Below are 72,089 nucleotides of genomic sequence, written 5' to 3' on the forward strand. Positions count from 1 at the left end.
AGGTTTGAGAACAGCTGTTTTTACTGAAAGAATGAGCCAGCTTCCTAGTGTAGTTTGGGAGGACTGGATTTGGTGATATGGAAAGTTCCTTGCTCTCTGGGCAAGCTCTGACATACACCATAGGGGAGTTGGTGGAGCATTCACTAATCCAGTTGTGAAGTCAGCTGTGACATCTCCTGCTTTGCGTGGTTACAGCCTTGTCCTGGAGAGGATTTATTGCCGGGATAGTCTAGTTGCTATAGTAACTCTTGTACTCTCCCTGGGCCCTTCCTCTGTCGGTGGGAATGTTTACAGCATGTAGATACCAGGTCAACCCAGCGTCCAAACTCTGCTTCCGGGTCTATCCACACCCGAGCCCAGGGAAGCCCGCTTGTTATCACTGCAGGGACAGCCTGAACTACAAGGCCTGGCCCGGGTGGTTGTCTTGGTGTGTTCCTTACAATCTGCAATAACTTCCAATTTTCTGTTTTCAGAAAAGAAAACAACCAAAATGTAATAATAAATGGGGGCTGGGGGCGGACTACTACATATGATGGAAAAAGTTATGCCAGCCTCTGTTATTTCTTGAGGTGAGAGAGCAAGTAAATATAGAGAAGATTTTTTAAAAATATAATTCACTTACCATAAAACTCACCCGTTTAAAGTGTACAATTTGGTGGGTTTTAAAGTAAATTGTGCCACAAGAGAACTTTCTGGGGTGATAGAAATGTTCAGTAGCTTGTTTTGCCTGATGGGCTTCCCTTGTGGCTCAGATGGTAAAGAATCTGCCTGCAGTGCAGGAGACCTGGGTTCAATCCCTTGGTTGGGAAGATCCCCTGGAGAAGGGAAAGGCTACCCACTCAAGTATTCTGGCCTGGAGAATTGCATGGACTATATAGTCCAGGGTTGCAGAGAGTCAGATGTGACTGAGAGACTTTCCCTTTCACTTGTTTTGCCTGATACTTCCATGGGTGCATATAATTTTCAAAACTCTTCTAACTGAACCATTATGTCCTGTTTATTTTATTCTGTCTAAACTATACTTCAATTTAAAAAGTAAATGGTACACTTTCCCAGTAAGTGGCCTGGAGGTGATCTCTGAAAATGGTTCATTATTCAATTGACCCAGAAAACCCCACAAAATTATGCAAACTAAGAGATTCAAGTCTTTGTGCCCTGAAGGGTATGCACATCCGGAAAGCCTCCAAGTATCTGAAGGATATTCTAAACGTAAAAATAAATAAATAATGATGCTACTTTCAAAAATCTGAAACAAAATTTGAGAAATGTCCAGTGAATGTCAATGAACTTGTCTCCAAAATAACAAGCAAACAGTCACATTTGCCTTGTGACATGAACCCATTCCTTGTTAATGTTGGTAAGGAAAATTGAGATAAACATAGGCATTATAAAATAATCAAGTTAACTTGCCTGAGGCAATGTAACCTGAACAAACACCCAGGGAATAGAATGGTATCAACTTCATGATTACACACAGCTAAGTAAAGGAAAAATCACATGTATTACTTGGTGAAAATACAAAAAAGCAGAGTTTAATTTTTTAAATAGTATGCCCTCTCTCCAAATAAGCAATATTTTTCTATATATGTATCATAAGTCACACCAGGTGAAAGAGCAATTTGCTTTTAGCATGTTAGCAAGAGTTATCAAATTGGAGTTTTTTTTCTTAATTTTATTCTAATTTTCATTTTAAAGCTAAGTAGTAAGCACAAAGGCAAATGATGGTAGTAAAACACTTCCAAAACCAAAGCCTTAGTTTTTAGGGAGAAACTACATAAATACCTGAAAGTAACTTTCTAAGCATGGAGAAAAGATATTATAAGGAATAATTACCAGGAAAACTAATTAGATTCCTAGTGTTCTCTTACATACATATATTCAACTTCACCTCCCTTCCTTATTCATACTTTTTTTTTTTTTTTTTTTGGCCATTCTGCATGGCTTGTGGGATGTGGGACCTTAGTTCCTTGACCAGGGATTGAACCCAGGCTCTCTGCAGTAAGAGCATGGAGTGGAGGGCCGCCAAGGAACTCCACATACCATCATTTTTCAATGTAAGAATATATGTAGTGTGTTTGTGGAATACGGTGATTACTAAAATATAGGTAGGTTGCTAGTGACACTTTTCACATTACATATGTTGCTGTTGTTCAGTCTCTAAATTGTGTCCGACTCTTTGCAACCCCATGGACTGCAGCACGCCAGGCTCCTCTGCCCTTCACTATCTCAAAATTTACTCAAGTTCATGTCCATATATTATATATATAATTACTTTCGCTATTCTGTCTTTTCTAGATGTGCGCACACATGCAGAGGCTCTTATTTCTAGCTCGGTGTCTGTGTAGGTAAGAGGAAAGGTGAGATGTGTTTACCTTTGGGTGTGTCTGTGCTCTGGCAAAGGTTTATAACTGGGGCGTTGTGAGCCAAAGGTGGACCAGTTACCAGAAGTCGACATGTGTGAATTTCAAACAGGCAATATTCTTACTCATGGAAGAATCTAATTTTCAACACATTAAGAGCTTTCTCTTTTATAGTAATAATCACTCTTTAGAAAGCAAAGAGGACCATGACATGATGCTAGAGGTAAAGAATCTGCCTGCCAGTGCAGGAGATACAGGAGACTCAGGTTCAATCCTTGGGTTGGGAATATCCCCTGGAGCAGGGAATGGCAAGCCACTCCAGTATTCTTGCCTAGAGAATCTCATGAATAGAGGTGCCTGGTAGGCTGGTTGCAAAGAGTTGAATGAAACTGAGCAACTACTGCATGTTAAGCACCAAATTAGGTACTTTTATCTCACATAATCTTCACAACTAACCCAAGCAGGCACAGATTAACCCAAGTTCATAGACCAGGAATCTGAGTTACAAAACATGGGTAGAAAAGTGGCAGAGTGTTCTGATTTCAGAGCCTGTAGTTTCATTCTCCGAAGTCTCAACTAAAATGTGAGAAAATTTCCCCAAGAAAATAATGTTGAGTATATAATTAGACTTCACTCGTTTTTTAGTGATATGGACTTTAACCTTTTTATTCAGAAAGCTTAATTTCGTATCTTCTTTTTATGTAAGAGAGAATTATGGGTGTCTGCTTAAGGCTCAAGGCCGTTAACTGAAGGACTCTGGGCTTTGGTTTAATTGCAAACTGGAACCAACGAGGGAAGAGCATTCCTTCTTCTTTGGGCTCCATGATGTATCTCCTGACTCTCCATCCCCATATTTCTCAGCGTATGTGCTTAGTCACTTCAGTCATGTCTCTCTGAGGCCCCATGGATTGTAGCCCACCAGGCTCCTCTGTCCATGGGATTCTCCAGGTAAGAATACTCGAGTGCGTTGCCATGCCCTTCTTCAGGGAATCTTCTCAACCCAGGGATTGAACCCTCTTGCATCTCCTGCACTGCAGACAGATTCTCTATCCACTGAGTCACCTGGGAAGCCCTCTCTCAGTCCTCACCAGGGACTAAATCCTCTTTCCAGCTCATGTCCTTCATGATGACACTCCTCTGTCTGTTCAGTATTCATGAAAGAAAGTGAAAAGTGAAGTCACTCAGTCGTGTCCGACTCTTTGCGACCCCATGGACTGTAGCCCACCAGGCTCCTCCATCCATGGAATTTTCTAGGCAAGAGTACTGGAGTGGGTTGCCATTTCCTTCTCCAGCGGATCTTCCCAACCCGGGGATCGAACCCAGGTCTCCCGCATTGCAGGCAGACGCTTTACTGTCTGAGCCACCTATAACTGCCTCTGTAGGCAGTTTTATCCACACCCTGGCTATTATCATTCTTTGAACTGTCTCCAACACACATCTTCGAAGTTCTTGAGAAATAATTTACCTAGATAGCTTATCGGGCTCTCCAATGAACAATTCCAAAACCTAACTCATTCCTTATCTACCCCTCCCTTGAACATTCCATTTTATTTCCCTCCGGTATGCTGGGTCTTGGCACCACCACCCACCCAGCCACTGGGGTGAGAAATCCGAGAGTACTTTTGGACATCCCCCAGCCACACCCAATAAGCCTTGAGGTCTTCCCCGCTTCAGTCATGCTCAAGGACATCTGCCTTTCCCCATCCCCTCTGCCATTTCCTTAGTTAGTCATGGCTCACCACCTGGACCCAGGACCACTGGCAGCAGCTGGTCTCTGGACTCCAACCAAAGTTTCCTCCAGTACATATCACAAACCTCTAGTTGGTAATAGTCAACACTCCCTTAGGTAAACTGTATGATGTCCATCCCCATCTTATATATATAATAAAAATCCTATTCTAGTTCCTTTGTGCTTGCAGAATAATAGCATAATATCCTATCCCACCTTACACTCCAATATTAAATTTCATGTACTAAACTACTCAAGTTTCTAAAGATATGCTATGTGAGCCCTCTGTGGCTTGGTAAATATGTGTCTCTACTTCAATTGCCTTTCTGCATTTTAACTACTGGTTTTTAAAGAAACTAGGTTTTCAGGGATCCTTGTTCTTCAGGAAGGTTTCCTTTGTACCATGTGCTCGTTTTTACCCTTGCTTCATTGTCATCACATTGCTTGGATTTGTTCATAAGTGTGTCTCCTTTTCCTGCCAGATCCTTCAGGTCAGCGCAACACCCACCAGACAGTGAAGGCCCAATAACTGTGCAACTTCTTAAATATTTAGATTACTTGAAAATGTTATTATGATGTCTCAAACTTTTAAATTTCAAAGCCCACAATCTAAGAGAATCTCATCCAGATCAGACTCTAGAGAAAGCAGTTCTATAAGCTCCTTGGGAGTCACCTCCACAACCACATAGCTGTCGGGTGTTCAATACAAGAGTCTAACAACCAAGTGCAACAAGTGAAGCTTAGATAGGACTCTGGACTAAAAAATACAGTATGGCCCTGGTGCTGGGAGGGATTGGGGGTGGGAGGGGAGGGGGTGGTGGAGGACAGGATGGTTGGATGGCATCACCAACTCGGTGGCCATGGGTCTGGGTAAACTCTGGGAGTTGGTGACGGATGGGGAGGCCTGGCGTGCTGCGGTTCATGGAGTTGCAGAGAGCTGGACACAACTGAGCAACTGAACTGAACTGCACATATTAATTTTATGTACGCAGTGTACCAATATATTTTCTCATGACCTGACAATTTTGTTATGATTAGAAAGGACTTCACTCTAAGAAAATAATGAAGGAAAGATTCATTTTTTTCTTCTAAAAAAAAGACATTAAAATTAGAGGAAATGGAAATGGGTCATATGTTAGGTGATAGTATTGAATTAATGTTAATTTTTTTCAGTTCAGTTCAGTTCAGTCTCTCAGTCATGTCTGACTCCTTGCAACCCCATGATCTGCAGCATACCAGGCCTCCCTGTCCATCACCAACCCCCGGAGTTTACCCAAACTCATGTCCATCGAGTTGGTGATGCCATCCAACCATCTCATCCTCTGTTGTCCCCTTCTCCTCCTACCCTCAATCCTTCCCAGCATCAGAGTCTTTTCCAATGAGTCAACTCTTTGCATTAGGTGGCCAAAGTATTGGAGTTTCAGCTTCAGCATCAGTCCTTCCAATGAACACCCAGGACTGATCTCCTTTAGGATGGACTGGTTGGATCTCCTTGCAGTCCAAGGGCCTCTCAAGAGTCTTCTCCAACACCACAGTTCAAAAGCATCAATTCTTCGGCACTCAGCTTTCTTCACAGTCCAACTCTCACATCCATACATGACCACTGGAAAAACCATAGTCTTGACTAGATGGACCTTTGTTGGCAAAGTAATGTCTCTGCTTTTGAATATGCTATCTAGGTTGGTCATAACTTGCCTTCCAAGGAGAAAGCATCTTTTAATTTCATGGCTGCAATCACTATCTGCAGTGATTTTGGAGCCCAGAAAAATAAAGTCTGACACTGTTTTCACTGTTTTCCCATCTATTTCCCATGAAGTGATGGGACCAGATGCCATGATCTTCATTTTCTGAATGTTGAGCTTTAAGCCAACTTTTTCACTCTCTTCTTTCACTTTCATCAAGAGGCTTTTTAGTTCCTCTTCACTTTCTGCCATAAGGGTGGTGTCATCTGCATATCTGGGGTTATTGATATTTCTCCTGGTAATCTTGAGTCTGGCTTGTGCTTCTTCCAGCCCAGTGTTTCTCATGAGGTAGGACTGATAACAGTGTAACAATGGCTAGAATATCCTTACTCTTAGGCATAAATAGCTTTACCTTGTAACTTAGTTTCAGAGTTCATTTTAAAAGAGCACAGTATGCAGAAAGAGAGCAAATGTGGGAAAATGTCAACTGATAAAAAGTGTGAGTGTTCTTTGTACTAGTTTTTCAACTTCTCTGCATATTTGAAAATTTTTCAAAATAAAACATTTGGGGAAAATGCTGAGAACACTATCAAAAATAAAATCAATAAATCTTTTGAAATGTATGTTTCAATATTGCTGTTGGCCTTTTCCCCTCCCAAACCCACTGCATGGTACCTTCCACCACTTTGTTCATCTGCTAAAGCCACTGCATTTCAATCAGACTTGTGTTTTAAAGTTGAAAGGCACAGTCCCCCCTCCCAAACACTACAATTTCTAATTGGCCAACCATCACAAGGCTGTTCATTTTTATTTGCCTCTACAGTGCCACAATGCTCTTTAGAAGCTTAAGCAAATAAAATTGTACTCCATAACTGGTACATGTAATTCCTTGAGATCAACAATCAGAGATTTTTATCTGGGAAAATTTGAGGTGATAAGGAAGTAGCAGAAGTTGCAAAAGTAGTCTTGCTTTAATCCTTTTAGAATTGCCAAGACTCTAGTAAGATCTAGCTAATTTTTATTGCCCTGAAGGTGGTTGAAATTTAGCCCTTCTCTTAAATTTCTATTATGTTCAGATGGAAATTTAGAAAAAGGGACTTATGGTTTTTATAAGAGTCAATGAACCTGGGTATATCCCCAAGAGAAATGAAAATATATGGCTACACAAAATCTTGCACATGGCTGTTCACAGCAGCATTCTTTGTAACAGCCAAAAGGTAGGAACAACCCAAATGTCTGTCAGCTGATGGATAAGCAAAATGTGGCATATCCACACAATGGAATATCAGCCATAAAAAGGAACCAAGTACTGATTCATGGTACAACACAGAGGGATCCTGAAAACATTATGCTGTTAAGAGTTAAGCACCAAGGTCACATAAGGTATGATCCTATTTATCTGAAGTACAGAGAATAGGCAAATCCACAGGAACAAAGATTAGTGTTTGCCTGAGGTTGGGGACAGAGGGATCAGAAGTAGGTTTTTTTAGGGTGCTGAAGATGTTCTGGAATTAGGTGCTGGAAATGTAAAACTTCATGAATTTACTAAAAAACCACCGAATTGAGAACTTTAAATACTATGCTCTGTGAATATATCTCAATTTTTAAAAAAAGTTAATGAAAAGCTATTTTCTATTTGGTCTCTTTTTCAGGAACAGTCAAGGGGGAGCGCCAAGGGGCATGATGGATTTGATTGCATCTTTGATCTCCCTGGACCACTGGCCAGAGTGAAGAGAAGCCCCAAACTTGTGGGGTGCTCTCCATCCTCCCCTCCCCATATGAGCACCACCGTTAGCCTTGGCATCTGGAGGGCCAGTCTCACATACGCCACATTCCCACCACCGCCGGAATCCTAGTACTTCCTCCAAGACGAATCCCAAAATCTCATACTCCAGTCTCGTCTTCCCTTTCCTCATTGTACTTGCCATCTTTTATTCCTCTCCCTCCAAAACTTGGTTTTGTTCATTGATTTACCTCGGCTGCACGAGAACAGTGCATGGCTAACAGCAGATATTCAACAGCTCTCTGGTGAATGAATGACTTTGGAAAAATTACACAGAAATTTGCATGGGGTGTTATTTTTACAAGATGAAGCTCCATGAAGGTACCCAGTGGCCTAGTGGTTAGGATTCAGAGCTTTCACTGGAGGCCCAGGATCAATCCCTGGTGGGAGAACGATCCCACATGACGTGTGGCATGACCAAAATACCAAAAAAAAAAAAGTAAAAAAAAAAAAGAAGATCTTTTAAAAACTAAAAATAAATAAAATTTAAAAGTGAATCTCAAAAAAAAAAAAAGTGAATCTCCATGCTTCAAAATGTGTTTAGCCCCCATAAAAAATTCTTTCCCCTCCATTTAAATATGTACGTGATCTTTAAGAAATCTTGCACAGGTTGTATTTTATTATAGACAATCGAATTAAACCTTTATAGGAAAACATTTGGGCATTATAAACACAAAAATTTCAATACACAAAGCAACATAGAATCTTATTTTGGGACTATGTGGTTATGCTGTGCTACCTTTATAATTCCTTATCCAGAGTCCAAAAACGTAGGCAGGCCCTAAAAATGTAGCAGAAGCATTTCCGCACACTGGTATCCATAATCTAGTTTGTGCAGAAGTGTTTCCACTAGATTCATAGAGTACTCTTTGGAAGAAAAAGGCGAGGACTGGTCACCTGGTTGCCCTTCGGACCTTCTGCAACTCTTCAATGGGCTTCCATTCTTGGTTGATTGTTACAAGCTTTAAAAAAATAAAAAAAAATTTAAATGTTTTGTTAGGATCTGTTCATCCTCAGATCCCCTTTTCAGATCTGTACATAGTTCCCTCTGGAAAAAGTATCACATAACATTTGCAGCCAAAGAATCACCTCTTCCCATCTCGAATTAAAACAGCAACATGTACTGGTTCTATCCCTCTAAATAAAGTCTTTGGGTTCCTGAGTGTTACAGGAGAGAAAGATCATATACATTTACCCCGTTTCCACTGAACAGATTCTAGATTTTTTTACTTCCTATGATTTTATGTGAACTATAAGTTCAAAAAGTGTATCTGTTCCATGTGAGTGGCTATATAATGTTCCTAGCACAGAGCTAGGCACTTAAAATCTCCTCACTGTGTTTACTCAACAAAGGTACAAATGATCCAAGTTACACAATAAGGGGAAAGACAGAGAGCTGAGGACAAGTCTTGACTTCCAAAGAACTCACATTCAGAGATTCTCATTTATTCGCACACGTTTTCTATTTCCCCAGGAACAGGGAGATGTAGGTAGCTTTAAAGATCCTAGACGCCCTTCTCTTTCTAAGTCAAGCTGTGTCATCTGAATGCTTTGTTTAAACACAAACACACACACACACACATAACTTTCTGGAGACAGTTTAAGTCGTGTTCATTCCAACAGACTACATGTTTACTTTCAAAATATTTAGAATGTAAAAAAATCTTTTCAAGAGTCTTAAAAATCTATTCATTTGGATGAGTGGATATTAGCTAATTTTGCTTAAAGAGAATGCCACTGCTGTTTTTAGGAGTTCCTGTTATTTATCACAGTAGACTTTATATTAACTTTTGATAAACAGTGGATAAAATGAGATTATGCATAAACAGACTCATAGATTTCAAAAACAAAATTATGGTTACCAAAGGGGAAAGGGGGGAAAAGGGCTAAATCAGAAGTCTGGGACTGACATATATACACTTCTTTATATAAGATAGATAAACAACAAGGACCTATCACAGGAGGTTCTACTCAGTATTCTATAATAACCTATATGGGAAAAGAATTGGAAAAAGAATGGATATATGTATATATGTGTATATACGTGTATATATATAACTGAATTACTTTGCTGTACACCTGAAACTATTGTAACAGAACACTGGAAATCAACTATGCTCCAACATAAAATAAAAATTAAGTTAAAAAAGGAGATGATGTATCACAATAATGATAAAAGTTAATTATCTGAGTGCTTACTATGGGCCAGACACCATGCTAAAGGGCTTTATCTACTTTATCTTCTTTAAGCCTCTAATCTCTGAGGCAGGGCCTAATATTACTGTGCCCATTTTATAGATTCTGAGAACCTCAGAGAGACCAAATTGTCTAAAATCACCTGTGAATAACAGAGCAAGGATGTAAACTAGATCTCCACAATCCTACAGCACTCTCTTTTAACACTACACTAAATGGCACCCTAAACATGAAAGGTATTACATCTGTTTTGCAGACAAAGGTGCTAAGGTTTGGGCTAAGTATAAATCATATTTTAATGTAGCAATACCTTTGTAGGTACAGTAGGATCCACAGTTTCCCAAGGTTCTGGATTTCTTTTTCGATCAAGGCTAAAGGAAAAAGAAAGCTGATTAAACATTAGAGTAAGTGCATTTAAACCAACTCTGATATTGGGTTTATACTACTCTAGGGACAGAAGAGTGCATACTTAGGCATTCATTGCTAACTGAAATTGATGGAACAGTTCTTTAAAAAGCTTCACAGTTTGGCTCACACATTAAGGATCAATTTCTCTGCAGGGTACAAGGTCTGTAGTGCCTTTATGGGGCTAGACTGGAAAATGTTCTCATAAGCTGAGAGCAATGAGAGCAGAAGTGCCAGGCTAAGAGCAAGCAAATTAAGCTCTTGCCCCAGTTTCTGGGAGGGGCAGAAGGGCTCAGCTTGAACCCTGTAGGTGGTGAACTGCCAGAACCTCCCATTACTGCCTATGGAGCCCTGCATTGGGCCAAGATGAGTTTCAAGTTTTTCTGTTCCTTATAGTCCAGGATACATGGTATTTTACCTTATATCCAGGGCTGAAATTAGGTTTATTGTAGACAACTGAATTAGTCAACTTTACCACATTAGGAAAGACCTTTCTAGTAAACTGACATTTTAAAATGTCATTAAAATGATGATTTAAGATTGATGATATATATCCCAAAAGACTATCCAAGAACTTTACATTTCAAAATGTATGCTTAAAAAAAAAAACAACTTTATTTTGCTGCAGGAGAAGAGGAGGATGAAAGGTTGAAATGGATGAAAGGATATTTAGATACAAGAAACAAACTTACTCCATCAATATCATCATTTAATAGCCTTCTGAAACCTGGATGCTTTCTGGCCTGACTCCCAATTCACAATTCGACATTCTTATTCTCTGGGAAAAACCAGGAAACTGATACCATGCATTTCATAAACTGAAGGTCAACCTAACACTACTAAAAACGTTTCAATAAATGATGAATGCTTACTTACATCACATCGGTTTTTCGAAGGGAATACATAGCAAATGCCGAAGCTCCAGTCGCTGCCACGGTCATGAAAAACACCAAAGGAATAAGCTAACAGAGAATAAAATAGTCCGATGTTTCAGTGCGAAATACTTGAAATATAATAAAATAGCTCTATATCATTTTATACTTTCTCCAAATCGGCACCATCTGTTCATCTTTAAAAGTTAATCTTTTTAGTCAAAATTTTCAATTGCTTTAAAAACTTACTTCCTTCTTTTTCCTCAGGAGTTGGATGAAGCCCATGATGACTTAACAGTAGAATCCAAATCTATAGGGAGGGGGGAAAAATCCAAAATATTGATCAAAACTCAGCTAACAGGACTCAACCTGGTGGGAGCCAAACCGGCTAACGTATCCCAAAGCCAGACTCGAGCCAGATGATCAGCGCCTTCATCCGAGGGAGGCTCACCTGGGGGATCCGGCGGGACCTCACGAGCGGACGATGCTAACGCCCAGAACCGAATCCTGACCTCAACCCCCGCGCCTTATATACCAACCCCGCCCGCTCCGGAAGGCCGGCCGGAGCGTTCTGGTCACGCGGGACGCGCGGGTGCTGTGCGGTGCTTGACTTGCTTTCCCTGCCGGGTGCCCGGCAACTGGGCGCCCCCTGCGGGACTCCGGGTCCTCAGTCGCCGAGCAGCCGGACGCGAGCGCCCCCTGCCGCCCGCCACGATTCTCAACCTCCGCTCGGAGCGAGCCGAGGCTGACCGTTAGCGCCCCTGCAACTGAGAACCAGGAGAGCTCGGATAGCCAAAACTGGTGAAAAGCAGCCCCTGTAAAAGGAGATCCGGGAAAGGAGCCGCAGAAATGGGGGCCCCATGGGAGGCTCCTTGGTGCAGGCAAGTAAATTAGAATCAATCCAAGTCACATTAAAAGCTCCAAAAATGGGATGTGCACACATAAAACTGTAAAGTTCCTTTCAGAATAATTCCTCCTTGTCTTGATTTTTTAACCATTAAAAAAAAAATCAGAATGTGAGGACGAAACAAAAAGAATCAGCTGGAGAGATTTCCAAGAGAAGATTTCTTAGACGACCCTGAAGGCTGGCTTTATCTTGTCCAGTTTTAACTCACCCCTAAGCTAGCAGGCCCCCTAAGCTAGCAGCCCAGAGAAGGCAATGGCACCCCACTCCAGTACTCTTGCCTGGAAAATCCCATGGGTGGAGGAGCCTGGTAGGCTACAGTCAGTGGGGTCGCGAAGAGTCAGACACGACTGAGCGACTTCACTTTCACTTTTCACTTTGATGCATTGGAGAAGGAAATGGCAACCCACTCCAGTGTTCTTGCCTGGAGAATCCCAGGGATGGGGGAGCCTGGTGGGCCCCCGTCTGTGGGGTCGCACGGAGTCGGACACGACTGAAGCGACTTAGCAGTAGCAGCAGCAAGCTAGCAGCCAAACCTTGCATGGAACATGCAGGAGGCTGCAGAATCACGGGAATAATAATTAAATCAGAATCTGTGTGCCAGATGCTGTACAAGAATCTTTTCGACATTTTTGCAAGAGAAGTTTTTTAGGCTCAGAGATGCTCTAGTCGTATAGCCAGTAAGTGGTGGAGATGCAATCAGAGCCCAGTTCTGTCTGACAATATCTCTGTTCTTTCTGCACCCCACTCATAGCAACTGGAATTAAGACAAGAGTGCAAGCTCCGTTATTTAAAAAAATGTAAAAATTTGTAAAACAATGTAAAATCGAAGACAGCGTTCTCTGAAGGGCCAGATCCAGCTCTGTCACTCGGTTTTAGTTCTAGTCATGGACTTTGCGTTCAAACTGACCTGAGTTCAGGTCAGTTGGCCATCCCGGCCACACTTTATTAGCTGACTGACTTCAGGAAACTACTTAGGCTTTATGACTCTCATAAAATGGGGACAAACCTAGCTCAGCAGGGAGTTGGAAAAAATGGTAGACTGTATCCCAAGAATGTAGCATTCTGTTTTGCCTGAGGTAGGCATTCAATCAGTAGTAATTGTTATTTGCAAATAATTGTTTTATATACAGCAGAACATAAATATAACTTCTAACCCAGTTACTACCACCTAATTCTTCCTGTGTAACCCAAGTTGTAACTAGAGACGTGTGTAGATTACTTCAAAGAAAATTAAACATTTTTCGTAGTTTGTATTCACAATAAACTGTGGAAAATTCTGAAAGAGATGGGAATACCAGACCACCTAACCTGCCTCTTGAGAAATCTGTATGCAGGTCAGGAAGCAACAGTTAGAACTGGACATGGAACAACAGACTGGTTCCAAATAGGAAAAGGAGTACGTCAAGGCTGTATATTGTCACCCTGCTTATTTAACTTCTATGCAGAGTACATCATAAGAAACGCTGGACTGGAAGAAACACAAGCTGGAATCAAGATTTCCGGGAGAAATATCAATAACCTCAGATATGCAGATGACACCACCCTTATGACAGAAAGTGAAGAGGAGCTAAAAAGCCTCTTGATGAAAGTGAAAGAGGAGAGTGAAAAAGTTGGCTTAAGCTCAACATTCAGAAAATGAAGATCATGGCATCCGGTCCCATCACTTCATCGGAAATAGATGGGGAAACAGTGGGAACAGTGTCAGACTTTATTTTGGGGGGATACAAAATCACTGCAGATGGTGACTGCAGCCATGAAATTAAAAGAAGCTTATTCCTTGGAAGAAAAGTTATGACCAACCTAGACAGCATATTCAAAAGCAGAGACATTACTTTGCCGACTAAGGTCCGTCTAGTCAAGGCTATGGTTTTTCCAGTAGTCATGTATAGATGTGAGAGTTGGATTATAAAGAAAGCTGAGCACTGAAGAACTGATGCTTTTGAACTGTGGTGTTGGAGAAGACTCTTGAGAGTCCCTTGGACTGCAAGGAGATCCAACCAGTCCATTCTGAAGGAGATCAACCCTGGGATTTCTTTGGAAGGAATGATGCTAAAGCTGAAACGCCAGTACTTTGGCCACCTCATGCGAAGAGTTGACTCATTGGAAAAGACTCTGATGCTGGGAGGGATTGGGGGCAGGAGGAGAAGGGGACGACCAAGGATGAGATGGCTGGATGGCATCACAGACTCGATGGACGTAAGTCTGAGTGAACTCTGGGAGTTGGTGATGGACAGGGAGGCCTGGCGTGCTGCGATTCATGGGGTCTCAAAGAGTCAGACACGACTGAGTGACTGAACTGAACTGAACTGAACTGACCTGCCTCCTGAGAAATCTGTATGCATGTCAAGAAGCAAGTTAGAACTGGACATGTAACAACAGACTGCTTCCAAAGCAGGAAAGGAGTACATCAAGGCTGAATACTGTCACCCTGCCTACTTAACTGACACAGAGTACATCAAGCAAAATGCCAGGCTGGATGAAGCACAAGCGGGAATCAAGATTGCCAGGAGAAATATCAATAACCTCAGATATGCAGATGACACCACCCCTATGGCAGAAAGCGAAGAACTAAAGAGCCTCTTGATGAAAGTGAAAGAGGAAAGTAAAATTCAACATTCAGAAAAAGAAGCTCATGCCATCCAGTCCCATCACTTCATGGCAAATAGATGGGGAAACAATCGAAACAGTGAGACTTTTTTTTTTTTTTTTTTGGTTCCAAAATCATTGCAGCTGGTGACTGCAGCCATGAAATTAAAAGACACTTGCTCCTTGGAAGAAAAGCTATGACCAACCTAGACAGCATATTAAAAAGCAGAGACATTGCTTTACCAACAAAGGTCCCATCTAGTTAAAGCTATGCTTTTTCCAGTAGTAATGTATGGATCTGAGAGTTGGACTATAAAGAAAGCTGAGCACCGAAGAATTGATGCTTTTGAATTGTGGTGTTAAAGAAGACTCTTGAGTCCCTTGGACTGCAAGGAGATCCAACCAGTCCATCCGAAAAGAAATCAGTCCTGAGTATAAATTGGAAGGACTGACGCTGGAGCTGAAACTCCAGTACTCTGGCCATCTGATGAGAATAACTGACTCCTTTGAAAAAACCATGATGCTAGGAAAGATTGAAGGCAGGAGGTAAAGGGGACGGCAGAGGATGAGGTGGTTGGAACGCCTCACTGACTCGATGGACATGAGTTTGAACAAGCTCCGGGAGTTGGTGATGGACAGGGAAGCCTGGTGTGCTGCAATCCATGGGGTTGCAAAGAGTCAGACACAACTGAGTGACTGAACAATTTGTATTGAACAGAATCAAAGAAGCCTTTTAATGCTCCTTCTGCAGAATTTCTAAAGTTTGTCAGAAGGTTCCAAGAAAACCTCATTTCGATTAAAGATGAATTGTTTATAGGATGAAAGGAGGAGAAAAAGGAAATCTTATAGGAATCTATCATGGCCCACAAGTTAAAATTAAAATGTGTAGCCCTTGGGAATTTCCTGGTGGCTCAGAGATTAAGACTCTGAGATTCTACTGCTGGGAACCTGGGTTTGATCCTTGGTGGGGGAGCTAGGATCCCACAAGCTGAATTAAACTCAGAGCTCTCCTTTGCCATAGTCGTTGCTTTTCAAAATGCAGTTTTGTGTAATAGTAGCCTAGGCACTATTCTGGGAATGGGGCATGGTAAATCACGTTTCTTCCAATTTACTTTCCATGGGTAATTCTTACATGATTTGGTGCCAAAGACAGATGATTAATTCTGACTAAAGGGCTCCAAAAAATCTTACCAAAGGTGAGGATATTTATTTGAATATAAACAAACCAACTGTAAAAAGACATTTGGGGGGCAATTAGAGAAACTTAAATACAGACCAGAGATGAAATATTAAAGGAGTATTGTTGATTTTCTCAAGTGTGATAATGGTACTATGGGCTTTTTTTTTAAAGCACATTTTTAAAGAGATTAAGAAATATGATGTATGGGATTTACCATAAAATAGTTCAGTTAGAAAACAAATGAAGCAAATTTAGCAAAATACTATTTAATCTAGGTTATAGATATGTGGGAGTTTGTCATATTACTAAATGTTTGAAAATGTTCAGATTAAAATGTTTTTTAAATGTATAAATTGTATAGAGTATTAAAAAATAAAATTCAATGGAATCAATTTTAAGACCTAATTGACTTTATTCAATAGCTGATGAACTAGAAAGGTGTTCCAAGGGGTAGTACAAACAGAAAGCTTTTATAAAGACAGAAAGGTGGGGCAAGAAGGTATTAGCTGTAACCCAGACTTGCAGGGGCATGAAACCACAGCTACTTGGTTCCCACTCTAGGAATCTAACTTAGATTTTAGTCAGCCCAGCTTAAGCTTTGTCAGGAAAATAGAATATTTTTTCATTGAACATTTTCATTATTCTTTCATGCCCATCCTTCAGTGGCTGACTGTTACCAGGGTTAGCAAATATGGATTTGCTAAATTTCATACAGTCTGTTGTTGCTCAGTTGCACAGTCATGTCCGACTCTGCAACTCCATGGACTACAGCAGGCCAGGCTTCCCTGTTCTTCACCATCTCCAGGAGGATGCTCAAACTCATGTCTACTGAGTCAATGAAGCCACCCAACTATCTCATCCTTTTTTGCCCCCTTCTCCTCTGCCCTCAATCTTTCCCAGCAGGTCTTTTCTAATGAGTCAGCTCTCTGCATCAGGTGGCCACAAGATTGGAGTTTTAGCTTCAGTATCAGTCCTTCCAATGAATATTCAGGATTGATTTCCTTTAGGATTGACTGGTTTGATCTCCTTGCTGTCCAAGGGATTCTCAAGTGTCTTCTCCAGCACCACAACTCAAAAGCATCAGTTCTTTGGTGCTCAGCCTTTATGGTCCAACTCTCACATCCGTACCTATTGTTTAATGCTGTAATGTGAGTTTAATGAAATGCTGTTCAAGAAATAGAGGGAAAAAATAGAATGGGAAAGACTAGAGATCTCAAAAAAATTAGATACCAAGGGAACATTTCATGCAAAGATGGGTACAATAAAGGACAGAAATGGTATGGACCTAAAGAAGCAGAAGATATTAAGAAGAGGTGGCAAGAATACACAGAGGAACTATGCAAAAAAGATCTTCACAGCCCAGATAATCAGGATGGTATGATCACTCACCTAGAACCAGACATCCTGGAGTGTGAAGTCAAGTGGGCCTTAGAAAGCATCACTACGAACAAAGTTAGTGGAGGTGATGGAATTCCAGTTGAACTCTATTTCAAGTCCTAAAAGATGATGCTGTGAAAGTGCTGCACTCAAATATGCCAGCAAATTTGGAAACTCAGCAGTGGCCACATGACTGGGAAAGGTCAGTTCTCATTCCAATCCCAAAGAAAGGCAATGCCAAAGAATGCTTAAACTACCACACAATTGCACTCATCTCACATGCTAGTAAACTAATGCTCAAAATTCTCCAAGCCAGGCTTCAACAGTCCATGAACTGTGAACTTCCAAATGTTCAAGCTGGATTTCGAAAAGGCAGAAGAACCAGAGATCAAATTGCCAACATGCCGATGTATCATTGAAAAAGCAAGAGAGTTCCATAAAAACATCAACTTCTGCTTTATTGACTATGCCAAAGACTTTGACTATGTGGACTACAACAAACTCTAGAAAATTCTTAAAGAGATGGGAATACTAGACCACCTGATCTGCCTCTTGAGAAATCTGTATGCAGGTCAGGAATCAACAGTTAGAACTGGACATGGAACAACAGACTGGTTCCAAATAGGGAAAGGAGCATGTCAAGGCTGAATATTGTCACTGTGCTTATTTAACTTCTATACAGAGAATATCATGAGAAACGCTGGGCTGGATGAAGCACAAGCTGGAATCAAGATTGCTAGGAAAATATCAATAACCTCAGATATGCAGATGACACCACCCTCATGGCAGAAAGTGAAGAACTAAAGAGCCTCTTGATGAAAGTGAAAAAGGAAAGCGAAAAAGTTGGCTTAAAGCTCAACATTCAGAAAACTAAGATCATGGCATCTGGTCCCATCACTATATGGCAAATAGATGTGGAAATGGTGGAAACAAGACTTTATTTTGGGGGGCTCCAAAATCACTGCAGATGGTGAATGCAGCCATGAAGTTAAAAGACGCTTGCTTCTTGGAAGAAAAGTTATGACCAACCTAGATAGTATATTAAAAAGCAGAGACATTACTTTGCCAACCAAAGTAATAGTCAAAGCTATGGTTTTTCTAGGAGTCATGTATGGATATGAGAGTTGGAATATAAAGAAAGCTGCCAAAGAATTGATGCTTTTGAACTGTGGTGTTGGAGAAGACTCTTGAGAGTCCCTTGGACTGCAAGGAGATCCAACCAGTCCATCATAAAGGAGACCAGTCCTGGGTGTTCATTGGAAGGACTGATACTGAAGCTGAAACTCCAATACTTTGGCCACCTGATGCAAAGAACTGGCTCATTAGAAAAGACCCTGATGTTGGGAAAGATTGAAGGCAGGAGAAGGGGATGATAGAGGATGAGATGGTTGGATGGCATCACCGACTCAATGGACATGAGTTTGAGTAAATTCCGGGATTTGACCTTGGACAGGGAAGTCTGGCCTACTGAAGTCCATGGGGTTGCAAACAGTCAGACACGACTGAGTGACTGAACTGAACTGTTCACACTTCCCAGGTACTTAGAAGCAGAAGTGTTTTCTCACTGATTAAGAACACAGCTTTTGGAAGTTTCCCAGAGCAAACCTTCAATCACACTGAAACTGAGTCAAAGAACTCCTTAATCTGACTTCATCATTTATATCAGTGAGAGAAGAAACATGGATTTTGTCTTCAAGAATTTTGAAGCTTCCAGAAATTCTCTTGAGAAGTTATAAAAAGATAATTTCAAAGCAAAACTCAAGCTTCTAACCAAAGTGTGTGTACCAAATTTCTAGGCTGACCACTGGAAACTTCCTCTAGGAAAAAACAAAGGGCCCACAGCTAGAAGAGGTAAGGGGTTGAGGCTAGAGTGCCTTAGACCTAGAGATGCCAAAGGCCTAATAGCTGCCTTGTCCTATAAAATCAACAACTGACACAACATGAACAAAAATAATTAGAATGCTAATAAAGTTTCTAGGTATTTTCCCTACTACTCTAAAGCATGTCACTTTGTTAGAATAGTTTTAATTTTTTAAGTAATCTACTTTATCTGTCCTAATATAGTAAAACAATGACATCAACATGTAATCAATGACAAATAAATAAACCACTTAACAGTTTTTTTCATGCTGAGTCTGAATTCTAGTGTACATTTTTAATGGCACATTTTGATTTGGATGTTAAATTTTCATCAGAAACCTTTGACGGGCATTTTGTTGTTCAGTTGCTAAGTCATGTCCGACTCTTTGAGACTCCATGGACTGCAGCACACCAGGCTTCCCTGTCCCTGTCTTTCCCTGTCCTCCCTATCTCCCAGAGTTTGCTCAGACTCATGTCCAATGAGTCAGTGATGCCATCCAACTGTCTCATCCTCTGTTGCCCCCTTCTCCTCCTGCCTTCAATCTTTCCCAACATCAGGGTCTTTCCCAATGAGTCAGCTCTTTGTATCAGGTGGCCAAAGTATTGGAGCTTCAGCTTCAGCATCAGTCCTCCCAATGAATATTCAGTGTTGATTTCCTTTAGGACTGGTTTGATATTCTTGTATTTAAATTTTATAAAATTTATGGTTAAGAAAGTCAACTCACATACTCAAGTTATTCCAAAGATATTTAAATGTTTCCCAACAATTGGATTGAATGTGTGGTGTTTAGTTGCTAAGTTGTTTCTGACTCTTTTGTGACCCCCCGCCCCACTGGACTATAGCCCTCCAGGCTCCTCTGTCCATGGGATTCTCCAGGCAAGAATACTGGACTGGGTTGCCATTTCCTCCGCCATGAATTACATTTTATACCTATAAATAAGATAGGCCTTTTTCTTAATTGTTCAATTGCTTAGTAATAATCAATTGTAATTATTAGTAATAATCAAAAGTAATTGCTCCTTAATTGCTTAGTAATAATCGTGGCTCCAGTCAGAAACAGGAAACTTTTCCAACAACTGCTTCACATTTATGACTTTGTATAGTTTATGCACCATGCTCTGACTATACATACACTTCTTCTGAAGCTTATCTGGTGCTTAATTCACTGCTTGATTTGCCTGAGGTCCCCGCTCCCAGCTACCCTCTCCATGCCATGTCTGGCTCCTTCACTCACACTCTTCTCTGTATGACACCTTGTGGGTGAAGATGCAGTAAGATACTTAGCAGATATTGTCAGGTGAGAAAAAAATAAAAGCTACATAGTACCATGCTTTTTGGTTTTAAAAAGTCCCTTACACATCTGTATGTGTATAAGGGACTAGAAAGTTAAATACCCAAGTGTCTTCTTCACGTTTATCTGTATTTTATAGCATTATTACCTTTTTAATACAGGAAAATAAAAGCTTACATATAATCTAACTCCTTAAAAAATACTCAGAATTACAAAAGGAAAACAGCTGTACTGTGGAGATGGGGACAATATCAGAAACAAGTGATCAAAATTAATGTCACCAGTAATGTGCAGCTGTCACGTGCCTCCAGCTGTGGTCTGAGGACACGACAGCACATATACGGCTGCACGACACGAATCCACCGTGATGCATGGAAGACGGACACACGGCAGCACTGACGGTTCACAAGGCAGCCTGCACTCTCCAGAAGGGTCAAGGGTGCTCAGGCTGAGGAGCTGGCTCAGATCAAGAGGCAGAGAGGCTGAAGAGACACGACAACTAAGTGGAATGTGTGATCCTAGACTAGATCTTCTAAGGGAAAAACACTCACTATTGGAACAACGGATGAAATTCATCGTCAGTAGATTAAAATGTTGTTATCAATGTTAAATTTCTTGAATCTGATAACTGCACTGTGGTCATGTAAGAAAATAACCTCATTTATACGAGATGTACAGTGAAGTATTAAAGGGATAAAGATGTGTGATGTGTAAAATCTACTTCTAAATAGTTCATAAAAAATACTGTGGAGGGGAGGAGAAAGAGGGAGAGAGAGGAGACAAATGTGGCAAAATGTTAAAAACTGGTGAATCTAGAGGAACTTCCAATGGCCCAGTGGTTAAGAATCCGAGCTCCCCAGGTTCAATTCCTGGTCAGGGAACTAGATTCCACATGCCACAACTAAGACCTGGCACAACCAAATAAATACATTTTTTTTAAAAATTGGTGAATCTGAGTTAAAAGTATATAAGAGTGTCTTATTCTTTTAACTTTTCTGTATGAAATTTTAGCCTATCAGGCACAAGTTTTTTTATTTATAGGAAATCATACAGACAAAGTAAGTTGCAAATTATAGTGCATATTCACATTTCAATTAAGCCTTGAGCAGGTATGCAAAATAATTTTTAAATATCTTCTAAAATAGAAAATTCTTTTTTCTGAAATAAGTTTTTATATAAAGTCAAATCCTTATGACTTAAGGATGGTTTTACAGTCTTAAGTGATTCTAGAAAGTGCTCTTGTTTCACTGTGGTCGCTTCCAGTCCATTTTCTTGCAGAGCCAGCAAGGCGGCCTATAAAAGACAAACAAGCAATAGGAAATAATAAATATGCTTCACTGTTGTTTTATGATATATGGTAATACTTTAAAATCTGAACATCAAAATCTCAGTCTCACTTCACAGAATTTCAATATTCATGGCAATAAAAACATTAAGCTAAAAAGTTTAAGTGATTAAGTCTTCTCAGTGGACCATCTTTTCTTCTACATTACATTCTAGCCTTAAATGCGGGGGTGGGGGGGTGGAGCGGGGGGGGAGAAGGGTGGGGTGGGGCCGAGTGCAGAACAACTATATTGGAGTATAGATGAGATCAACTATACTCCAATATTAAAAAAAAAAAAAAGATGAGCGACTGTATTCCTGATCTCAGAGTAGGAGTTTTTAAACAGGACACAGCACTGATCATAAAGAAACAGAAAATGAACAAACCACTGTTATGCACAGGCTTCCCTGGTGGCTCAAAGGATAAAAAATCTGCCTGCAGTGCAGGAGACCGGGCTTCACTCCCTGGGTCAGGAAAATCCCCTGGAGAAAAGAATAACCCACTCCAATATTCTTGCCTAGAGAATTCCATGGACAGAAGAGCCTGACGGGCTACAGTCCATGGGATCGTAAAGAGTCGGACATGACTGAACAATTAACACTTGCACTGTTAACACATAAAACCACGGAAGAACTTCACAGACATAATCTTGAGTTAAAGAAGCAGACAGAAAAGCATACCATATGGTTCCATTAATATAAAGTGCAAAAGCAGCAAAAGTCATCTTCCCAGTGCTAGAAATCAGGAGAGTGGTTCTTTTGTGATAGAGCAGGAAGGCCCATGGAAAGCTTCTAGCATGCTGATGACATTCTTTCTTGACCCAAGTGGTAGTTATACAAGTGTGTTCACTTTATATTAATTCAGTGGGTTGTATCCTTTTGATCTGTGCATTTTTCTGATGTTTTATTTTCACAAGTTTTTGCAAAGGAAAAGCCTACAATGGCTGACCGTTTTTCTGCCTTCAAGATGAAGTTTAAATGCCTTAGAGTGCCTTACAGGGATCTGTGTGAGCCGGCCGCTGGCCACCTCTTCAATAATGTCATCCCCTCACCGCCGATCGTCTGCATGTTTTATTCCCTGTGGCTCAAACATTCCCGACTCCCTAATCATCCTTCCACTTGCAAGGTACACACACCTTCTCTCAGAAAGCCTTCTCTTATTTTCAACTGGATTGGTATTCTTCCTAGCACCCTAAACTTCCCCAACTCACTACATTTTTAAATTCAGTATCACCTCTCGGCACCACCCCCTGCCCCATCAACCCGTAAGCCCTGAAGAGAAGGTAAGGAACCAGGGCGGCTTGTTTCACCTCCCATGGTGCCTCCCTTTCAGTAAATACTGCCAAGTGAATAAATGCAGAAATGTGTAAATTTTCTTCACTAATTCATTAACTTACTTCTTTGCAGAGGTTTCCAAGATCAGCTCCAGAGAAAAAACAAGTTTCTGCTGCTACCTTTTCTAAGGAAACATCAGGCCCCATTGGCATGTTTTTTGTACAGACTTTCAGAATAGAAAGCCTTCCCTGGAACAAAATAAAACATAATATGTTTAGAAGCTTAATGTTTGACATAATGTTATATTAAAACATACAGAATTTTCTATATTACAGAGAAAGTATATATATTTAAGAATTAAAAAATAAGAATCACTTTTCCTCAAGAGGTAAGAAAGTAAATGTGACATCAAGATAAATTTTAATATTTTTATAATTTTTAAAAAGTAAAATAGAGTAAAAAAATTTTTTTCATCCTTCAAAATCTGATAAATAAAAAATGCATTTTCTGTGTCTTTCACCACTCACTGCCAGTGGCTCTGGATGTGAAGGACAAAGGGTTTATTGATTCTTTGGCTGTGGATACATTATATAATCTCTGTAAACTCAGATTTCTCCACTGTAAAATAAGGATGCTCACCCAGATAATCTCCAAAACTCTTTAACGCTTTAGGATTCTTCCATTCTAGCTGCAAAATAATTTTGAGGAGACTCCATAAACTCAGTATTTTGAGTCTTCCACAAAGCTGAAATTACTACCATTTTTTAGGTTTATGTTTCTCTGAAAACAGGACCACAGTACCCAGCAAAAGCAGATGAAAATGATAATTTATGATGGGCCATTAGGTAAGGAAAAACACAGAATCCAACATAGGACACATACCATGTACACTTACATCCAGTCAGGAACTCAACTCTGCCATCTTCTTAGAACTCAGACACTGATGTTTATTAGGAATGCTCACATAGAGTAAATGTGCACAGTGATTACCTTTTCATCTGGAGGTGGAATATAAATAATCTTATCTAGTCTTCCAGGCCGTAACAAGGCATCATCTAACACATCAGGTCTGTTTGTTGCTGCAACAACCATGATGTTGCTACTGAAAATTTCTTGAAACTCTAGCTGAGGGAAAATATACAACACAAAGTAACATCAATAAGTTGTTAATTACTAAATGTATTTTTTCTTTTATTACAAATCAGCAGGTCTGTTTGTTTTAAAATAGGAGAATGCTGTTTTCTTCAGACTAGAATGCTTACATTTCCTATCCAGACCACCTTCTCAATATCAAGGCACCCTAGAAACAAATTATTAATCAAAGAGCTACACAACACGCACACGGTGAAGGGAGTGATCAACCCCAGTGGGGCATCCTCCATGTGAGAACTGATGAAAGCCCTACACCACAGCAGAGAACATCCATCTGCTGACCTGAATGCATCTGAGCCCCAGCGAGTGATTACAACTTAAATGCATGCCTTGAAAAGACAGAAGCATCTGACTAGCACACAGTATACCTATGAAAAGTCTTGGCTCTCATGTTCTTAAAGAAGGAGATTTATTTTACCTCTTTTTTTGTTTTTTCTTTACAGAGGCAAAAAATATGACAACTAATATAAGTTGCATGTATATAAATCCAGGATGAAGATTTTTTAAAAAATATCTAAGAGCTGATACAGCAAGGCCTTACACATGCTAAGCATTCAGAATTGTTGAACTTAATTTTCAGAGCAGTTTTCCAGTAATGTGATCTCTCAAAGCAATGAGTTCCCTGTATCTTCAAGTATTTTAGCAGAGACTGGGTAAACACCTGCCAGAGGCTATAGAAGGAATTCCTGCTTTATGAGAAATGATTAGAACACCTCATGGGTGCCTTCAAATTCTAGTGGCATATGCTCCTAAGGAGCTATAAGATTCTCTTTCTATGGAACAATTTAAGAAATGGGAAACAAGAAAAAATGAATAAAAGCTTTAGAAGGAACAGGATTTCCAAAGGTCACTTTAACTGCATTAGAACCAAGGAAACCTCAACAAAACTGGAAGTTTTTAATTACTGATTATTGGAAATAATAGTCTGTTTTCTTTCATTTCACATGAAACACTCGTTTATCAGGATACAGAAATAAGAAACTCCCTTCTCCACTAGCAATATGCAGTTACATTTCTAATCTTAGGGAAAAATTCACATTCATACATATCTAAGATACTTTATTATAAAATTTGCCTCATCTTCCCAGCTAAATCACAATTTTACCAGTTCTCTAAAAATCCTAATAGTCAAACTGAAATTATATAATTCTATGAGATGACTCCAGCATAGGAAAAGATAGTATAGATGCAGTCTAATTCTTGTTGGCCTGGATTTTTGGTGTATCCTGGCTAATAAATACCTCTTCATTTTTTTCCAGCTGCTTGTATTTACCATGTTGATCTGATTTACCTCCTCTTCTCTCTATAGTCTTCAATCCAACACCATCTAATTCATTTAGAAGAACAGAAAGAACACGATCTTGAACGTTACATTCTGTTCTGCTGATTGATCGAGAGCCCAAGATTGAATCAATTTCATCCAAAAACACAATTGCTGGTGTATTTGCTCTTGCTTGTCGAAATACCTTTTGTTCAAAAGTGGAAATATTAAAAGGCTATACATCATGCCTTATTCATATGAATGAATGCTTTCTGCACTACTATTTATAATTTTTAAAATATAAAAAGAAAGATTCTAAATGTCTAAGAACTGGGGAATGAACAAATAAAATAAAGAACAGTATTATACAGGGGTTAAAAATCTTATCTTCAAAAAACATTTAATATTACTGAATTTTAAAAGCGGTAACACTAAGCTAAATCACAATAAAGATATATATGTATGTATATGTATATATATGTGAATGGATATATATATGGTGGTTTGGTGGTTTAGTCACTCAGTTGTGTCCGACTCTTGTGACCCCATGGACTGTAGCCTGCCAGGTTCCTTTGTCCATAGGATTCTCCAAGCAAGAATACTGGAGTGGGTTGCCATTTCCTTCTCCAGGGGATCTTCCCGACCCAGGAATTGAACCCAGGTCTCCTGCATTGCAGGCAGATTCTTTACCGACTGAGCTATGAAGGAAGCCCGGATATATATATACATATGTAAAATGACTGGATAGTACATAAATATAACAAGTGGATAGGTATATATTATATATATATAATATCCACTCATTTTATATATGTATATCCACTCATTATAGTATTATATATATAATATCCACTCATTCCCCTGCCCAAGGAAATAAAACGACAAAGAAAATTCACCCAAATGTTAACAGTAAGTAGAGAGATTGTGGAGGATTTCCTATTTATACTTTTCTATATTTTCTAAGTTTTCTATATACAAATAGGTATAACATTCTTAACAGGAAAAATAGCCAGTTACATTTAAAAAAATAAGGTTTATCCTTAAGGCATGAAACAAAAATTCAAACGTAAACTTAACTACATGAGGGAAAATAAACAAACCAACCTGAGACAAGATTTTCTCTGAATCTCCAACAAAAGGCGAGAAGAGATCAGCTCCACTCACTGAAACGAAAGAGCAATGACAGCTCGTAGCCAGGGCCCTCACCAGCGTGGTTTTGGCACACCCAGGGGGCCCATATAGGAGAACTCCCTTTGGTTGTGTCAGGCCCATCCTAACAAATTCCTGAGGGAATTTCAGAGGCCATTCAATGCTCTAAAAGAACACAAAAAGAGACAGGACACAAAAGGAGACAATTGTTTTAGTATAATGTGAAAAAAAATTTTTTTCAATAAATTCATTCAACAATCTTCAGCTACCTGCTATGAGCTGGATATGGGGTCTAATCTCCACACAGCAGCCAGTGAGCTTATGACATAAGTGAGGTCACATCACTTCCTGCTTAAAATCTTTCAATGACTTCTTGTCAGAATTACAATATTCAAATCCAAACTCCTAACTTATCACTGCTTAGAAGGCCTAACATAACCCATCACCCAAACACCCCACCGTTTGTTCCCATCTCAGGGCCTTTACTTGCTAGTCTCTCTGCTTGAACACCCCCTGTGATCTTTATATGCTATTCTGCATCACACAGGTCTCCACTCAACAGTCATTTCCTTGGAGAGGTCTTCCCTAACCACTGTAGTTAAAACAGACCTTCTTCCTCCTAAGCACTCTATGCTACTATCCATTTTTTATTTTTGGAGCACTAACTCATTTGCTATCTGAAATTACTGTATTCCCATGCTGAGTTTGTCATTCTGCTCTTGCCAGAATGGAGGCAAAGTTCACCTCTAAATCCCCGTCACCTAGAATGACACCTTCACAAAGTAGGTACTCATTAAACGTTAGCTGAATTATAAATAAATCTTCAATACCTCTGAGGTAGATGATTTTGTTATCATCATAATTTCAGAGATGCAGAAACTCAGGCTTAAAAAGTGAAGTAACTTGCCCAGGCCTTATTACCTTAACGTGAGTGAGGTAGTAGAACTAAGACTAATCCCAGACAGTGTAGGTCAAGAGCGGGAGTTCTTAACTACCGATACATTGCCTCTACAAAAAAAGACAGACAAGATCCCCGTACTAGAAATTCCTATTGTAACTGGGGAGACAGGCTTAAAAACTAACAACCAGGCCAGAGTAGGGCATTCCGTGGACAAGGAACAAATATATACAGAGACACATCAACCATCCAGTTCATCTCCCAGTGGTAAGCAGAACAGGGTGGAGGACGTGGGAGGCAAGGAGTGATGGAGCTGAAATGGAAGTAGGAGTCAGATCACACTGGGCCTTGACAGTTTCAGTCAACAATGAGGAAGCAGTATGGAGAATGAACTAGAAGGAAATGAAACCAGAGGGAAGGAAACCACTTAGCAGTGGTCAATGAGTGCAATGACTCCGACTACAAAAATAATAAGGCTGGATGTGTCAGAGGCAGCAGAGATCGTGTGGGAGGGATGGACCTGAAACATACAATGGAAGTGTACTTTATGCAGGGGGGAAGTCCAGAGGGGAAGGTATGTGACATGCAACATGACATGCATTTAGAAAACAGGTCTCTGACTTAGGGGATGGGGCAACTGGCTGGCTTTATTGGGAGAGGGCATCCAGCTATAGAGATGGAATCGGTAAGGTGAACTCTGGACATGCCATGCTGAATCCGAGATCCCTAGAAGTTATTTAGTATGCAGGGAGTTAAGTAGTTTTGATGGTCAAAAGAACTATCTGCATGGGTTATAAAGATTTCTGAGTTAGCTGCTTTCAGGAGACAGCTAAAGCCTGGGACACGCTTCAGGAGATGAGAGATGAAGGACTCACTTAGAAAATGCAAAAAGAGGACTCTTGGGAGCTTGGAGAATTTAACATTTAAAATAAGGGAGAGGAGTGCTCAAAAAGGTAGGAAAGCCTAACATCTCAGAGCTAAAGGAAGACAGTGTGTCTCACAGGAAAGTATGGCTATTTTGTGAAGATTAAATGAGAGTATATAAAAAAATTAGAGCATATTTAAATGTGCTTTAAGAAAATAGGAGATATCAAGGGAACATTTCATGTAAGGATGTGCAAGATAAAGGATAGAAATGGTTAAGGACCTAACAGAAGCAGAAGAGACGAAGAAGAGGTGGCAAAAATACACAGAAGAACTGTACAAAAAAGTCTTAATGAACCAGATAACCAGGATGGTGTGGTCATTCATCTAGAACTGGACATCCTGGAGTATGAAGTCAAGTGGGTCTTATGAAGCATTACTACGAACAAAGCTAGTGGTAGTGACAGAATTCCAGCTGAGCTATTTCAAGCCCTAAAGGACAATGCTGTTAAAATGCTGCATTCAATATGTCAGCAAATTTGAAAGACTCAGCAATGGCCACAAGACTGGAAAAGGTCAATTTTCATTCCAATCCCAAAGAAGGGCAATGCCAAAGAACGTTCAAATTATCATACAATTGCATCATTTCACATACTTACCAGGTTATGCTCAAAATCCTAGACTTCAGCTGGCTGAAGTGAATTGAAAACTAGATGTACAAACTTGATTTCAAAGAGGCAGAAGAAATCAGAGATCAAATCGCTAACAGTTGTTGGATCATGGAGAAAGCAAAGGAATTCCAGAAGAACATTTACTTCTGCTTCATTGACTATGCTAAAGCCTTTGATTGTGTGGATCACAACTAACTGGAAAATTCTGAAAGAGATGGGAATATCAGACCACCTAACCTGCCTCCTGAGAAATCTGTATGCAGGTCAAGAAGCAACAGTTATAACTGGACATGGAAAAACTGACTGGTTCAAAATTGGGAAAGGTATACAAGACTATATATTGTCATTGTGCTTATTTAACTTCTATGCAGAGTACTTAACTTCTATGCAGAGTATTTAACTTTCTATGCATCATGTGAAATGCCAGGCTGGATGAAACCCAAGATGGAATCAAGACTACTGGGAGAGGGATACCCCTGACGTTCAGTGGTTAAGACTCCACACTCCCGAGGCAGGGGCCCTGGGTTCAATCCATGGTCAGGGAACTAGATCCCACATGCTATAATGAAGATGGAAGGTCCTGTATGATGTAACTAAGACCCAACACAGTCAAATACATACATACATACATACATACATATATATACATACATACATACATATATATACATACACACACACATACATATATACATGCTGCTGCTGCAAAGTCACTTCAGTCGTGTCCAACTCTGTGCGACCCCATAGACGGCAGCCCACCAGGCTCCCTCGTCCCTGAGATTCTCCAGGCAAGAACACTGGAGTGGGTTGCCATTTCCTTCTCCAACGCAAGAAAGTGAAAAGTGAAAGTGAAGTTGCTCAGTCGTGTCTGACTCTTAGCGACCCCATGGACTGCAGTCCACCAGGCTCCTCCATCCATGGGATTTTCCAGGCAAGAGTACTGGAGTGGGTTGCCATTGCCTTCTCCTATATATATACATACACACATATAAATATGTATAAAGATTACTGGGAGAAATATCAACAACCTCAGATATGCAGATGATACCACTCTAAAGGCAGAAAGTGAAGAGGAACTAAAGAGCTTCTTGATGAGGGTGAAAGAGGAGAGTAAAAAAGCTGGTTTAGAACTCAACATTCAAAAAAACTAAGATTATGGCATCTGGCCCCATCACTTCATGGCAAATGGGAAGGGAAAAAGTGGAAACAGTGACAGATTTTATTTTCTTGGGCTTCCAAAATCACTGTGGACAATGGCTGTGGTTTTTCCCAATAGTTGTGTACAAATGTGAGAGTTGGACCATAAAGAAAGCTGAGTGCCAAAAAATGGGTGCTTTCAAATTGTGGTGCTGGAGAAGACTCTTGAGAGTCCCCTGGACTGCAAGATCAAACCAGTCAATCCTAAAGGAAATCAACCCTGAATATTCACTGGAAGGACTGTTGCTGAAGCAGAAGCTCCAAGACTTTGGCCACTTGATGCAAACAGCTGACTCACTAGAAGACCCTGATGCTGGGAAAGAAGGTGGGCAGGAGGAGAAGGGGGCAACAGAGGATGAGGTGGTTAGAGAGGAACATAGACTCAATGGACATGAATTTGAGCAAACTCTGGGGGATGGTGGAGGACACAGTAGCCTGGTATGCTTCAATTCATGGGGTCACAAAGAGTCAGACAGGACTTAGTGACTTAGCAACAACCACAAAATGTGCCTATCCATGGATACAAGGATTTCAGGGTTCACTGTAGATACAGCTCCTAGTTGAGATAAATAAATTGTAATGGATACTTATAAATTAGTCTTGTGTGTGCTTGATTTGAGAAACCTACTTTCTTATGGTAGGGTCACTCAAAAGGGAATTAGAAAAATTAATTTATGGAACTGCAATGCAGGTAAGAAAATCCGGTGAGCCGTGACCCCTAACAGCCACTGTGAGAATCAGTATCAAGTAACTACTCAGGCCAAAGTGACTGTTAATTTTGTGTTTTTACCAGTTTGGGGGTAAATTCAGGCCTATGAATGAAGAATTTGTACAGTCTATGAACTAAGAATCAGTTTTACATGTTTAAATATAAAAAAAAAAAGAATATTCTGTGGTGTGAAAATTATATGACTTCAGTGTCTATAAATAAAATCTCATCAGAACACACATACTCATTACATATGACTGCTTTTGTGCTGTGATAGCAGAGTTGAATGACTGCAACAGAGACCATAAAACCTAAATTATTTACTCTCTGGTCCTCCACAGAAAGAGTTTACTGACCCTTCATCTAAATTAGAAACTCTTTAGAGCAAAAACTAAGCAAAAAGATGAAGAAAGAAAGTATGAAAAATGGCATTTGATGTCTGTAGAGTCCAGTTAAACAAGGACGGAAAAGCAATCATTAGATCCAGATGTTGCTGCTGCTGCTGTTGCTGCTAAGTCACTTCAGTCGTGTCCGACTCTGTGCAACCCCATAGACGGCAGCCCACCAGGCTCCCCCATCCCTGGGATTCTCCAGGCAAGAATACTGTAGTGGGTTGCCATTTCCTTCTCCAATGCGTGAAAGTGAAATCGTTCAGTCGTGTCTGACTCCTAGGGACCCCATGGACTGCAGCCCACCAGGCTCCTCCATCCATGGGATTTTCCAGGCAAGATGTTAGGTTCCCATTAGTGAAGGCAGCCATAAGTTTCAGTGCCACTTGTTTACACCACAAGTGCATTACACTTAGACCATCATATTCTACTGGCTTAAGCAGATTCTCTATCTCACCTGCTTTAATTTCAGTTTTACATCTTCAAGGCCACCAATCTGCTCCCAGCCAACAGGTTTGATGTCTGTCAGTCCAATGACACTTCGAAATGACGAGGGTTGGATCTTTTTAAAAGCTTCAAGGAAGTCTGTTTCATCAATCGTTGGATTGTCCTGTTTCTGAAGTAATCCACCCCAAAAAGTGAAATCAAACCAAAAATCAGGTGGGCCTTTTTTGTGGCACACAAACATGATTACTTTTTTATTGTGATCTCCATTTGAATTTATACATCTATTTTGTTGTCACTATAAAGAGATTTATAACACATGGTATGAAAAAATTAAATGTCTCCCCCTCAACTCCCACCAATCTTCATCCCCAGAGAATGTCACCAGTCTCCTGTGTATTCTTCCAGTATGTTTATGACATGTGTATATCCTTTCAAAGAGACACACAAATGGGACCATACTGTACACATTAATTTGTACTTTTTCATCTCTCAGGAATCTTTTCATGTCCACGAATACAATAATACCTCATTCTTTCTGACAACTGCATAACATTGCATGAGTATTTTAATGACACCCTTCTGTTGAACAGAGGTTTTCCAGTCTTTTGGTACTAAACACAAAGCTGCAACTGAATGTCTTTGTATACATGATCAAGTATTTTATATAATACTTTCCTCAAAATAGAATTACTGTGCTTAAGAGTATGCACACTTACAATTTTCATAGCTACTATTAAAATGTGCTCCAAGCTGTACCAATAATATGAAGCTATTTTCCCCACATCTCTCTAACACTGGACACGACCAAACCTTAAATTTCTGCCATTGTGACAGAAGACATGGTGTTTACTATTGCGTTAATTAAATTTCTTCAATCAAGAGTGAGGTAAAAAGAATAATGGAATTAGAAAATAAATTTTTCAACCATTACAGTAATGGCTATTTGAGGCAAGAATCATCAGTGGATGCCAATCTAGGGGAGAGAAAGTCTGACAGGGAACAGGATGTCTGCATTGTCTCAAAGGGTCTCCTCACAGATTTCTTACTAGTTGCAAAGGGAAAAATAACAGCTCTCCAGCAGACAAACCGGACCAATGCTTGACTAGTTGATCGCACCAGTCACCCACAAGGGGCACCCCCAGTGAGGAGCAGGTGGACACACTAAGGCTCCACAAATGACATCCTAAGAAGGACACACTAACATTTAATGCAGTGCTCCCAATGGGCATGCATAACCTGAATCTAACTAGGAGGAAACAGACACATCCAAACTGATAGATGCTCTATAAAATCACTGACTTTAAATCTTTAAAAATGTCAGTGTCAAAATGTCACGCACACACCAAGAAAGTGCTATGAAAATGTTCAAAATTAAAGAAAACCAAAAACTAAACATAATACATTGTCCTGGACTAAATTCTACACTGAAGGAAAAGGGTGCTACAAAACTTGAAACAGCCAGCAAAATCAAAATAGGGACTGTGGATCTGACAACGTTTTGATCAGTGTTAAATTTCTTGAATATAATGAGATTATACATACTTGTTCACAGGAAATGGACACTAAAATATTAAGGGATAACAGGTTAAGATGCATGCAACCCATTTTCAAATGATTCAGAAAAAAAAGACAATGTGTATATGTATACAGTTGACCCTTGAACAACATGGAGGTTAATCCTTATTTAAGTAGAGGTAGCCCAACAAATCTGTTGTTCCCCACATCCGTGGATTCAGCTAGTCCTGGACCATGCACTATTTGTAGGATTTACTATTGAAAAATATCTATATATAAGTGAACTGGCGCAGTTCAAACCCATGTTGCTCAAAAATCAACTGTATATATAGAGACAGAGAGACGAGAGAAAAGAGAGGAGGATAAAGCTAATATGGCAAAATGTTAAAAACTTGTCAGTTTGGATAAAGGAATTAACAGGAGTCCTCTACCTTCACCTCTCCTTGAAGTTTTGTTTAATTTAAAAAAATTTTCCCCTGAAGCTTTAATTATTTCAAAATAAGTTTTTAAAAGAGAAAGAATCAAAAAAGACTAATCTTTAAAGAAAGTTGAGGATTTTTCATGTTTATTAGTCATTTGTAATCCTTTCACTGTCAACTACCAGTTCATCAGTTCATATTTTATACACATTTTCTCTTAGATTGGTCTTATTGCTTTGTAAGACTTCCTTCTATACCAAGGAGATTGGTCTTTTGTCATGGGCTGAAAGTATTTTTCCCAGTCTGTCTCATGTCCTTGCCTTTGTTTATAATATTGTTTGTTTTGCCTTTGAACTTATCATCTTTTTTAAAAACAGTATTGTTTTGCCATTCTAGAATGGTCAAATCAGTAAATATCTTCTTTTTGGCTATTAAAAATTCACATTTCCATTTGTAATATCTATATTATATTTAAGTATTTACCCTTACATAAAATTCTGAATATTTAGTTGTCCCCAAATTCCCATTTTCAATAACAAACTATTTTATCCCATTTATGTAAGATTAAATAAGTGAATATGTATATACAGAGCTATCATTAACTGTTCCTAAAAATGCTAATAACTATAATCTCTGGGAGATGAGTTTTCAGACCATTTTTATCTTGTTTAATTTCTCACAAAGAATGTTATTGAGTAATTTTTTTAAATAGCATCTTTTTTTTTTTTTAACTAGCTAGCAGTATCAGATATTGGGTAAATGAATACTAATACACTTTAGGTGAGTACCAACTAACATTTGAAAATCCCATTTACACTTCCAGATCATTAGTGTGTATATATTATTCACTTGATTTTCATAACCCTTTCAGGCAGATAAAATCCTTTCCCCTCCATGTGTATATGTTTATGTGTTAAACTATATTTCCAATTCTTTAACAGACATACTTGACAAAAAGCTGAACAAACTCTAATGTGTCCTCATCTGCCCTGTAATAGAGGCAGCAACAGCCCCTCAAGCTGCCTGGAGATGGAAAAAGAAATAGATGGAACCAGTACCTGCCCAGATGCCTCTGTCCATTCTTCCTTTTTGCCTTTCTTTTTTTCCACTTCCCCTGGTTGTTTATGAACTCAGCCATCACCTGTGCTAACCATGCCTAGGCAGGCCCTCCTGAAGTAGCAGTGGGCTCCACCCTAGGACAACTGCAGCTGGCTGGTCCACCTAAGCCAAGGTGCTTTAGGTCAAACCTGGAACTTCAAAGCAGAGGGAATTCTAAATGTAAACCTCTGTTCCCGCATCCTGTACTCTTGTCCTCCATTCAAGAGGCATATATTCTCACATCTTCACACATGGGACTTGTCATTAAATCTTTAAGCACTTCTGGTTCTAAACCCCAAAGATGAGGACTTAAAGTTCACGTAATTCCTTCCCTACCTTCAGTGTAAGAGTAAAAATAAAGGAAAAGAAGATGAGGAAGGATTAAATTAGGTAAAAATGTTTTCAAAATCTAGGATAAATCATCCTTTTATGGTTTAAAAAAAAATCCTCAAAATTAGGGGTAAGATCAAAGGACAATTTTATGTGTTACAACAGAACCCCTAGCACAATGAAATTAAATTTTTTCTGGAGGAGTTTAGGGACTCAGGATGACTTATTACATACAAAGTGAACAGATTTTCCAATCTATAGTGTTGAAAACTACTACATTTAAGTTAATATCCCAACTATTTTTTCAAAAGGCACTCATGAATTAAGGATTTAAATGTCAAAGATGAATTTAAGTAAAATTCCAGGCACCTAATCTTCTCCAGGGTAAGAAAAGTTTCTTTTCCCTACAAGATGCGTATTGATAACAAAGGGAAAAATAGTATCTTAACAATGGAGAAATCTCAAAGTTAACGACCTTATCTAAGATATCAAATCAGTAACAGGACAAAGATATATCATTTCTACCTAACAGACACAATGAGAAGAACACAGTATCATTTCTGGAATATTTCTGCCAAAAATGCAAAACCTGACTCAACTCATGAGAAAATATCAGTCAAACCTACACTGAGGAACATCCTACAGAACAACTGAACTGTACTCTTAAAAATAATTAAAGTCATAAAAGAAAGACTGAAGAAGTTTCTAGATTAAAGATTAAGAAACCATGACAACTAAAAAATGCAATGTGTAATCTTGGATCAAAAAAAATTTTTTTTTCTTTTTTCCTTTTAAAATTTTTGCTACAAAGGAAATTAATGGGACAAATGGTGAGATTTGTATAAGGTCCATATAGATTAAGTAAAAGCTGGTATTAATTTCTTCATCTTGATTATTGTTTGTACTATTGGTTAGCCTGATTTTAGGAAATAAACACTCAACTTTTCAAAGCTATGTGGGCATTCTGGCTGCATTTGAGAGTATAAGTATATATACATAAACATCCATACACATGAAGAGAGTATGATAAAGCAAAGGTGGTAAAATGTTACGTTTGAAGAATCTGGGTGAAGAAAATGAAAAAATTCTTTGTACTATTCTTGCAACTTTTCTCTAAGTCTGAAGTAGATTCAAAATAAAACGAAAATTTTAAAGACACATGTTTGATTCTTCTGGGGTCACAGTGTCTTTTTCCTTATTGCACTGGGCTTTAGCACTAAAGAGTTAGTATGGGAGAACGGGAACATGCCCTCGGCCGACCTAGCGAAGTCAGCTCTCTCTCCCCACTTTCAGTCATACACTAGTTATATATGGAATTCAGATGTAAAAATACATATAAGAAACAGATGTCTAAGTTGTCAAAAGTTTCAAGAAAAGGTACTTACCACTTTTTTAAGTCCCCAAATTAACTTGTTACATTAATAAAAAGGTTAACGTAGGTCATAAACCAATACTTCTTACCTTCTCACTATGAAGGAGAGCCTGCATGGCAGCCTCCCTACAGAGTGCAGTCAGGTCTGCACCAACATAGCCAACTGCCATTTCTGCAAGGAGGTTCAAATCAACTTGACCAGAGATAGGCATCTTTGAAGTAATCACTTGTAGAATTGCCTTTCTTTGTCTAAGAGTGGGAGTTCCAATGACAACCTATGTGCAAAGCAAGAAAAGAAAACATTTACAGCTTAAAAATATTTTTTTATCCTCACAAATGTATAATAATTTAGCGAACAAATCTGGAACTATTACTAGGTACTCTTAAGTACATATCTTAGATTCTGAATATGAGAAAATCCTTATTTTCAAGAGTGAAACAGCTGGCTTGAAACTCAACATTCAAAAAACTAAGATTATGGCATCTGGCCCCATCACTTCATGGCAAGTAGAAGGGGGAAAAGTGGAAATGGTGACAGATTTTATTTTCTTGGGCTTCAAAATCACTGTGGACAGTGACTGCAGCCACAAAATTAAAGGATGCTTGCTCTTTGGAAAGAAAGCTATGACAAAAATCTAAACAACAAATGAGAAAGCAGAGATATCACTTTGCCGACAAAGGTCCCATATATCAAAGCTATGGTTTTTCCAGTAGTCATGTAGATGTGAGAGTTGGGCCATATAAAGAAGGCTGGGTGCCTAAGAATTGATGCTTTCAAACTGTGGTGCTGAAGAAGACCCTTGAGAGTCAGTCCCCTGGACTGCAAGGAGATCAAACCAGTCAATTCTAAATGAAATCAACCCTGAATATTCACTGGAAGGACTGATGCTGACGCTGAAGCTCCAATAATTTGGCCACCTAATAAAAAGAGCCGACTGATTAGAAAAGAACCTGCTTCTGGGAAAGACTGGAGGCAAAAGGAGAAGGGAGTAGGAGAGGATGAGATGATTACTTAGCATCACTGACATGAGTTTGAGCAAACTCCAGAAGATAGTGAAGGACAGGGAAGCCTGGTGTGCTGCAGTCCATGCAGTTGCAAAGAATCAGACATGACTTAGTGACTGAACAACAGCAACAACGTCAGGAAGTTTTTGTTATTTTTGAGAACCTATCACTTTCTAGGAGCCAGTAAACCAGAAAGTCTATGTCCCTACCCTTATGGAGCTTATTCAACAGACAGGTATTAGATGGTGTGAAGAAGAAATCCACTTAAGTTCTAAACAGATTATGCTAAAGTCTGTAATTATCAGCTGTCTCTTTACAACCCTACCACAAAGTTCAAACATCACAACCACTATTCAAACCATCTAACAGAAATCAAGAATCAATTTAGGGCTGAAGTTCATAAAATAATACTTGAATATTTGAATATTTTGAATATTCAATCTTCCTGACAACTAAGAGAGCAACTGTGGTACAGGATGCTGGCATTCAGACAAGGAATGCATAAATCTAGATAGAAGAGTTAACGTCTGCTTTGATTTAGTTCTTCCCTGCCTTCTTTCTTATTTCAACACATTTGTTTCTTGAGGCTATCCTTCTACTTTAGATTCTCATTCCAAATCCTAAGAGTATAATAGCTTGTTCAGTTCAGTTGAGTCGCTCAGTCGCGTCCAGCTCTTTGCGACCCCATGAATCACAGCACGCCAGGCCTCCCTGTCCATCACCAACTCCCAGAGTTCACTTAGACTCAAGGCCATTGAGTCGGTTATGCCATCCAGCCATCTCATCCTCGTCCCCTTCTCCTCCTGTCCCCAATCCCTCCCAGCATCAGAGTCTTTTCCAATGAGTCAACTCTTCACATGAGGTGGCCAAAGTACTGGAGTTTCAGCTTTAGCATCATTCCTTCCAAAGAAATCCCAGGGCTGATCTTCAGAATGGAGTGGCTGGATCTCCTTGTAGTCCAAGGGACTCTCAAGAGTCTTCTCCAACACCACAGCTTGTAGTAGTCCTTAAAAACTAACACTACTGATAACAGTATTCATCTTCAGGGCCTGCAACAATCCCAAACGGCCCCCTGGCTTCTCAGAGCAATTTGACTCTGAGAGGGAAAGGGTCCTGGCTTGCAGATCATTTGTTAACCAGAGAACAGGTTCTCTAAATAAAAGCCCCACTCCAGTCTCCCTGGCTTCCAAAGCTAAGTGGGAAACGCGTGGGGGCAGCCAACCAGGGCCAGATGAGGCCGGATTCAGGGGCAATGCGCTAACTGGCTGAGCCTTTATTTACCTCTCGGTCGAACCTCCCAGGTCTACGCAGCGCTGGGTCTAGAGCATCCGGCCGGTTGGTGGATCCCACAACCACCACCTCGCGGTCCTCACCGATGCCGTCCAGCAGCGTCAACACCTGGGCCACCACGCGGCTCTCGGAGGCTTGGTGTGGGCCGCCCCGCCGGGGGCACAGGGCGTCCACCTCGTCCAGGAAGAGGAGGGTTGGACGGCGGCTGGCCAGCTCCCGGGCGCGCTGGAAGATCCGCCGCACATTTTCCTCCGTCTCCCCGGGCCGGGCGCCCTGGAGCGCGGGGGCGCTCACCGCCAGCAGCTCCGCGCCCGTCTCCCGCGCCACTCCCCGCACTAGCTGGGTCTTGCCCACTCCTGGGGGGCCGGCCAAGAGCACCCCGCGTGGCACTTCTAGCCCCAGCGAGGCCAAGGCGCGGGGGTAGCGGAGCGGCAGGCGGAGGAGCTCCCGCAGCGAGTCGGCGGCCTCCGAAAGGCCCCCCAGGGGTACCTCGGGCTGCGGCTCCTTTTCCGACGGAGGCACCTCGCTCAGACTGATGTGGGTGCGAGGGGTGACCAGCCCAGCCGGATTCGGGCTGGGCGCCCCGCTAACGATGTGCAGGGCGGCCACTGGACCCGGAGTGCCTGGAGGAGCGGCCACCACGTGGCCCTGAGAGACTGGACGGTTCCTCAGCAGCTCCTGCACCGCCTCCAGCACAGCGGCTGGACTCGGGGCACCAGACGCACCCGCTTGCTCCCTCAACTCCGGCCACACCGCGAGGCGCCGAAGGGGCGGGCAGGGCACTAAGCGGAGTCGGTTCAGGTTAATAATGCCCCCAGACCCCAGCGCGCCCACTGCCGTCCCCGGGCTCGTACACTGCGGGTCCAGCTGCACAAAGCCGTCCGCTCCATCCCGCCGCGGCCAGGCGGTGCAGAGGCAGGAGCCACCGTCAGGCAGCGAGATCTTCACCGCCGAGCCCAGGCGGGCGCCTAAGGCGCGGAGGGCGGTAGGGCCCAGACGACAGCGCTGGGTGCCCCGATCCCTAGTTTCTACGGGTAGCAGCTTTAAGGGAGGTCCTTCCGGAAAGGAACCCGAGTCCGGAGCCATTTCTCACGAAAGACTCAAAACCCAGGAAAATCGGACAGGAATTCCACCCGGCCGGAAAGACCGGCGCACCGTGGCCGGAAGTAGGTGATGCGCATGCGCCAGGGAAGCCGCTGATGCGGGTTCCCTGATAGGTGGAAAGGACCAATGGAAAGTTAGACTAAGTTAAACAATGATAGGACGGTCAGGCTAGTTTGCCACGGTGTTGGGTTTGGCAAAATCTCGTGGCCCTTTTTATAGCTTTGCAGACACTATGACTGACTTCTAGAGTCCATAGTCACTGACCTCTGCTGTCTGTTTCCAGCTCCTAGGTTGGAACAACCTAAAAGGAACCAGGAAACTACTGAGAGGAGATCCTGAGATGGGGAAATCACCAATTAAACCCTGTTTTCTTCTTTCTCTTAATCCTATTGCTTTCTATTCTCTTTGAAGAATAAAGACTGTAAATTCAGACTTCTCAAGAACAGCTTTGTAATTTCTAAAAATTTTTATTGGCGTATAGTTGCTTTATAATATTTCTACTGTACAGCAAAGTGAATCATATATCCTCTTTTTTGGATTTCCTTCCCACTTAGGTCACCACAGAGCATTTAGTAGAGTTCCCTATACAGTAGAGTCTCATTAGTTATCTATTTTATACATAACATGAATAGTGTATATATATGTCAATCCCAATCTCCCAATTCCGGCCACAACCCTTCCCTCTTAGTATCCACACTGTTCTCTGTGTCTCTGTCTTTACTCTTGCTTTGTCTGAGGAGGCCTTACAAATATCTGTGGAAAGAAGAGAAGCAAAAAGCAAAGGAGAAAAGGAAAGATATACCCATATAGCTAGTGGAGGTGATGGAATTCCAGTTGAGCTGTTTCAAATCCTGAAAGATGATGCTGTGAAAGTGCTGCACTCAATATGCCAGCAAGTTTGGAAAACTCAGCAGTGGCCACAGGACTGGAAAAGGTCAGTTTTCATTCCAATCCCAAAGAAAGGCAATGCCAAAGAATGCTCAAACTACTGCACAGTTTCACTCATCTCACATGCTAGTAAAGTAATGCTCAAAATTCTCCAAGCCAGGCTGCAGCAATACATGAACCGTGAACTCCCTGATGTTCAAGCTCGTTTTAGAAAAGGCAGAGGAACCAGAGATCAAATTGCCAACATCTGCTGGATCATGGAAAAAGCAAGAGAGTTTCAGAAAAACATCTACTTCTGCTTTATTGACTATGCCAAAGCCTTTGACTGTGTGGATCACAATAAACTGTGGACAATTCTGAAAGAGATGGGAATACCAGACCACCTGACCTGCCTCTTGAGAAATCTGTATGCAGGTCAGGAAGCAACAGTTAGAACTGGACATGGAACAACAGACTGGTTCCAAATAGGAAAAGGAGTACGTCAAGGCTGTATATTGTCACCCTGCTTTTTTAACTTCTATGCAGAGTACATCATGAGAAATGCTGGACTGGAAGAAACACAAGCTGGAATCAAGATTGCGGGGAGAACTATCAATAACCCCAGATATGCAGATGACACCACCCTTATGGCAGAAAGTGAAGAGGAGCTAAAAAGCCTCTTGATGAAAGTGAAAGTGGAGAGTGGAAAAGTTGGCTTAAAGCTCAACATTCAGAAAATGAAGATCATGGCATCCGGTCCCATCACTTCATGGCAGATAGATGGGGAAACAGTAGAAACAGTGTCAGACTTTATTTGGGGGGGCTCCAAAATCACTGCAGATGGTGACTGCAGCCATGAAATTAAAAGATGCTTACTCCTTGGAAGAAAAGTTATGACCGACCTAGATAGCATATTCAAAAGCAGAGACATTACTTTGCCGACTAAGGTCCATCTAGTCAAGGCTATCGTTTTTCCAGTGGTCATGTATGCATATGAGAGTTGGACTGTGAAGAAGGCAGAGTGCCGAAGAATTGATGCTTTTGAACTGTGGTGTTGGAGAAGACTCTTGAGAGTCCCTTGGACTGCAAGGAAATCCAACCAGTCCATTCTGAAGGAGACCAGCCCCGGGATTTCTTTGGAAGGAATGATGCTAAAGCTGAAACTCCAGTACTTTGGCCACCTCATGTGAAGAGTTGACTCACTGGAAAAGACTCTGATGCTGGGAGGGATTGGGGGCAGGAGGAGAAGGGGACAACCGAGGATGAGATGGCTGGATGTCATCACCTACTCGATGGACATGAGTCTGAGTGAACTCTGGGAGTTGGTGATGGACAGGGAGGCCTGGCGTGCTGTGATTCATGGGGTCGCAAAGAGTCGGACATGACTGAGCGACTGAACTGAACTAATACCCATTTGAATGCAGAGTTCCAAAGAAGACCAAGGAAAGATAAGAAAGCCTTCCTCAGTGATCAGTACAAAAAAATAGAGGAAAACAAAAGAATGGGAAAGACTAGAGATCTCTTCAAGAAAATTAAAGATACCAAGGGAACATTTCATGCAAAGATGGGCTCAATAAAGGACAGAAATGGTATGGACCTAACAGAAGCAAAAGATATTAAGAAGAGGTGGCAAGAATACACAGAAGAACTGTGCAAAAAAGATCTTTACAACCCAGATAATCATGATGGTGTGACCACTCACCCAGAGCCAGACATCCTGGAATGTAAAGTCAAGTGGGCCTTAGGAAGTACAACTATGAACAAAGCTAGTGGAGGTAATGGAATTCCAGTTGTGCTATTTCAGATCCTAAAAGATGATGCTATGAAAGTGCTGCACTCAATATGCCAGCAAATTTGGAAAACTCAGCAGTGGCCACAGGACTGGAAAAGTCAGTTTTTATTCCAATCCTAAAGAAAGGCAATGCCAAAGAATGCTCAAACTACTGCACAATTGCACTCATCTCACATGCTAGTAAAGTAATGCTCAAAATTCTCCAAACCAGGCTTTAATAGTACGTGAACCATGAACTTCCAGATGTTCAAGCTGATTTAGAAAAGGCAGAGGAAACAGAGATCAAATTGCCAAAATTTGCCAGATCCTAGAAAAAGCAAGAGAGTTCCTTGCTTTTTCCTTCCAGTGGAAACAGTGGCAGACTTTATTGTGGGGGGGCTCCAAAATCACTGCAGATGGTGACTGCAGCCATGAAATTAAAAGACACTTGTTCCTCAGGAGAAAAGTTATGACCAATCTAGACAACATATTAAAAAGCAGAGATAATACTTTGCCAACAAAGGTCCATCTAGTCAAGGCTATGGTTTTTCTAGTAGTCATGTATGGATGTGAGAGTTGGACTATAAAGAAAGCTGAGCACCAAAGAATTGATGCTTTTGAACTATGGTGTTGTAGAAGACCCTTGGGAGAAAAGTTATGACCAACTGAGACAGCATATTAAAAAGCAGAGATGTTAATTTGCCAACAAATGTCCACCTAGTCAAGGCTATAGTTTTTCTAGTGGTCATGTATGGATGTGAGAATTGGACTAAAGAAAGCTGAGCACAGAAGAATTGATGCTTTTGAACTGTGGTTTTGGAGAAGAATTTTGAACTGTAGTGTTGGACTGCAAGGAGATCAAATCAGTAAATCCTAAAGGAAATCAGTCCTGAATATTCATTGGAAGGACTGATGCTGAAGCTGAAACTCCAATACTTTGGCCACCTGATTGGAAGAGCTGACTCATTTGAAAAGACCCTGATGTTGGGAAAGATTGAAGGTGGGAGGAGAAGGGGACGACAAAGGATGAGATGGTTGGATGGCATCACTGAGTCAATGGACATGAGTTTGAGTAAACTCCAGGAGTTGGTGATGGACAGGGAGGCCTGGTGTGCTGCAGTCCATGGGGTCGCAAAGCATCAGACACAACTGAGCAACTGAACTGAACTGATACCATGTTTCTAGATTTTACATATATGAGTTAATAATGATATCCACTTTTTTATGACTTTCTTCACTCTGTAAGACAGTCTCTAAATCCATCCACATTTCTACAAATGGCCCAATTTCATTTCTTTTTATGACCAGGGAATACCCCATTGTATATATGTACCACACCTTCTTTACCCACTTCTCTATTGATGAACATTTAGGTTGCTTCTATGTCGACTATTGTAAACAGTTCTGCATTGAACATTGGGGTGCATGTGTCTTTTTGAATTATGGTTTTCTCTGGGTATACACCCAGTAATGGAATTGCTGGGTTATACATATTTTTAGTTTTTTAAGGAACCTCCATACTATTCTCCATAGTGTCTATATCAATTTACAGTCCCACCAACAGAGTATGAGGATTCCTTTTTCTCCACACCCTCTCCAGAATTTATTGTTTGTAGATTTTTTGATGATAGCCACTCTGATCAGCGTGAGGTGATACCTCATTATAGTTTTGACTTGCATTTCTCTAATAATTAGTAATGTTGAGCATCTTTTCATGTATTTGTTGACCATCTCTGTGTCTCCTTTGACAAGTATCTATTCAGGTCTTTGCCCATTTTTTGATTGGATTTTTTTACATTGAGCTATATGAGTTGTTTGTATGTCTTAGAAATTAATTCTTTGTCAGTTGCTTCATTTGGTATTATTTTATCCCATTCTGAGGGCTGTTTCTTTGTCAGATTTATGGTTTCCTTTGCTGCGCAAAAGCTTTTAAGTTTAATTATGTCCTATTTGTTTATTTTTGCTTTCATTCTCATTACTCTAGGAGGTCGGTCAAAAAAGATTTTGCTGTAATTTATGTCAAAGAGTGTTCTGCCTATGTTTTTATCTAAGAATTTTATAGTGTCTGGTCTTACATGTAGGTTTTTAATCCATTCTGAGTTTATTTTTGTATATGGTGTTAGGGAATGTTCTAATTTCATTTTTTTACATGTAGCTGTCCAGTTTTCCCAGCACCACTTATTGAAGAGGCTGTCTTTTCTCCATTGTATATTCGTGCCACCTTTGTCATAAATTAGGTGTCCATTGGTGCATGGATTCATCTCTGGGCTTTCTATCCTGAAGAACAGCTTTGTATTTTCTGAAATAAAAAGCCATTGTATTTTGAAGCAACATGGATGAACTTGGGCAAATATCATATGATATCACTTACATGTGGAATCTTTAAAAAGGATAAAAATGAACTTATTTACAAAACAGAAATAGACTTGCAGACATAGCAAATTTATGGTTACCAAAGGCGAAAGGGTTGGGAGAAGATAACCTAGAGATTGGGGTTAACATAATATGCACACTACTACACTGCTATATACAAAATAGATAGCTAACAAGAACCTGCTGAATAGCACAGGGAACTCTGCTCAATATTCTGTAATATGGAGGAAAAGTCTAAGAAATGGATATATGTACGTATGTAACTCATTCACTTTGCTGTGCCCCTGAATGTAACACAACATTGTAAGTCGACTATATTCCAATACATATTTTTTTAAGCCAGTGTTTTTACCTCTGAAGGTGTGAACAAATGCCCATTAATTTATTCAATCGTGATAGCTGTACCTCACAGAGGGTCCTTTATTCTGGTTCCAAAAACTTTGGAAATCCAAAAAAGGGAAAGAAGACTTAATGAGGACATGATAACACTCTTAAGTATGTAAAGGGCTGCCATATTAAAGAGTTGACAGATTTATGTGTATCTATAATGCAGAACTGGCAGGAAGGGAAACACAGAATTCTTCCTCCCCATGTGGTCATGTAGTGGAGGTAGGAGACTTTTAAAAGACATAGCCAAAGGGCGTAACCAAAGCCAATGCAGGGAAACAAAGTTATATCACTCTTAGAATTTTCTGAATTTGGTTTAATACAGATGTAGAGGCTGCAATATTAGGAATACGATATGAAAGAAACTGCATATTTCTTTGGGTTAGTCTAAAGGTTGACTTTATACAAAGCCAAGCTAGAATTCTCTGACCCTGTAGGATCCATATACCCAGAAAATATCCACTTCTCTCCATCCCTAAAAAGTTGAGTTCTCACCTTAGTTTGCAAACAAAAGCATACAGGAACCCTGCTCCTCGACCTTCAGCTCTTATCCACACATCAGCAGAACCATAGCTGGCTTTTCCAGTCAGCCTGTGATATCCACTGTGTTCTTTTTAGATCAGACCATTTGCAGCCCTATTATTCCCACTACCTCAATAGTTGAAATTATATCGTTCAATCAGATAGTTTCTTTTTGTGAGAAACCATTTTAATAAGAGTTGTGTGGTTCTTTTGCTTATTTGCTTTTACTGATGTATTCGGCTGCACCGGTCTTAGTTGCGGCACTCAGTGAAGATCTCCAGTCTTCACTGTGGCATGCAGGACATTGAGCTGCAGCGTGCGAGCTCTTAGTTGTGGCATGTGGGATCTAGTTTCCGGACCAGGGATGGAACCGGGGTCCCTTTCATTGGGAGTGTGGAGTCTTAGCCACTGGACCACCAGGGAATTCCCTGCTTATTTGCTTTTAATATGATCCCGAATTTGGTGGATTCTATCAACGGAAGAGTACCAATTACAGCACCAATGTTGAACCACTAGAGGGAGTCTAGAACCAAAGACGCCCTAAGATTTGAGTTTGAAGTGTTCTCAACTGTGGCTTCTATGTTTTCCCAAGATTCACACCCAGGTGTATGAAACAGTCTATCGTCTATAGAGTTACTTATTTTCACATAATTTCTACATGGCTCGGGCCATGTCGATTCATTTTCTACGCTGTTCACATGATCCTTGGTACTGAATACTTCATTTGTCCGTTAAAATGAAGGTCACTGTTTCCTTCCCACGTCCCCAAATGTGTGGGAGTGATTATGAATGCTTAGGCATTTTTCAAAGTTTTCTTTGGGAAACTCCTTTCCATGTTTATCTGCTACTCCCAGACCTTCAAACTTTTTTGACTTCAAACAGACGCAATATGTTTCATTGCCATGAAAACAGTGATCTGCTTTTTTGCCATACGGGTGGATTCTAGGCAAACATACTACCTCCAGACAGAATTCATCAATCCTCCTTTTGGCTTTCCTCAACATGTAACCTGAACCCCGTTTAGTACATGGCTTCATTATGCCTTGAATGAGCTAGTTGTTTTCCTATCTGTCTTCCCTCTACTCCCTTCTTAAAAGTTATTCTAAGAGGTGACACTGTGTGTTATCTTTAATCTTTCATTCTACCTTTTCCCAACAGGGCCTAACTAGTTGCTTTGTGATCTTTAGCAATCCATTTAATCTTTCTGGGCCTGATTCTTGTAATCTATAAAATGGACTATTGTGAGGATTAAGTGAGATATTATTATTTTTTAAATTGAAGTATAGTTGACTTATAATAATTTTGGGTGTACAACATAGTGACTCAATATTTTTATAGGTTATACTGTATAAGATACTATTATATTAATTATAATGATTATTGAGTACCTTATAAGGATATTATGAGATAATTTATAAAAATTTTTCTTTGAAAAGTAGAAAGCTCTACTGGTATGTAATATAAGACTCTACTAAACAGTAATTGGAGAAGGCAATGGCACCCCACTGCAGTACTCTTGCCTGGAACATCCCATGGACTGAGTAGCTTGGTAGGCTTCAGTCCGTGGGGTCGCTAAGAGTCGGACACAACTGAGTGACTTCACTTTCACTTTTTACTTTTATGCATTGGAGAAGGAAATGGCAACCCACTCCAGTGTTCTTGCCTGGAGAATCCCAGGGGCGGGGAAGCCTGGTGGGCTGCTGACTATGGGGTCGCACAGAGTCGGACACGACTGAAGTGACTTAGCAGCAGCAGCCAACAGTAATAGTTATATTTAGAGAGTGCCGGGCATAGTTCTAAGTGCTTTACATGTATGATCTCATTTAATCGTCTTGATGACGTTGGAAGGTTGAAATTATTATTTCTAATTTACTGATGAAGAAACTGAGGCACAGAAAGGCCAAGTAACTTCCCCAAAGTCATACAGTTTGCAAGTGGCAGAGCTAGGATTCAAAACTAGGTGGTCTGGCTGGCTCCAGAATTCCCACGCTGAACCACTACACTATGTTATGCTACAACCAAATTTCGGTTGACCAACTAGGTTCACTAGTTACTTAATAGTTATGTAAAAAAAAAAATAGTTATGTGATCTTAGGCAAAGCTTAAAATTCTAAACCTGATTTTCATCATTTGTAAAGTGGATAAAAGTAATTCCTATCCCATAGATTTATTTACTCAACAAATATCTATTAAACTCCTACTGTTTGCTATATGCTGGGCATACTGCAATATCATGTGGGTTATATTCACACAAAACACCTGGCTTATTGCCAGGCACACAGAAAGTGGTCGATGTTAATTATTGTCTTAATTTATAATAATAAGCCAATAACTTCTGTGACACATTTCCTGTTACTCAGCCAGAGATTATGTTCTATCATCACCAAATAGAGCATTACTATGGGTTTTCCCTAACTCTATATGACATATTTTTGTGACACTGTTCCATAGGGTATTGTTTTGCTATCATAGCAAAAGCAAACAGCATAAGATGCAAGAATACAAGTACCTCCCAGAGTTAAGCAAGGAAAGTGCTTTAAATTGCTATCTTCTGATACAAAATTAAGGCTGGTGAAGTGACGTGAAAGTCGCTCAGTTAAGTTAAAGTCGCATAGTGAAGCGAAGTGAAAGTCGCTCAGTCGTGTCCAACTCTTTGCAACCCCATGGACTATACAGTCCATGGAATTCTCCAGGCCAGAATACTGGAGTGGGTAGCCTTTCCCTTCTCCAGGGGATCTTCCCACCCAGGGACTGAACCCAGGTCTCCTGCATTGCAGGCAGATTCTTTGCCAGCTGAGCCACAAGGGAAGTGCAAGTCTGGGTGAAGCATGCAAAATATGCTTGCTATTATTACCAACAAACATGAAGTACAGGTGGTAGATGTGAAGCTATGAAATGATCAAACGTAATGCTTTCAAGAAATGTACAATAAGGTCATCTTGGGAAAGAAAACAACCCCACATTACATCTCCAGTGGCATATAAAGAGCCCAGCAACACTTCTGGGCGTCCAGATAGGAGACGGCCTGCTGTGCTCTCTGGCACTGTGCTCATGTGCTCTAATGGACTGTCCTGGGCTTGCCTTACCCACATTCTGTGGGAGTCAGCAGTATTTGCTAGATTGGGTAAGAGATTTTACCTCCCTAGATGGCTGATAATCAAATGAGATATGTATGAAATCACTTTGAAATATTACCCCCACACATGCAGAGAGTGAAGAGTTATATACAAGAGTATTGTAGTCACATCCAGAGAATAATCAATGTAGGAAGTAGACATGGAAAGTACTACTATCTTCCCCATTTCTGAACTTGCTCTCAGCATCTTTTTCTTAATGTGACCATGCTTGCCTTCCCGTCTTGACTAGTTCTCCTTCTTCCCATTTCAGTTCCTATTAATAACTGTAACAACAGAGAATGTGTAATGAGTGGTGTTTTAAGTGTTTACATGTATTATTTAATCATCCTAACAACTCTATGAGTTATGTACTAGTATTATTCCTGTCACTTTCAAAAAAGCTGAGATCCAGAGGGTTTAAGCAACTTTACAAAGTCATACCACCAGCAAGTAGTAGAGTCAGACTTCAGATCTGAATATACAGCTTTGCAGCCCATGTTCTCACTGCTATGCTGATTGCATCTCATCCTGCCATAGACCTGCCACTGTTTCAGATATATATTTACCAAGCTAAATTTTTTCAGGCAGCAGTCAGCACTTTTATTCTTTACCTTTTCAGTCAAGATACTAGAGTCATTTTTTTCATCTAAAATCAACTCTGGGGTCTTCCCTGGCAGTCCAGGGGTCTCTGTGCTTCCACTGCAGGGGGAATGAGGTCAGACCCTAGTCAGGGAACTCAAATCCCACATGTCGGGTGGTGCGGCCAAAATTTTTTAAATAAATAAATAAAATCAACTCTAATATAATATTTGTTACCCAGTATGATGAATTCAGAGTTTTACCAACTGGTAACCCATGCTATAAACCCATGCTATAAACTTTGATTTTTAGTCATTATCTGGGGGAAAGGAGAGTTTAGCAATAACTCTGTATAATATTAACTAAATTAGTGGCTTAGTTAGCTGACAACCACAAACATATCTACTCAAGAAATGAGGTCAAATCTAAGCTATTTTTTTCTCTGATATTTATTTGATATAACATTCAATTTCTACTTGCTCAAGGATTAAGCACAAGTTGGCAGAATCAGCTTTATTAATGACACTGTAAACAGGGATAAGTATTATTTTGAAATGTATGCAAAACATCTTTCTGAGATACGGGAATGGAGTGGTGAAAAACGAGGGCTTGAAATAAACCCTGAAGTCATCTAGTTTATACAGTTAGGCCTAGAGAGGCTAAATGACTTGCCCAAGTGGTAAACGTTATCCAAATGGTTACTGGTTGAGCAGGGGCTAGAATTCAGGTCTCCAGATCCATCTGTGATGTTTTCCCATCAGTACTGCATTTCTGACCAGAACTATTTCCGAGAGCCTGCTGTAACACATGTGATGATGTGAAAGGTTTCTCACAGTCAAGAAACCCTTCATGGACTTCTCTGGTGGTACAAGAATCTGCCCGCCAATGCAGGCGACACAAGTTTGATCCCTGATCAGGGAAGACTCCACGTGCCACGGAACAACTAAACCGGTGCCCCACAATTACCAAGCCCATGCGCTGCAATTGCTGTCACCCGTGTGCCTAGAGCCCATGCTCTGCAATCAGATGCCACAGCAAGGAGAAGCCCCCACTCGCCGCAACTAGAGAAAAGTCCGTGCACAGCAGTGAAGACCCAGCACAATCAAAAATAAAATAAAGTTTAAAAAGAAAGAAATCCTTCATTAGTTGCCCTAATAAAGACATTTCACTCAGGAATCATAATTTCATTGCACAGTCATCCCTCTGTATCCCCAGGTTCTACATCTGTAGATTCAATCGTGATAAAAAATACTTAGAAAAAAATTACAGAAAGTTTCAGAAAGTGAAACTTGAATTTTGTGCACTCTGGTATCTATTTACATGGTTTGTAAAGCTAATTTTTATTGGAGTATAATTGCTTTATAATGTTGTGTTAGTTTCTGTTGTGCAGAAAAATGAGTCAGTTATATATACGCATATATGCACTCTTTATGTTTCCTTCCCATTCAGGTCACCACATAGCACTGAGGAGAGTTCCCTGTACTATACAGTAGGTTCTCATTAGTTATCTATTTTATAAATAGTAGTGTATATATGTTAATCCCAATTTCATCTCAGAAGTCTTCCCACCCCACCTTCTCCCTTGGTAACCGTAAGTTTGTTCTCTACAACTGTGACTGTATTGCTGCTTTGCAAATAAGTTCATCTGTACCATTTTTCTAGATTCTAAATATTATGCCATATTTATTTTTCACTTTTTAACTTATTTCACTCTGTATGACAATTTCTAGGTCCATCCACATCTCTGAAAATGGCATTATTTCATTCCTTTTTTATCGCTGACTATTGGAGAAGGAAACGGCAACCCACTCCAGTGCTCTTCCTTGGAGAATCCGAGGGACAGGGGAGCCTGGTGGGCTGCTGTCTATGGGGTCGCACATAGTTGGACACGACTGAAGCGACTTAGCAGCAGCATTCTATTCTGCACATGTACTGCATCTTCTTTCTCCATTCCTCTGTCATTGGATGTTTAGGTTGCTTCCATGTCCTCAGTTCAGTTGCTCAGTCATGTCCCACTCTTTTTAACCCCATGAACCCGCAGGCCTCCCTGTCCATCACCAACTTCTGGAGTCTACCCAAACTCATGTCCATTGAGTCAGTGATGCCATCAAACCATCTCATCCTCTATCGTCCCCTTCTCCTCCTGCCTTCAATCTTTCCCACATCAGGGTCTTTTCAAACAAGTCAGTTCTTCACATCAGGTGACCAAAGTATTGGAGTTTCATCTTCAACATCAGTCCTTCCAATGAGCACCCAGGACTGATCTCCTCAGGATGGACTGGTTGGATCTCCTTGCAGTCCAAGGGACTCTCAAGAGTCTTCTCCAATACCACAGTTAAAAGCATCAATTCTTCGGCGCTCAACTTTCTTTATAGTCCAACTCTCATATCCATACATGACTACTGGAAAAACCAAAGCCTTGACTAGATGGATGGACCTTTGACAACGTAATGTCTCTGCTTTTTAATATGCTGTCTAGGATGATCATAACTTTCCTTCCAAGGAGTAAGCGTCTTCTAATTTCATGGCTGCAGTCACCATCTGCAGTGATTTTGGAGCCCAGAAAAATAAAGTCTGCCACTGTTTCCACTGTTTCCCCATCTATTTGCCATGAAGTGATGAGACCAGATGCCATGATCTTAGTTTTCTGAATGTTGAGTTTTAAGCCAACTTTTTCACTCTCCTCTTTCACTTTCATCAAGAGGCTCTTCAGTTCTTCTTCACTTTCTGCCATAAGGGTGGTGTCATCTGCATATCTGAGGTTATTGATATTTCTCCCAGCAATCTTGATTCCAGCTTGTGCTTCCTCCAGCCCAGCATTTCTCATGATGTACTCTGCATAGAAGTTAAATAAGCAGGGTGACAATATACAGCCTTGACATACTCTTTTCCCTATTTGGAACCAGCCTGTTGTTTCATGTCCAGTTCTAATTGTTGCTTCTTGACCTGCCTCAGATTTCTCAAGAGGCAGGTCAGGTGGTCTGGTATTCCCATCTCTTGAAGAATTTTCCATAGTTTATTGTGATCCACACAGTCAAAGGCTTTGGCATAGTCAATAAAGCAGAAATAGATGTTTTTCTCAAACTCTCTTGCTTTTTCGATGATCCAGTGGATGTTGGCAATTTGATCTCTGGTTCCTCTGCCTTTTCTAAAACCAGCTTGAACATCTGGAAATTCACGGTTCACATATTCCTGAAGCCTGGCTTGGAGAATTTTGAGCATTACTTTACTAGCATCCTGGGCTATTATGAAAAGTGCTGCAATGACATTTAGGGTGTGTGCATCCTTTCAAATTTTGGTTTTCTCAGGATATATGCCTAGGAGTGGAATTGTTGGGTCTTATGGTAGCTCTATTTTTTTTTTTTAAAGGAACTCCCATACTGTTCTCCATAATGGCTGTACCAAGTTACATTCCCACCAAATGTAGGAGGGTATTTACATAGCTTTAACATTTACAGCTATACACAAAGCATATACATTGTACTAGGTATTATAAGTAATCTAGAGATGTTTTAAAGTATACTGGAGGATGTGTATCATTTATATGCAAACATTTTATATAATGGACTTGAGCAGCCATGGATTTGGTATCCACAGGAGTCCTGGAGCCAACCCTCTTTGGATAGTGAGGAATGATTTTAGATTTAAATAAATAGATTCCATATGTCATATTAGCTTAATTTGAAAGCAGCTAAAGGTTTGGCTGTGGTGGCTTGGATCGTGAAGGACAAACCAACATTTGTTTGTGAGAAAATAATAGAAGCAATCATATAGAATGCACTTTGAAACTGAAAGGAAGTGAAGTCGCTCAGTCGTGTCCGACTCTTTGTGACCCCATGGACTGTAACCTACCAGGCTCCTCAGTCCATGGAATTCTCCAGGCAAGAATACTGGAGTGGGTTGTCATTTCCTTCTCCAGGGGATCTTCCCAACCCAGGGATCAAACCTGGGTCTCCAACACTGTAGGCAGATGCTTTACTGTCTGACCCAAAATGCACATTAGTGCCATCTTAAAATTCTCAAGTGTAATTTTAGGATAAGAAGTCTCAAGCTGTAGAAGTGGACCTCTCTCCACAAAACTGATCTTTATGTAACATAGCTTATTATTTTTTTGATGTGGCCTAAGTACTTCTTTTCAACATCAAAGGAACCACAAAGACCAGAAAATATTTGTCTCTAAAGTATTAATACATCTCTTAAGGAAGGGAATTCTCTTTCCTTCCTTTGGATTATTTTAGAAGAATGAGTGATTTATTTTTGTCACCTAGCTCCTTCTTTTTCTAAGCTCAGTCTGTACTTTGTGAATGATCCATGTCTAGTCAAAGCTCTTTGCAGCTCTTCTCTGTGCCAGGAACTTCCTGGCCTCCTCAAGCCTTGCCAACAGCCAGACTGCACAGTTTGGTGAGTAGAGTTCCCTGGGTCCTTGCCACTCAAAGAGTGATCTATGGACCAGCAGCACCGGCACCGCCCGGAAGGTTGTTAGACATGCAGAATCTCAGGCCTGAATCAGAATCTGGCTTTTAACCACCTCCCTGAGAGATTTGTATAAGCTGTCCCGCATGCTCTTGTGTGAACACCTGTTGCTTCCTTCCGGTCTAGAAGTAAGGCTGACACCACTATACCCCAGCTGAAGGTAAACACCTCAGGTTTAAAACAAGAAGTCTTTGGTCATCTGGGGACAGAGCAACATTAATTTTGTCTGATAGTTGTTAAACTTGGATTGGAAAAAAACTTTAGAGGTCAATTTTAACCGTCATCATTACTGTGAATTTCAGTATAACGATCAATCTTTGTAACAACATTATATTTGTGTTCAGAATATTCTGTTCAAGAAGATAAAAGCATACATCTTGGAAAGGCAGCCAGAAAAATGGGAGAAGTTTATATATTTTTAAAAAAACCTCTTGATGATTAAAGAAATGCATTTCAGTTATTTGGAAAGTTTACTGATGTGAATCCTCTCAGCCATGGTGAAAGTGTTAGTCATTAAGCCATGTCCAACTCTTTGCGACCCCATGGACTGTAGCCCACCAGACTCCTCTGTCCATGGGATTTCCCAGGCAAGCATACTGGAGTAGGTTGCCATTTCTTTCTCCAAGGGATCTTCCTGACCCAGAGATCAAACCTGGGTCTCCTGCATTGCAGGCAGATTCTTTGCCACCTGAGTCACCAGGGTAGCCATGGTGGTATCCCCCAAAAAGGTGTTTACTACTTAAATTCATATTCTAACACCATATGCTTATTTTTTAATCTGTCCAAACTTACTGTCTTATACAATTATAATTTAGTTTAGCTTCCCACAAATTCAAGGAATTGCTATTATCTATTAAACCAAAGTGTCCAAAAATAAAGGGAGGATAAGAGGTGGATCATTGAAAAAGCAAGAGAGTTTGAGAAAAACATCTATTTCTGCTTTATTGACTATGCCAAAGCCTTTGACTGTGTGGATCACAATAAACTGTGGAAAATTCTTCAAGAGATGGGAATACCAGACCACCTGACCTGCCTCTTGAGAAACCTGTATACAGGTCAGGAAGCAACAGTTAGAACTGGACATGAAACAACAGGCTGGTTCCAAATAGGGAAAGGAGCACATCAAGGCTGTATATTGTCACCCTGCTTATTTAACTTCTATGCAGAGTACATCATGAGAAACGCTGGGCTGGAGGAAGCACAAGCTGGAATCAAGATTGTTGGGAGAAATATCAATAACCATCAATAACGTTACAATGGAGAAACCTGTGATGTGCAAATGACACCACCCTTATGGCAGAAAGTGAAGAAGAACTAAAGAGCCTCTTGATGAAAGTGAAAGAGGAGAGTGAAAAAGTTGGCTTAAAGCTCAAATTCAGAAAACTAAGATCATGGCATTCGGTCCCATCACTTCATTGCAAATAGATGGGATAACAGTGGAAACAGTGGCTGACTCTATTTTTCTGGGCTCCAAAATCACTGTGGATGGTGATTGCAGACATGAAATTTAAAGACGCTTGCTCCTTGGAAGGAAAGTTATGATCAACCTAGACAGCGTACTAAAAAGCAGAGACATTACTTTGTCAACAAAGGTCTGTCTAGTTAAGGCTATGGTTTTTCCAGTGGTCATGTATGGGTGTGAAAGTTGGACTATAAAGAAAGCTGAGCACTAAAGAATTGATGCTTTTGAACTGTGGTGTTGGAGAAGACTCTTGAGAGTCCATTGGACTGCAAGGAGATCCAACCAGTCCATCCTAAAGGAGATCAGTCCTGGGTGTTCATTGGAGGGACTGATGTTGAAGCTGAAACTCCAATACTTTGGACACCTGATGTGAAGAACTGACTCATTTGAAAAGACCCTGATGCTAGGAGGGATTGAGGGAAGGAGGAGAAGGGGATGACAGAGGATAAGATGGTTGGATGGTATCACCAACACAATGGACATGGATTTGGGTGGACTCCAGGAGTTGGTGATGGACAAGGAGGCCTGGCATGCTGCAGTTCATGGGGTCACAAAGAGTCGGACATGACTGAGTGACTGAACTGAACTGAAGAGATAAATCTCCCTAACAAAAGAATTCCAAATACTATATGAACATAACACCTTTCTTTCCTTCCAGGCCAATCCTAGTGACTCACTTCCAAAGAACAGAGAATAGAAGGGAAAAATACTAACGTTAGAGTGGAGAAACCTGGCAAATACCTTTCTTCACCAAGTGATCATGGTTAGCCTCACCGGTGATAGCATGGGAATATCACTCACCTCCTGATACAATGTGATGAGAAGGGAACCTCACCTTTGTGGTATGCTTCCAAAAACCCCATAACTCCAGTCTAATCATGAGGACAACATAGGGCCAACTCAATTTGAGGGACAATCTATAAAATACTCAACTAGTACTCCTCAGAGCTGGCATGGTAGCCATAAAAAAGAACAAAATGATGCCATTTTCAGCAACATGGATGAATCTAGAGATTGTCATACTGAGTGAAGTAAGTCAGACAAAGACAAATTTCATATGATATCACTTATATGTGGAACCGAAAAAAAAAAGAATATAAATGAACTTACTTACAAAACAGAAATGTCTCACAGATACAGAAACAAACAGAGTTGCCAGAGGGAAGAAGGGAGGGATAAATTGTCAGGACTGACATATATAAACTACTATATATAAAATAGGTAACTGGTAAGGACCAACTGTATAGCACAGGAAACTCTGCTCAATACCCTGTACTGGCATATATGGGAAAAGAATCTAAAAAAGAATGGATATATGTATCACTGATTCACTTTGCTGTACACCTGAAACCAACACAACACTGTAAATCAACTATACTCCAATAAAAATTAAAAACAAACAAGTTGTCATGGAGCAAAGATCCTTCTCTGTCACAGACCAGAGAAGCTCAGAGAAGAGACGACAACTAACCATCTGTGGCATCCTGGATGGGACCCTGGTATGGAAACAGGACATTGGTGGAAAAACTGGTGAAATCTGAATTAATTCTGGTGTTCCATTAATAGGAATGCACAGTTCCATTAATAGGAATGCGCACAGTGTTAGTCTCTTAGTTTTGACAAATATACACGATAATGTAAGATGACATTAGGTGAAACTGACTCTGGGTGAACAGATTTATGAGGACTCTGTACTAGCTTTGTAACTTTTCTATAAATCTAAAACTCTAATGGAAAATAAAAATAAAATGTCCCACAAACTCATGAAAACAGTTTTAACACATTAAAGTAAGGTTTCTCTTGATCCATATCTTCCTCACGTTTAGAGGGCAGACTTGGGCCAAACAATGACCTATACTATCCACACTTAAAATACTTCTTGAGGCCTGTTAGCACCATTTTGGTAAACTTGGAAGTTAAAGGCTTACAGATTTGAATTCCCAGAATGTAAAAGAAAAGTCCATTTTCCTAAAGTCCAGTTAACTCTTACAAACAGAACTGCACTGAGAAATGGTCTCAGCAATGTTTTTTTTTTTAAATTGGAGGATAAGTGCTTTACAATGTTGTGTCAGTTTCTGCCATACCGCAACGTGAATCAGCCGTAAGTATACAACTGCCCCCTCGCTTTTGAGCCTCCCTCCCGCCCCTGATCCCATCCCTCTAGGTCATCACAGAGCACGAGGTTGAGCTTTCGTGTTACACAGCAGCTTCCCACCGGCTATCTGTTTTACACATGGTAGTGTACATGTTTCAGTTCAGCAATGTTCGAAGAATTTGGATGGGTCACTGGGCTTTTCTGAGTTGTGGTTATCCCCTCAACAAAATGAGGTTCCCTCTGGGTTCTAAAATTCTATAAATATACCTCTCTCAACTATGTTAAACATTGTTTAAAGTGTGGTATCAATTCTGAGGGGGAAAAATGAACATTTTGACAGGCAGTTAGTGCCACAGACATTTATTAAGTGGCAATCTCTGTGCTCAGTACAAGAGTTCTAGCCCTTGCCCTCCAGAAGTCTTGGTCCAGTGATAGAGATCTGTAAACAAGCGGTTACAGGCATGTAACAAGTGCTGTAAAAGAGGCATTAACAAGGTGCGCTGGTACTCAGGGTGGAACTGCTTCACTCCACCTGTGGAGGTTTAAGAAGCTTTGGACCTGAGAAACAAGATCACCATGAAATATTACAAATTAACCTAACCAGAGTCAGTGACAAACCTGTCCTAGAGTATTACACAATTTTTTTAATTGGCTGTGTATGATAATTTGAGATTACTGGATTTTCGCTGCCATAAATGGACTGTTAAGTCAGAAATGTGGCTGTTACAGAGCTGGGCCAGAAAAGCACATTGTCTCCTGTTGCAGACTTGCCTCTCTGTGGAATGTTGATATGCATGAAATCTGTCCCCTGGGGTGACTTAATTGCTGTCACACGAACAATACTTTCCAGAAAAGGCCATGTGTTGGCTGCATATCCTGTCATTTCCGAATCAGGCCTCATTAAACATTCATACCTCTCAGATCATTTCATTTCCATCTTATGGCTGAACATTTGTGACTCAGGCCTTGCAGTCCTCAGTTTTAGTATAGAGTTTTGCTTTAAAATTTTGAACAGCATGGTGGAAATGGAAATATAGGAGTCCTAAGCAAAATATTAAAAAGCGGCTCCTACACTGACACTAAGCTTGCAAATTCTGAAAAATTCTGTGTAGGCAGGCCTTTCTTCTGTGAGAACATGACACAGCTCGGGGGGTGTTTTGCCACTTAAATGATCCTGAGGTGGGTAGGGTAAGTGCTTTCTCCTGGGATGTGACCCAAGTCAACCTGAGAGACGGGTTCAGAAACCTGGCGAATGTTACGACTCCATCTCCCAAGACCTAGTTAGAGAAATGCCTTTCGCTGGGAGTGATAATTTGGGAAAATTCCTCACCAGCAACAAGTGAGACAGATAGGAATGGAATGGCAAGCACAGACCTGTGAGAGCTGGGCAAAGTGCATGGCAGACAGAGGCACCTTCCCACACTAATCTCTTCATTCTGCTAGATTGCCACGTGTGTGGACACGAGAGGAGCCAGGTGGCTGTGGGAGGCCTTCTCCCAGAGCAGTGTTTCCAGTTTTCCTGGTGCTGAGCTATGAGAGAAAACATCTGTGAAATGAGAGAGTTCTTTATAGCATAACACAGGCCCCTTTGCTTCTAAAGAAAAAAATACTGACATTTATGTTTATTTTTTTCTGATTATAAGTGTAAGAATGATTCATAGAGAAAACTGCAGAAGGTACCGAACATTGGAAAGAAGAACAAAAATAACACCCATTATATATCTCTATACAAGGATAATAACTATTATTAACAATTTAATGAATTTCTCCTCACACCAGTCAGAATGCCCATCATCAAAAAATAGACAAACAATATATGCTGGAGAGGGTGTGGAGAAAAGGCAACCTTTTGCCCTGTTGGTGGGAATGTAAATTGATACAGCTACTATGGAAGACAGTATGGAGATTCCTTAAAAAAAAACAACTAGAAATAAAACTACCACAATGACCCAACAATCCCACTACTAGGCATATACCCTGAGGAAGGCACAATAAAAAGACACATGTACCCCAGTGTTCATTGCAACACTATTTACAATAGCTAGGATATAGAAGCAACCTAGATGTTACCAACAGATGAATGGATAAACAAGCTGTGGTACATATATACAATGGAATATTACTCAGCCATAAAAAGGAACACATTTGAGTCAGTGCTAATGAGGTAGATGAACCTAGAGCTTTTTAGACAGAATTAAGTAAGTCAGAAATAGAAACACAAATACCTTATACTAACGTATATATATGGAATCTAAAAAGATGATACTGATGAACCTTTTTACAGAGCAGCAATGGAGATGCAGACATAGAAAACAGACTTATGGACACGGGAAGGGTGGAAGGAGTTGTTCAGTCGCTCAGTAGTGCCCTGCTTAAAACCCTCCAATAACTTCCCACTGCATTTACTTAGAATAAAGTTCAAAAACTTGCCATAACCTAAAGGCTCTGCATGATTTGTCTCCTACCTACCTCTTTCATATCTCAGGCAACTTTCTCCCTCACCCGCATTGGTTTCTCAGTTCCTTAAACACACCAAGATCTTTTCAAACTTAGGACTTTGGCACTTAAAATATTCCTGTGTCATGAGAGCTGTCATAGTCAGCTCTCACTATGTGTGGTTCCTTATCAACTCCTGTCAGGTACAGTTCCTTACCAGCTCATTTCAGTTCAGTTGTTCAGTCATGTCTGACGCTTTGCAACCCCATGGACTGCAGCATGCCAGGCTTCCCTGTCCATCACCAACTCCCAGAGCTTGCTCCAACTCATGTCCATTGAGTTGGTGATGCCATCCAACCATCTCATCCTCTGTCAACCCCTTCTCCTACTGCCTTCAATCTTTCCCAGCATCAGGGTCTTTTCAAATGAGTCAGTTCTTCTCATCAGATGGTCAGAGTACTGCAGTTTGAGCTTCAGCATCAGTTCTTCTAATGAATATTCAGGAATGATTTCCTTTAGGATGGACTAGTTGGATCTCCTTGCAGTCCAAGGGACTCTCAAGAGTCTTCTCCAACATCACAGTTCAAAAGCATCAGTTCTTCAGTGCTCAGCTTTCTTTATACTCCAACTCTCAGATCCATACATGAACTACTGGAAAAACCATAGCTTTGACTAGATGGACCTTTGTCAGCAAACTAATGTCTCTGCTTTTTAATATGCTGTCTAGGTTGATCATAACTTTTCTTCAAAGGAACAAGCATCTTTTAATTTCATGGCTGCAGTCACCATCTGCAGTGATTTTGGAGACCAAGAAAATAATGTCTGTCACTGTTTCCATTATTTCCCCACCCACTTGCCATGAAGTGTTGGGACTAGACACCATGATCTTAGTTTTTGAATGTTGAGTTTTAAGTCATCTTTTTTACTCTCCTCTTTCACCTTCATCAAGAGGCTCTTTAGTTCTTCACTTTCTGCCATAAAGGTGGTGTCAACTGCATATCTGAGATTATTAATATTTCTCCAAGCAATCTTGGTTCCAGCTTGTGCTTCATTCAGCCCAGCATTTTGCATGATGTATTCTGTGTAGAAGTTAAATAAGCAGGGTGATCTTATATAGCCCTGATGTACTCCTTTCCCGATATGGAACCAGTCCACTCTTCTATGTCTGATTCTAACTGTTGCTTCTTCACTATCATACAGATTTCTCAGGAGGCAGGTAAGGTGGTCTGATATTTCCACCTCTTGAAGAATTTTCCACAGTTTATTGTGATACACACAGTCAAAAGCTTTAGCATATTCAATGAAGCAGAAGTAGATGTTTTTCTGGAATTCTCTTGCTTTTTCGATGATTCAACACATGCTGGCAATTCGATCTCTGGTTCCTCTGCCTTTTCTAAAACCAGCTTGAACATCTGTAAGTTCTCAGTTCATGTATTATTAAAGCCTAGATTGGAGAATTTTGAGCATTACTTTGCTAGCGTGTGAGATGAGTGCAATTGTGCAGTAGTTTGAGCATTCTTGGGCACTGCCTTTCTTTGGGATTGGAATGAAAACACCTTTTCCAGTCTTGTGGCCACTGCTGAGTTTTCCAAATTTGCTGCCATATTGAGTGCAGCACTTTCACAGCATCATCTATTAGGATTTGAAATACCTCAACTGGAATTCCATCACCTCCACTAGCTTTGTTTGTAGTGATGCTTCCTAAGGCCCACTTGACTTCACATTCCAGGATATCTGGCTCTAGGTGAGTGATCACACCATTGTGGTTTTCTGGATCATGATTATCTTTTTTGTATAGTTCTTTTTTGTATTCTTGCCACCTCTTCTTAATATCTTCTGCTTCTGTTAGGTCCATACAACTTCTGTCCTTTATTGTGCCCATCTTTGCATGAAATGTTTCATTGGTATCTCTAATTTCCCTGAAGAGATCTCTAGTCTTTCCCATTCTGTTGTTTTCCTCTATTTCTTTGCATTGTTCATTGAGGAAGGCTTTCTTATTTCTCCCTGCTATTTTTTAGAACTCTGCATTCAGATAGGTATATCTTTTCTTTTCTCCTTTGCCTTTAGCTTCTCTTGTTTTCTCAGCTATTTGTAAGGCCTCTTCAGACAACAATTTTGTTTTTTTGCATTTTTTTCCCTTGGGGATGGTTTTGATCACTGCCTCCTGTACAATGTTATAATCCTCCATCCATAGTTCTTTACGCACTCTCTCTATCAGATCTAATCCCTTGAATCTACTCACCACTTCCACTAGAGAGGAAAGGGTTGGACAAATGGAAACAGTAGCATGGAAACATATATATTAACATATGTAAAATAGATAGCCAGTGGGAATTTGTTGTATGACTTAGGGAACTCAAACAGGGCTCATTGACAACCTAGAGGGGTGGGATGGAGTGGGAGGTGGAAAGGAGGCTTAAGAGGGAGAGGACATATGTATGCCTATGGCTGGTTCATGTTGATATATGGCAGAAACGAACACAATATTGTAATTACCCTTCAAATAAAAATAAATTAAGAAAAAAATGTTAGTGAATTCTTTCCAGGATTTTATATGCATAGGTATTCATCATGGTTAAGGAATAGTACATGTATAATTTCATAGTCTGTTCTATTTCTTTTAATATCATGACACAGAATTGCCTTAGATTATTCAAACTCTGTAGATGTCCTTTTCATTATAGGGGACTGGAGTGCAAAAGTGGGAAGTCAAGAGATACTGGGAATAACAGGCAAATTTGGCCTTAAAGTACAAAACAAAGCAGGTCAAAGGCTAACAGAGTTTTGCCAAGAGAACACAGTGGTCATAGCAAACACCGTCTTCCAACAACACAAGAGAAGACCCTACAGATGGACATCACAGATGGTCAGTACTGAAATCAGATTGATTATATTCTTTGCAGCCAATAATGGAGAAACCTTATACAGTCACCAGAAACAAGACTGGGAGCTGACTGTGGCTCAGATCATGAACTCCTTATTGTCAAATTCAGACTTAAATTGAAAAAAGTAGGGAAAACCACTAGACCATTCAGGTATGACCTAAATCAAATCCCTTATGATTATACAGTGGAAGTGGGAAATAGATTCAAGGGATTAGATCTGATAGAGTGCCTGAAGAACTATGGACAGAGGCTCGTGACATTGTACAAGAGGCAGTGATCAAGGCCATTCCCAAGAAAAAGAAATGCAAAAAGGCAAAATGATTATCCAAGGAGGCCTTACAAATAGTTGAGAAGAGAAGAGAGGTAAAAAGAAAAGATATACGCATCTGAATGCAGAGTTCCAAAGAATAGCAAGGAGAGATAAGAAAGCCTGCCTCAGTGATCAGTGCAAAGAAATAGAGGAAAATAATAGAATGGGAAAGACTGGAGATCTCTTCAAGAAATTAGAGATACCAAGGGAACGTTTCATGCAAAGATGGGCACAATAAAGGACAGAAATGGTATGGACCTAACAGAAGCAAAAAATATTAAGAAGAGGTGGCAAGAATACACAGAAGACCTATACAAAAAAGATAATCATGACCCAGGAAACCACGATGGTGTGATCACTCACCTAGAGCCAGATATCCTGGAATGTGAAGTCAAGTTGGCCTTAGGAAGCATCACTACAAACAAAGCTAGTGGAAGTGATGGAATTCCAGTTGAGCTATTTCAAATCCTAATAGATGATGCTGCGAAAGTGCTACACTCAATATGGCAGCAAATTTGGAAAACTCAGCAGTGGCCACAGGACTGGAAAAGGTGTTTTCATTCCAATCCCAAAGAAAGGCAATGCCAAAGAATGTTCAAACTACCACACAATTGCACTCATTTCCCACACTAGCAAAGTAATGCTCAAAATTCTCCAAGCCAGGCTTCAATATTAAATGAACCGTGAACTTCCAGATGTTCAAGCTGGTTTTAGAAAAGGCAGAGGAACCAGAGATCAAATTGACAACATGCACTGGATCATCGAAAAAGCAAGAGAATTCCAGAAAAACATCTACTTTTGCTTCATTGACTACACTGTGTGTATCACAACAAACTGTGGAAAATTCTTTAAGAGATGAAAATACCAGACCACCTTACCTGCCTCCTGAGAAATCTGTATGCAGGTCAGAAAGCAACAGTTAGAATCAGACATGGAAGAGTGGACTGGTTCCATATCAGGAAAGGAGTACATCAAGGCTGTATAAGGTCACTCCGCTTATTTAACTTTTATGCAGAGTATATCATATGAAATGCTGGGCTGGATGATGCACAGGCTGAAACCAAGGTTGCTGGGAGAAATATCAATATCCCCAGAAATGCAGATGACACCACTCTTGTGGCAGAAAGTGAGGAGGAACTAAAGAGCCTTTTGATGAAAGTGAAAGAGGAGAGTGAAAAAATTGGCTTAAAACTCAACATTCAGAAAACTAAGATCAAGAGGTCTAGTTCCATCACTTCATGACAAATAGATGGGGAAACAATGGAAACAGTGAGAGACTTTATTTTCTTGGTCTCCAAAATCACTGCAGATGGTGACTGCAGCCATGAAATTAAAAGATGCTTGCTCCTTGGAAGAAAAGTTATGACCAACCTAGACAGCATATTAAAAAGCAGAGACATTGCTTTGCCAACAAAGGTCTGTCTAGTCAAAGGTATGGTTTTTCCAGTAGTCATGTATGGATGTGAGAGTTGGACTATAAAGAAAGCTGAGCACTGAAGAATTGATGCTTTTGAACTGTGATGTTGGAGAAGACTCTTGAGAGTCTCTTCAACTGCAAGGAGATCCAACCAGTCAATCCTAAAGGAAATCAGTCCTGAAGATTCATTGGAAGGACTAATGTTGAAGCTGAAACTCCAACACTCTGGCCATCTGATGCTAAGAACGGACTCATTTGAAAAGACCCTGATGCTGGGAAAGATTGAAGGCGGGAGGAGAAGGGGACAACAGAGGATGAGATGGTTGAATGGCATCACCAACTCGATGGACATGAGGTTGAGTAAGCTCTGGGGGTTGGTGATGGACAGGGAAGCCTGGCGGCCTGCAGTCCATGGGCTCACAACAAGTTGGAGATAACTGAGCGAATGAACTGCACTGAACTGAAACTTTCAATAGTGGCTGTATGTTTTGTTTAAATTATTTATTTACTCAGCTTTGTTGGTGCATTTGGGGTTTCTCTAGTTGGGGCAAGTGGGGTTACTTTCTAGTTGCAGTGCAAGGGTTTCTCATTGTGGTTTTCTTCTCTTATTGTGAAGCATGGGCTCTAGGGCTTCAGTAGTTGTGACGCATGGGTTTAGTTGCCCCATGTCATGTGGAATCATCTCAGAACAGGGATCAAACCTGTGTCCCCTTCATTGGCAGGTGGATTCTTAACCAAGGGACCACCAGGAAAGTCCGTGGCTGTATGTTTTATCCTAGGATGAAATTGATTTCTTCTAAATCCTAAATTTATTCATTCATTTAAGAAATATTCATTAAAATTTTTATTTATTCACTTAGGAGCCCAATGCTTAATGCATTTTTATTTCTTTAACTATTCTCCAGTTGTTATTCATGCAATTCATTTCTTATTTCTTAGCATTTTTAAAGACTTAGGCCTGAGATGAAAATAGGGAGTCAGATTTAAGAAGAGGGTTGAAAATATACTGGGAGAGGAATTTAGGCTGAATGAATGAGCTGATGGAGAGGGCCCAGTGAAAGCTGCTTTCCCACCACTGACGCATCCCAGGGTATTTTCTGCAAACCCAGGAATTATTCATAGGCAAAGAAACCTTTGTGGCACGGTATTATGTAAGATAATGACGGTGATTCAGTAATTTCTCCACCATTTCTGGAATTGACCAAATACCTTCCTCATTCTTGGGTTCTGATTATACACGGCCTACCCCTGGTCAACACCTGCAGAGCTAGTGGCTGTTGGGTTAGGAAAGGGAAGTGCCAACTTATGGGGAAATGTGAGGCACAGCTCTTTCAGCAGGGTGAATGGAGCCGTTTTGCCTGCACGCTCATCACTCAGTCATGTCCTCGCTTCGCGACCCCATGGATGAAGCCTGCCAGGCTCCTGTGTCCGTAGGATTTTTCAGGCAAGAATACTGGAATGGTTGCCATTTCCTACTCCAGGGGATCTTCCCAACCAAGGGACCGAACCCATGTCTTCTGCAACCCATGCTTTGGCAGGCAGTTTCTTTACCATAGTGCTCCCTGGGTAGCCCAGAGCCATTTTAGCCCCAGCTAAAAGTCTTAAGGTTTGACTCAAGTAGGGATGAATATGCAGTCTATTTTCAGAACCATTCCAATGGGATGGACCCTTCTGGTGCATCTATCCCCTTTCTGGTGTTCTCCTTTCTTTGACTACAGCGCAGGAGCAACAGACATGCCTGCTCTAAAATGCCTTCTCTTGCTGCTGGAGCATTCTCAGTAAAGCGTCTAAGCCATGCCTGAGCTTGGTGAGACTGCTCATACTGTGTTCTTATTTTTCTCTGTCTTCAGGATTCAGCTGTATGTGATGTGTAGAAGCTCAGTTTGTCAAAGACTCTATGACACAAACGTCTTTGGTGGTTCAAATGATAAAGAATCTGCCTGCAATGCAGGAGACACAGGTTAGATCCCTGGGTTAAGAAGATCCCTTGGGGAAGGGCCTGGCAACCCACTCCAGTATTCTTGCCTGGAGAATTCCATGCACAGAGGAGCCTGGCGGGCTACAGTCTATGGGGTCACAAAGAGTCAGGAAGGACTGAGCAACTAACACTTAACACTTAGATACAGTGTTACCCTAAGAAGGACAATTATCTGATAAATAACTCCCAGATGAAACACTCAGAGATATCCTGAAAGATAAATAGAAGCATGTGACACCACAGGAGCTTGCAGATTTAATACTGAAAGTAGCTGGAGCTCACATATACCTTGTGCTGCAATAGGTATTTCCCTGAGAATCTGGAGAAAGTCAAGAATTATAGAAGGTAAGAGCACAGGCTCTGAAGTCTGTATCTGGGTTTGAACTTGGCTGTCAGTTTCTTGGCAGCTGTTTGACTCTGGGCAATTTATTTAACCTAAAGGCTTGATTTCTTCATCTACATGAGAGATGAGATTATTTTAAGAATACCTCCTCATAGATGAGTGAATGAGATAACATATATGAAGCTCTTATCTGGCACATATAAGCACTCAGTAAATAGTAACTGTTATTAAGTAGAATGGAAGTGATTTTAAAATTAATTTGGTCAACATATATTAATTGAGCAGTCTCAGAGGCAGGGCCTTATACTTCATCTCTCACATGAACTGGGTTTTTTGATATTGGGTCATTTATATTAAAATGATAACTTTACCTTTTTCAAACCAGTAGATTTGTTACATTATCCACTAACTCTTAAGCAAGTCTCAAGGGCTCCTCCAAAAAAAATAGAAATATCGGTGATAAGGTCTCCTGCAAGCCCGTTGTTTACTTCTTTAAGCAAACAGTATTTATTACTTATTTATCTACTCTAAAAGAGAAATTTCCACCTGGAAGCAACCTAACTGTCCCTCAACAGAGGAATGGATAAAGATGTGGTGCATATAAATAATGGACTATTACTCAGCCATGAAAAGGAATGAGATAATGCCATTTGCAGAGGTGAGGACAGACCTACAGACTGTCATACAGAGTGAAGTGAGTCAGAAAGAGAAAAACCAACATTGTATAGTATTTTTTATACGTGAAATCTAGAAAAACAGTACAGATGAACTTATTTGCAAAGCAGAAACAGAGACACAGATGTAGTGAACACACTCACGGACACCAAGTGGGAAAGAGGTGGCTGGGTGAACTGAGAGATTGAGGTTGGCATAGACACACTACTGTATTTACAATAGATAACTAACAAGAACCTAGTGTATAGCACAGGGAACTCTACTCAATGCTTTGTGGTGACCTAAATGGGAAGGAAATCTAAAAAAGAGGGGATATATGTATAAAAACCATAGCCTTGACTAGACGGAACTTTGTTGGCAAAGTAATGTCTCTGCTTTTTAATATGCTTGTCTAGATTGGTCATAACTTTCCTTCCAAGGAGTAGAAAGTGTTTCACTTTCTTTCACGAGGTTGGTCATAACTTCCTTCCAAGGAGTAAGTGTATTTTAATTTCATGGCTGCAGTCTCTATCCCCAGTGATTTTGGTGCCCCCCAAAATAAAGTCAGCCACTGTTTCCACAGTTTTCCCATCTATTTGCCATGAAGTTATGGGACTGGATGCCATGATCTTAGTTTTCTGAATGTTGAGCTTTAAGCCAACTTTTCCACTCTCCTCTTTCACCTTCATCAAGCAGCTCTTTAGTTCTTCTTCACTTTCTGCCATAAGGGTGGTGTCATCTGCATATCTGAGGTTATTGATATTTCTCCTGGAAATCTTGATTCCAGCTTGTGCTTCATGCAGGCTATGGTTTTTCCAGTTGTCATGCATGGATGTGAGAGTTGGACTATAAAGAAAGCTGGGCGCTGAAGAATTGAGGCTTTTGAACTGTGGTATTGGAGAAGACTCTTGAGAGTCCCTTGGACTGCAAGGAGATCCAACCAGTCCATCCTAAAGGAGATCAGTTCTGGGTGTTTGTTGGAAGGGCTGATATTGAAGCTGAAACTCCAATGTTTTGGCTGCTTGATGCGAAGAGCTGACTCATTTGAAAAGACTCTGATGCTGGGAAAGATTGAGGGCAGGTGGAGAAGGGGACAACAGAGGATGAGATGATTGGATGGCATCAGCGACTCAATGGACATGAGTTTGGGTAGACTCCGGGAGCTGGTGATGGACAGCGAGGCCTGAAGTGCTGTAATCCATGGGGTCACAAAGAGTCGGACACGACTGAGCAACTAAACTGAACTGAACTGATGTATACATATAACTGATTTACTTTGCTATACATCAGAAGCTAACACAACATTGTAAATCAACTATACCCCAATAAAAATGAAAAAAAAAGAGGAATTTCCTCTCAATCACTTAGTTTTGAGGTTAACTTTGGCTACTTTTTAAAGATTAAAGTGTGTTTTTAACCCCAGAGTCCTATGCCACATAATTAAAGATTTATTCCCTTTGTATTAATGTTTTTAAGCAACTATTAATTTGGCCTCACTTGAAAGAATGCTATTAGTTCCTATAAAGAGGCATCAGTTCCTTTCTAAATAAAGGTATTTTAATTTTTATCTGTCCTAAGACTGAAGTAATCCAAAGAAGAGGTACAAATGGCTAATACACACATAGAAAGATCATCAACATTATTAGCCATTGGGGTAACGTAAAATTAAAACCGTGGTGAGATAACATGTCATACCTACTAGGATGGACATGACAAGTGTTGATGAGCATGTGAAGAAACTGGAACCCTCATACGTTGCTGGTGTGCTGTGCTTAGTCACTCAGTCATGTCCAGCTCTTTGTGACTCCATGGACTGTAGCCCACCAGGCTCCTCTATCCGTGGGGATTCTCCAGGCAATAATACTGGAGTGAGCTGCCATGCCCTGCTCCAGGGGATATTCCCAACCCAGGGATGGAACCCAGGTCTACTGCATTGTAGGTGGATTCTTTCTGAGCCACCAGGGAAGCCCATACATTGCTCGTGAGAATGTAAAACTCATGCAGCCACTTTGGAAAACTGTTTCCCAGTTCCTCCGAGTGTTAAACATGGAGTTAACATGATTCCACTCATAGATGTACACCCAAAATCAATGAAAACATGCACTGACACAAAAACTTGTACATAAATGTTCATAACAGCATTATTCATAAAAGCCAACAATGAAAATAATATAAATGTCCATCAACTGATGAACAGGTAAGTAAAATGTGGTACATCAATGTATACAATGGAATATTATTTGGCCTTAAAAAGGAATGAAATACTGATACATGCTACAATATGGATTAATCTTAAAAACACTATGCTACTCATGCACCTATGGGCATCTTATCTTGTACATAGGAGGCAAGAATATACAATGAAGAAAAGATAGCTTTTTCAATAAGTGGTGCTGGGAAAAAAATTGACAGCTATATGCAAAAGAATGAAACTAGAACACTTCCTAACACCATACCCAAAAATAAACTCAAAATGGATTAAAGACAAATGTAAGGCCAGAAACTATAAAGCTTTTAGAGGAAAATATAGGCAGTATACTCTTTGACATAAATGACAGCAAGATCCTCTTTGACCCAACTCATAGAGTAAAAATAAACAAAGGGGAACTAATTAAACTTAAAAGCCTTTGCACAGCAAAAGAAACAATAAACAAGATTAAAAGACAACCCTCAGAATGGGAGAAAATAATTGCAAAGGAAAGAACTGACAAAGGATTAATCTCCAAAGTTTATAAGCAGCTCATACAGCTCAATATCAGAAAAACAAACAACCCAATCAAAAAGTGGGCACAAGACCTAAAGAGACACCTCTCCAAATAATACATTTAGATGTCTAATAAACACATGCAAGGATGCTTAACATTGCTCATTATTAGAGAAATGCTAATCAAAACTACAATGAAGTATCACCTCACATCAGCCAGCATGGCCATCATCAAAAAATTAACAAAGAGTAAATGGTGGAGAAAAGGGAACCTTCGTGCACTGCTGGTGGGAATGTAAATTGATACAGCCACTATGGAGGACAGAATGGAGATTCCTTTGAAAACTAGGAATAAAACCACCATATGACCCAGCAACCCCATTACTTGGGCATATACCCTGAAACAATCATAATTTTAAAAGACAACATGTACCCTAATATTCATAGCAGCGCTATTTATAATAACTAGGACATGGAAGCAACCTAAATGTCTATTGGGCTCCAATTTAAAAAGTAAAGAAAAAACTGTTAATCAAAACAAGCCAGACACAAAAGACCACATATTGTATGGTTCCATTTATACAAAATGCCCAAAATAGATAAATCAATAGATAAAAAGACTAGTGGTTGCCAGGGGCTGGGAGGAGGTAGAAGGGGAGTGTTTGCTAATCGGTACAGGATTTCTTTTGGGTATGATGAAAGTGTACTGGAATTAGTGATGATAGGTGGACAACGCTGCATATACTAAAAACTGCTGACTGGTACTATTTAATGGAGTTAACTTTACGTTTTATTATATCTCCATAAGGCTGCTATTTAAAAAGAAAAGACTGGGCTGGAACAGATGCAGTTGTTTTTCTGTTAACAAAAATTGCCTGCCATATACTCATGTATCAAGACATTATTACATATTATCATTATGACCTTTGCCTTTTAGTTTAAGTTTACTTAGGACTTGAAAGAGGAGAATAGTGTTTTACTATTTTTAAATTCCAGAGGGTATCAAAAGACTGAAATGAAAGAAACTAGAAGATTCCTTGAAGCAGGTTCTATATGTTTTTTCCTCAATTTTCTTAAAGCCAGGTCAGTTTGAATGCCAATTTAAGCTGAGATTATTTTAAATCTTGAAGAAAGCTGGGTTTAACTTAACTGGAGCTACTGTTTTGCACTTTTCATCTGAAGAAACAATCCACCACATTGAGAAATGCTGGGCAGTAGTGACCCGTGCTGTTGACAACTAATAAACATCCTAAAAAGATCTGTAAGAGGCCAGTAAAGAGGCTGCTTTCAAAAAATTTTGCAACTCATTGGATATGGAGGACTAGAGTAAGGGGATGAGGCAAAGATGCCTAGAGAATTTCAAGCTGAAATGACCAGAATATGAAGACGTCATTGATAAGAGTCAGGAAGAAGGGCTGGGGTGTGTTCCACGGCAGACACAGAGTGTGAGATGCTGACAAAATACCGTATATAAGTTTAGCAATTTTAGAGCCAGCAGGGAACATATTGATTATCTAGTGACCAGTTTCTTTCCTTTTCTTTTTTTTTTTTTTTCCAGTTCCTTTATTTTCAATAAGAAATCTCAGGCTGGGTGAGGAGGAGTGCCTTGCCCAAAGTATAGCTGAAAATTGATATCAGAGCTCCTAGGCTAATATTCTGAGCTCGAAGTTTTCGGAAATGTAGATCAGACACCTCAGAGACAAAGTGGTGCTACATGGAAAGAACGACCTGAAATCATCTGAATAGTGGGGATAGCTGACGTTATGTGAGAGGATTTCTAGAGATGTAAAGGATGTGGAAATCAATGACTGCAAGACAAATATCAAAGAGTGAGGTCCAGTTATTCAAGCCTGGGCTTCCAGAGCAGCACCTCCTTCCTTGAACAATCAATGAAGGGCCTATGTTTCATCAGGTAGTGTGCTTGGGATACCCAGGAGGCTCAGTGGTAAAGAATCCGGCTGCCAATGCAGGAGACACAGGTTTATTCCCTGGGTCAGGAAATTCCCTGGAGAAGGAGATG

The 72,089-nt window shown here is 40.4% G+C and overlaps 2 protein-coding genes across 2 annotated transcripts; both read right to left on the reverse strand.

Moving 5' to 3' along the window:
- Window positions 1–8,272: 8,272 nt before the first annotated feature.
- Window positions 8,273–11,505, reverse strand: C10H15orf48 (chromosome 10 C15orf48 homolog). The gene is made up of 5 exons (XM_052647227.1): window positions 11,479–11,505; window positions 11,277–11,337; window positions 11,032–11,117; window positions 10,061–10,121; window positions 8,273–8,516 (listed from the first exon to the last, which is right to left on the reverse strand). Exons 2-5 carry the CDS (start codon window positions 11,310–11,312, stop codon window positions 8,448–8,450), a joined length of 252 nt encoding a protein of 83 aa, XP_052503187.1. The 5' UTR covers window positions 11,313–11,337; window positions 11,479–11,505; the 3' UTR covers window positions 8,273–8,447.
- A 9,849-nt stretch (window positions 11,506–21,354) lies between these two features.
- Window positions 21,355–39,679, reverse strand: SPATA5L1 (spermatogenesis associated 5 like 1). The gene is made up of 8 exons (XM_052646967.1): window positions 38,585–39,679; window positions 36,388–36,573; window positions 31,575–31,733; window positions 26,345–26,554; window positions 25,221–25,445; window positions 23,818–23,952; window positions 22,950–23,075; window positions 21,355–21,522 (listed from the first exon to the last, which is right to left on the reverse strand). Exons 1-8 carry the CDS (start codon window positions 39,677–39,679, stop codon window positions 21,355–21,357), a joined length of 2,304 nt encoding a protein of 767 aa, XP_052502927.1.
- Window positions 39,680–72,089: the final 32,410 nt, after the last annotated feature.

Source organism: Budorcas taxicolor, chromosome 10 (genome assembly GCF_023091745.1).
Source record: "Budorcas taxicolor isolate Tak-1 chromosome 10, Takin1.1, whole genome shotgun sequence".
Classification (NCBI taxonomy): domain Eukaryota; kingdom Metazoa; phylum Chordata; class Mammalia; order Artiodactyla; family Bovidae; genus Budorcas; species Budorcas taxicolor.

Bases quoted from the DNA above. Each gene is read 5' to 3' on its own strand.
- C10H15orf48 (XM_052647227.1), bottom strand. From the start codon at position 11,312: ATGGGCTTCATCCAACTCCTGAGGAAAAAGAAGGAA. The intron at 11,118-11,276 runs GTAAGTTTTTAA...ATTCTCTGTTAG, and splicing joins TCCTGAGGAAAAAGAAGGAA to CTTATTCCTTTGGTGTTTTT. The intron at 8,517-10,060 runs GTATTGCTACAT...ATTTTTTTAAAG, and splicing joins ATCCTACTGTACCTACAAAG to CTTGTAACAATCAACCAAGA.
- SPATA5L1 (XM_052646967.1), bottom strand. From the start codon at position 39,679: ATGGCTCCGGACTCGGGTTCCTTTCCGGAAGGACCTCCCTTAAAGCTG. The intron at 31,734-36,387 runs GTAAGAAGTATT...GGATTACTTCAG, and splicing joins CTCTCCTTCATAGTGAGAAG to AAACAGGACAATCCAACGAT. The intron at 26,555-31,574 runs GTGAGATAGAGA...GTGTTCTTTTAG, and splicing joins TAAAACTGAAATTAAAGCAG to AGCATTGAATGGCCTCTGAA.